Source organism: Taudactylus pleione, unplaced genomic scaffold, assembly GCF_031769625.1.
Source record: "Taudactylus pleione unplaced genomic scaffold, aTauple2 ptg000946l, whole genome shotgun sequence".
In the NCBI taxonomy this organism is placed as follows: Eukaryota; Metazoa; Chordata; class Amphibia; order Anura; family Myobatrachidae; genus Taudactylus; species Taudactylus pleione.
In genome coordinates, this window is record NW_028285347.1 from 793,145 (window position 1) to 865,233 (window position 72,089).

Below are 72,089 nucleotides of genomic sequence, written 5' to 3' on the forward strand. Positions count from 1 at the left end.
TACATTCTAACATCAATTATAACATTCTAACATACATTATAACATTCTAATATATATTATAACATCCATTATAATATTCTAACATCCATTATAACATTCTAACATCCATTATAACATTCTAAAATACACAATAACATTCTAATATACATTCTAACATGCATTCTAACATACATTATAACATTCTTATATACATTATAACATCCATTATAACATTATAACATCCATTCTATCATTCTAATATACTTTAAAACATCCATTCTAACATCAATTCTAACATCCATTCTTACATTCTAACATCCATAATAACATTCTAACATACATTATAACATTCTAATATACATTCAAACATCCATTCTAACATTCTAACATCCATTATAACATTCTAATATACATTATAACATTCTAATAGACATTATAACATCCATTATAACATTATAACATACATTACAACATTCTAATATACATCCTAATATCCATTATAACATTCTAACATACATTATAACATTCTAATATACATTCTAACATCCATTATAACATTCTAACATACATTATAACAATCTAGTATACATTCTAACATCCAATATAACATTCTAACATACATAATAACATTCTAATAGACATTCTAACATACATTATAACATTCTAGTATACATTATAACATCCATTATAACATTCTAACATCCATTATAACATTCTAATATACATTATAACATCCAATATAACATTCTAACATACATTACAACATTCTAATATACATTCTAATATCCATTCTAACATTCTAACATACATTATAACATTCTAACATACATTATAACAATCTAATATACATTATAACATCCATTATAACATTCTAATATACATTCTAACATCCATTATAACATTCTAACATCCATAATAACATTATAACATACATTCTAACATTCTAATATACATTCTAACATCCATTATAACATTTTAACATACTTTCTAACATTCTAATATACATTCTAACATCCATTATAACATTATAACATACTTTCTCACATTCTAATATAGATTCTAAAATCAATTATAACATTCTAACATCCATTTTAACATTCTAATATACATTAAAACATCCATTAAAATATTCTGACATCCATTATAATATTCTAACATCCATTATAACATTCTAATATACATTCTAACATCCATTATAACATTCTAACATACATTATAACATTCTAATATACATTCTAACATACATTATAACATTCTAGTATACATTATAACAATCATTATAACATTCTAACATACATAATAACATTGTAACTAGGGATGTGCAGGCTCGGTTCTACTCGGTTCCGTTCGGTTCTTTTTACCGAACCTTATTGGCTATCCAAAACTCGTGACAGCTGAAACCCAATAAGATCCGGTAAAAAGAACCGAACGGAACCGAGTAGAACCGAGCCTGCACATCCCTAATTGTAACATACATTATAACATTCTAATATACATTCTATCATCCATTATAACATTCTAACATCCATTATAACATTCTAACATACATTATAACAATCTAAAAAACATTCTAACATCCATTATAACATTCTAACATACATTATAACTTTCTAATATACATTCTAACATCCATTATAACATTCTAACATCCATAATAACATTCTAACATACATTATAACATTCTAATATACATTATAACATCCATTATAACATTCTAATATACATTCTAACATCCTTTATAACATTCTAACATATATTACAACATTCTAATATAAATTCTAACATACATAATAACATTCTAGTATACATTATGACATCCATTATAACATTCTAACATACATTATAACATTGTAACATACATTATAACATTCTAATATACATTATAACAACCATTATAACATTTTAACATACACTATAACAATCTAAAATACATTCTAACATCCATTATAACATTCTAACATACATTATAACATTCTAATATACATTCTAACATCCATTATAACATTCTAACATACATTCCAACATTCTAATATACATTCTAACATCCAATAAAACATTCTAACATCCATTCTAACATTCTAATATACATTCTAACATCAATTATAACATTCTAACATACATTTTAATATGCTAATATACATTATAACATCCATTATAATATTCTAACATCCATTATAACATTATAACATCCATTATAACATTCTAATATACATTTTAACATGCATTCTAACATACATTATAACATTCTAATATACATTATTACATCCATTATAACATTCTAACTTCCATTCTAACATTCAAATATACATTATAACATCCAATATAACATTCTAACATAAATTACAACATTCTAATATACATTCTAATATCCATTCTAACATTCTAACATACATTATAACATTCTAACATACATTATAACAATCTAATATACATTATAACATCCATTATAACATTCTAATATACATTCTAACATCCATTATAACATTCTAACATCCATAATAACATTATAACATACATTCTAACATTCTAATATACATTCTAACATCCATTATAACATTTTAACATACTTTCTAACATTCTAATATACATTCTAACATCCATTATAACATTATAACATACTTTCTCACATTCTAATATAGATTCTAAAATCAATTATAACATTCTAACATCCATTTTAACAGTCTAATATACATTAAAAGATCCATTAAAATATTCTGACATCCATTATAATATTCTAACATCCATTATAACATTCTAATATACATTCTAACATCCATTATAACATTCTAACATACATTATAACATTCTAATATACATTCTAACATATATAATAACATTCTAACATACATTACAACAATTTAATTTGCATAATAACATCCATTATAACATGCTAACATACATTATAACATTCTAATATACATTATAACATCCATTATAACATTCTAATATACATTATAACATTCTAATATACATTCTAAAATCCATTATAACATTCTAACATACATTCTAACATTCTAACATACATTCTTACATTCTAATATACATTCTATCATCCATTATAACATTCTAACATCCATTTTAACATTCTAAAATATATTCTAACATCCTTTATAATATTCTAGCATCCATTATAATATTCTTACATCCATTATAACATTCTAACATCCATTATAATATTCTAATATACATTCTAACATCCATTATAACATTCTAAAATACACTATAACATTCTAATATACATTCTAACATGCATTATAACATACATTATAACATTCTAATATACATTATAACATCCATTATAACATTATAACATCCATTCTAACATTCTAATATACATTAAAACATCCATTCTAACATTCTAACATCAATTCTAACATCCATTCTAACATTCTAACATCCATAATAACATTCTAACATACATTATAACATTCTAATATACATTCTAACATCCATTCTAACATTCTAACATCCATTATAACATTCTAATATACATTATAACATTCTAGTATACATTATAACAATCATTATAACATTCAAACATACATAATAACATTGTAACATACATTATAACATTCTAATATACATTCTAACATCCATTATAACATTCTAACATCCATTATAACATTCTAACATACATTATAACAATCTAAAAAACATTCTAACATCCATTATAACATTCTAACATACATTATAACTTTCTAATATACATTCTAACATCCATTATAACATTCTAACATCCATAATAAAATTCTAACATACATTATAACATTCTAATATACATTATAACATCCATTATAACATTCTAATATACATTCTAACATCCATTATAACATTCTAACATATATTATAACATTCTAATATAAATTCTAACATACATAATAACATTCTAGTAGACATTATGACATCCATTATAACATTCTAACATACATTATAACATTGTAACATACATTATAACATTCTAATATACATTATAACAACCATTATAACATTTTAACATACACTATAACAATCTAAAATACATTCTAACATCTATTATAACATTCTAACATCCATTATAACATTCTAATATACATTCTAACATCCATTCTAACATTCTAACATCCATATTAACATTCTAACATACATTCTAACATTCTAATATACATTCTAACAGACATTATAACATTCTAACATACATTATAACATTCTAATATACATTATAACATTCTAATATACATTCTAACATCCATTATAACATTCTAACACACATTATAACAATCTAATATACATTCTAACATCCATTATAACATTCTAACATACATTATAACAATCTAATATACATTCTTACATCCATTATAACATTCTAACATCCATTATAATATTCTAATATACATTCTAACATCCATTATAACATTCTAAAATACACTATAACATTCTAATATACATTCTAACATGCATTATAACATACATTATAACATTCTAATATACATTATAACATCCATTATAACATTATAACATCCATTCTAACATTCTAATATACATTAAAACATCCATTCTAACATTCTAACATCAATTCTAACATCCATTCTAACATTCTAACATCCATAATAACATTCTAACATACATTATAACATTCTAATATACATTCTAACATCCATTCTAACATTCTAACATCCATTATAACATTCTAATATACATTATAACATTCTAGTATACATTATAACAATCATTATAACATTCAAACATACATAATAACATTGTAACATACATTATAACATTCTAATATACATTCTAACATCCATTATAACATTCTAACATCCATTATAACATTCTAACATACATTATAACAATCTAAAAAACATTCTAACATCCATTATAACATTCTAACATACATTATAACTTTCTAATATACATTCTAACATCCATTATAACATTCTAACATCCATAATAAAATTCTAACATACATTATAACATTCTAATATACATTATAACATCCATTATAACATTCTAATATACATCCTAACATCCATTATAACATTCTAACATATATTATAACATTCTAATATAAATTCTAACATACATAATAACATTCTAGTAGACATTATGACATCCATTATAACATTCTAACATACATTATAACATTGTAACATACATTATAACATTCTAATATACATTATAACAACCATTATAACATTTTAACATACACTATAACAATCTAAAATACATTCTAACATCTATTATAACATTCTAACATCCATTATAACATTCTAATATACATTCTAACATCCATTCTAACATTCTAACATCCATATTAACATTCTAACATACATTCTAACATTCTAATATACATTCTAACAGACATTATAACATTCTAACATACATTATAACATTCTAATATACATTATAACATTCTAATATACATTCTAACATCCATTATAACATTCTAACACACATTATAACAATCTAATATACATTCTAACATCCATTATAACATTCTAACATACATTATAACAATCTAATATACATTCTTACATCCATTATAACATTCTAACATCCATTATAATATTCTAATATACATTCTAACATCCATTATAACATTCTAAAATACACTATAACATTCTAATATACATTCTAACATGCATTATAACATACATTATAACATTCTAATATACATTATAACATCCATTATAACATTATAACATCCATTCTAACATTCTAATATACATTAAAACATCCATTCTAACATTCTAACATCAATTCTAACATCCATTCTAACATTCTAACATCCATAATAACATTCTAACATACATTATAACATTCTAATATACATTCTAACATCCATTCTAACATTCTAACATCCATTATAACATTCTAATATACATTATAACATTCTAGTATACATTATAACAATCATTATAACATTCAAACATACATAATAACATTGTAACATACATTATAACATTCTAATATACATTCTAACATCCATTATAACATTCGAACATCCATTATAACATTCTAACATACATTATAACAATCTAAAAAACATTCTAACATCCATTATAACATTCTAACATACATTATAACTTTCTAATATACATTCTAACATCCATTATAACATTCTAACATCCATAATAAAATTCTAACATACATTATAACATTCTAATATACATTATAACATCCATTATAACATTCTAATATACATTCTAACATCCATTATAACATTCTAACATATATTATAACATTCTAATATAAATTCTAACATACATAATAACATTCTAGTAGACATTATGACATCCATTATAACATTCTAACATACATTATAACATTGTAACATACATTATAACATTCTAATATACATTATAACAACCATTATAACATTTTAACATACACTATAACAATCTAAAATACATTCTAACATCTATTATAACATTCTAACATCCATTATAACATTCTAATATACATTCTAACATCCATTCTAACATTCTAACATCCATATTAACATTCTAACATACATTCTAACATTCTAATATACATTCTAACAGACATTATAACATTCTAACATACATTATAACATTCTAATATACATTATAACATTCTAATATACATTCTAACATCCATTATAACATTCTAACACACATTATAACAATCTAATATACATTCTAACATCCATTATAACATTCTAACATACATTATAACAATCTAATATACATTCTAATATCCATTATAACATTATAACATACATTATAACATTCTAATATACATTCTAACATCCATTATAACATTCTAACATACATTATAACATTCTAATATACATTCTAACATCCATTATAACATTCAAACATACATTAAATCATTCTAATATACATTCTAACATATATTATAACATTCTAACATACATTACAACAATCTAATATACATAATAACATCCATTATAACATGCTAACATACATTATAACATTCTAATATACATTATAACATCCATTATTACATTCTAACATCCATTATAACATTCTAATATACATTATAACATTCTAATATACATTCTAAAATCCATTATAACATTCTAACATCCATTCTAACATGCATTCTAACATCCATTATAACATTCTAACATCCATTTTAACATTATAAAATATATTATAACATCAATTATAATATTCTAACATCCATTATAACATTCTAACATCCATTATAATATTCTAATATACATTCTATCATGCATTCTAACATACATTATAACATACTAATATACATTATAACATCCATTATAACATTATAACATCCATTCTAACATTCTAATATACATTAAAACATCCATTCTAACATTCTAACATCAATTCTAACATCCATTCTAACATTCTAACATACATTATAACAATCTAATATACATTCTAACATCCATTATAACATTCTAACATACATTATAACATTCTAATATACATTCTAACATACATTATAACATTCTAGTATACATTATAACAATCATTATAACATTCTAACATACATAATAACATTGTAACATACATTATAACATTCTAATATACATTCTAACATCCATTATAACATTCTAACATCCATTATAACATTCTAACATACATTATAACAATCTAAAAAACATTCTAACATCCATTATAACATTCTAACATACATTATAACTTTCTAATATACATTCTAACATCCATTATAACATTCTAACATCCATAATAACATTCTAACATACATTATAACATTCTAATATACATTATAACATCCATTATAACATTCTAATATACATTCTAACATCCTTTATAACATTCTAACATATATTATAACATTCTAATATAAATTCTAACATACATAATAACATTCTAGTATACATTATGACATCCATTATAACATTCTAACATACATTATAACATTGTAACATACATTATAACATTCTAATATACATTATAACAACCATTATAACATTTTAACATACACTATAACAATCTAAAATACATTCTAACATCCATTATAACATTCTAACATACATTATAACATTCTAATATACATTCTAACATCCATTATAACATTCTAACATACATTCCAACATTCTAATATACATTCTAACATCCAATAAAACATTCTAACATCCATTCTAACATTCTAATATACATTCTAACATCAATTATAACATTCTAACATACATTTTAATATGCTAATATACATTATAACATCCATTATAATATTCTAACATCCATTATAACATTCTAACATCCATTATAACATTCTAATATACATTTTAACATGCATTCTAACATACATTATAACATTCTAATATACATTATTACATCCATTATAACATTCTAACTTCCATTCTAACATTCAAATATACATTATAACATCCAATATAACATTCTAACATAAATTACAACATTCTAATATACATTCTAATATCCATTCTAACATTCTAACATACATTATAACATTCTAACATACATTATAACAATCTAATATACATTATAACATCCATTATAACATTCTAATATACATTCTAACATCCATTATAACATTCTAACATCCATAATAACATTATAACATACATTCTAACATTCTAATATACATTCTAACATCCATTATAACATTTTAAAATACTTTCTAACATTCTAATATACATTCTAACATCCATTATAACATTATAACATACTTTCTCACATTCTAATATAGATTCTAAAATCAATTATAACATTCTAACATCCATTTTAACAGTCTAATATACATTAAAAGATCCATTAAAATATTCTGACATCCATTATAATATTCTAACATCCATTATAACATTCTAATATACATTCTAACATCCATTATAACATTCTAACATACATTATAACATTCTAATATACATTCTAACATATATAATAACATTCTAACATACATTACAACAATTTAAATTGCATAATAACATCCATTATAACATGCTAACATACATTATAACATTCTAATATACATTATAACATCCATTATAACATTCTAATATACATTATAACATTCTAATATACATTCTAAAATCCATTATAACATTCTAACATACATTCTAACATTCTAACATACATTCTTACATTCTAATATACATTCTATCATCCATTATAACATTCTAACATCCATTTTAACATTCTAAAATATATTCTAACATCCTTTATAATATTCTAGCATCCATTATAATATTCTTACATCCATTATAACATTCTAACATCCATTATAATATTCTAATATACATTCTAACATCCATTATAACATTCTAAAATACACTATAACATTCTAATATACATTCTAACATGCATTATAACATACATTATAACATTCTAATATACATTATAACATCCATTATAACATTATAACATCCATTCTAACATTCTAATATACATTAAAACATCCATTCTAACATTCTAACATCAATTCTAACATCCATTCTAACATTCTAACATCCATAATAACATTCTAACATACATTATAACATTCTAATATACATTCGAACATCCATTCTAACATTCTAACATCCATTATAACATTCTAATATACATTATAACATTCTAATAGACATTATAACATCCATTATAACATTCTAACATCCATTTTAACATTCTAATATACATTATAATATCCATTATAATATTCTAACATCCATTATAATATTCTAACATCCATTATAACATTCTAATATACATTGTAACGTCCATTATAACAATCTAACATACATTATAACATTCTAATATACATTCTAACATATATAATAACATTCTAACATACATTACAACAATCTAATATGCATAATAACATCCATTATAACATGCTAACATCCATTATAACATTCTAATATACATTGTAACGTCCATTATAACAATCTAACATACATTATAACATTCTAATATACATTCTAACATATATAATAACATTCTAACATACATTACAACAATCTAATATGCATAATAACATCCATTATAACATGCTAACATACATTATAACATTCTAATATACATTCTAACATCCATTATAACATTCTAACATCCATTATAACATTCTAATATACATTATAACATTCTAATATACATTCTAAAATCCATTATAACATTCTAACATACATTCTAACATACATTCTAACATTCTAATATACATTCTATCATCCATTATAACATTCTAACATCCATTTTAACATTCTAAAATATATTCTAACATCCATTATAATATTCTAGCATCCATTATAATATTCTAACATCCATTATAATATTCTATCATCCATTATAATATTCTAATATACATTCTAACATCCATTACAACATTCTAACATCAATTCTAACATCCAATCTAACATTCTAACATCCATAATAACATTCTAACATACATTATAACATTCTAATATACATTCTAACATTCTAACATCCATTATAACATTCTAATATACATTATACCATTCTAATAGACATTATAACATCCATTATAACATTATAACATACATTATAACATTCTAATATACATTTTAATATCCAATATAACATTCTAACATACATTATAACATTTTAATATATATTCCAACATCAATTATAACATTCTAACGTACATTATAACAATCTAATATACATTCTAACATCCATTATAACATTCAAACATACATTATAACATTCTAATATACATTCTAACATACATTATAACATTCTAGTATACATTATAACATTCTAACATACATAATAACATTGTAACATACATTATAACATTCTAATATACATTCTAACATCCATTATAACATTCTAACATCCATTATAACATTCTAATATACATTATAAAATTCTGATAGACATTATAACATCCATTATAACATTATAACATGCATTATAACATTCTAATATACATTCTTATATCCATTATAACATTCTAACATACATTATAACATTCTAATATACATTCTAACATCCATTATAACATTATAACATACATTACAACATTCTAATATACATCCTAATATCCATTATAACATTCTAACATACATTATAACATTCTAATATACATTCTAACATCCATTATAACATTCTAACATACATTATAACAATCTAGTATACATTCTAACATCCAATATAACATTCTAACATACATAATAACATTCTAATAGACATTCTAACATACATTATAAAATTCTAATAGACATTATAACATCCATTATAACATTATTACATGCATTATAACATTCTAATATACATTCTTATATCCATTATAACATTCTAACATACATTATAACATTCTAATATACATTCTAACATCCATTATAACATTATAACATACATTACAACATTCTAATATACAACCTAATATCCATTATAACATTCTAACATACATTATAACATTCTAATATACATTCTAACATCCATTATAACATTCTAACATACATTATAACAATCTAGTATACATTCTAACATCCAATATAACATTCTAACATACATAATAACATTCTAATAGACATTCTAACATACATTATAACATTCTAGGATACATTATAACATCCATTATAACATTCTAACATCCATTATAGCATTCTAATATACATTCTAACATCCATTATAACATTCTAACATACATTATAACATTCTAATATACATTCTAACATCCATTATAACATTCTAACATACATTCCAACATTCTAATATACATTCTAACATCCATTATAACATTCTAACATACTTTCTAACATTCTAATATACATTCTAAAATCAATTATAACATTCTAACATCCATTTTAACATTCTAATATACATTATACCATCCATTATAATATTCTAACATCCATTATAACATTCTAACATCCATTATAACATTCTAATATACATTCTAACATCCAGTATAACATTCTAACATCCATTCTAACATTCTAATATACATTCTAACATCAATTATAACATTCTAACATACATTATAACATTCTAATATATATTATAACATCCATTATAATATTCTAACATCCATTATAACATTCCAACATCCATTATAACATTCTAAAATACACAATAACATTCTAATATACATTCTAACATGCATTCTAACATACATTATAACATTCTTATATACATTATAACATCCATAATAACATTATAACATCCATTCTATCATTCTAATATACTTTAAAACATCCATTCTAACATTCTAACATCAATTCTAACATCCATTCTTACATTCTAACATCCATAATAACATTCTAACATACATTATAACATTCTAATATACATTCAAACATCCATTCTAACATTCTAACGTCCATTATAACATTCTAATATACATTATAACATTCTAATAGACATTATAACATCCATTATAACATTATAACATACATTACAACATTCTAATATACATCCTAATATCCATTATAACATTCTAACATACATTATAACATTCTAATATACATTCTAACATCCATTATAACATTCTAACATACATTATAACAATCTAGTATACATTCTAACATCCAATATAACATTCTAACATACATAATAACATTCTAATAGACATTCTAACATACATTATAACATTCTAGTATACATTATAACATCCATTATAACATTCTAACATCCATTATAACATTCTAATATACATTATAACATCCAATATAACATTCTAACATACATTACAACATTCTAATATACATTCTAATATCCATTCTAACATTCTAACATACATTATAACATTCTAACATACATTATAACAATCTAAAATACATTATAACATCCATTATAACATTCTAATATACATTCTAACATCCATTATAACATTCTAACATCCATAATAACATTATAACATTCATTATAATATTCTAATATACATTCTAACATCCATTATAACATTTTAACATACTTTATAACATTTTAATATACATTCTAACATCCATTATAACATTATAACATACTTTCTCACATTCTAATATAGATTCTAAAATCAATTATAACATTCTAACATCCATTTTAACATTCTAATATACATTAAAACATCCATTAAAATATTCTGACATCCATTATAATATTCTAACATCCATTATAACATTCTAATATACATTCTAACATCCATTATAACATTCTAACATACATTATAACATTCTAATATACATTCTAACATATATAGTAACATTCTAACATACATTACAACAATTTAATTTGCATAATAACATCCATTATAACATGCTAACATACATTATAACATTCTAATATACATTATAACATCCATTATAACATTCTAATATACATTTTAACATTCTAATATACATTCTAAAATCCATTATAACATTCTAACATACATTCTAACATTCTAACATACATTCTATCATTCTAATATACATTCTATCATCCATTATAACATTCTAACATCCATTTTAACATTCTAAAATATATTCTAACATCCATTATAATATTCTAGCATCCATTATAATATTCTTACATCCATTATAACATTCTAACATCCATTATAATATTCTAATATACATTCTAACATCCATTATAACATTCTAAAATACACTATAACATTCTAATATACATTCTAACATGCATTATAACATACATTATAACATTCTAATATACATTATAACATCCATTATAACATTATAACATCCATTATAACATTCTAATATACATTAAAACATCCATTCTAACATTCTAACATCAATTCTAACATCCATTCTAACATTCTAACATCCATAATAACATTCTAACATACATTATAACATTCTAATATACATTCTAACATCCATTCTAACATTCTAACATCCATTCTAACATTCTAATATACATTATAACATTCTAATAGACATTATAACATCCATTATAACATTATAACATCCATTTTAACATTCTAATATACATTATAATATCCATTATAATATTCTAACATCCATTATAATATTCTAACATCCATTATAACATTCTAATATACATTGTAACATCCATTATAACAATCTAACATACATTATAACATTCTAATATACATTCTAACATATATAATAACATTCTAACATACATTACAACAATCTAATATGCATAATAACATCCATTATAACATGCTAACATACATTATAACATTCTAATATACATTCTAACATCCATTATAACATTCTAACATCCATTATAACATTCTAATATACATTATAACATTCTAATATACATTCTAAAATCCATTATAACATTCTAACATACATTCTAACATACATTCTAACATTCTAATATACATTCTATCATCCAGTATAACATTCTAACATCCATTTTAACATTCTAAAATATATTCTAACATCCATTATAATATTCTAGCATCCATTATAATATTCTAACATCTATTATAATATTCTAACATCCATTATAATATTCTAATATACATTCTAACATCCATTACAACATTCTAAAATACACTATAACAGTCTAATATACATTCTAACATGCATTCTAACATACATTATAACATTGTAATATACATTATAACATCCATTATAACATTATAACATCCATTCTAACATTCTTATATACATTAAAACATCCATTCTAACATTCTAACATCAATTCTAACATCCAATCTAACATTCTAACATCCATAATAACATTCTAACATACATTATAACATTCTAATATACATTCTAACATTATAACATACATTATAACATTATAATATACATTCTAATATCCATTATAACATTCTAACATACATTATAACATTCTAATATATATTCCAACATCCATTATAAGATTCTAACGTACATTATAACAATCTAATATACATTCTAACATCCATTATAACATTCTAACATACATTATAACATTCTAATATGCATTCTAACATACATTATAACATTCTAGTATACATTATAACATCCATTATAACATTCTAACATACATAATAACATTGTAACATCCATTATAACATCCCAATATACATTATAAAATTCTAATAGACATTATAACATCCATTATAACATTATAACATGCATTATAACATTCTAATATACATTCTAATATCCATTATAACATTCTAACATACAATATAACATTCTAATATACATTCTAACATCAATTATAACATTCTAACATACATTATAACAATCTGATATACATTCTAACATCCATTATAACATTCTAACATACATTATAACATTCTAATATATATTCTAACATCCATTATAATATTCTAACATCCATTATAACATTCTAACATCCATTATAACATTCTAAAATACACAATAACATTCTAATATACATTCTAACATGCATTCTAACATACATTATAACATTCTTATATACATTATAACATCCATTATAACATTATAACATCCATTCTATCATTCTAATATACTTTAAAACATCCATTCTAACATTCTAACATCAATTCTATCATCCATTCTTACATTCTAACATCCATAATAACATTCTAACATACATTATAACATTCTAATATACATTCAAACATCCATTATAACATTCTAACATCCATTATAACATTCTAATATACATTATAACATTCTAATAGACATTATAACATCCATTATAACATTATAACATACATTACAACATTCTAATATACATCCTAATATCCATTATAACATTCTAACATACATTATAACATTCTAATATACATTCTAACATCCATTATAACATTCTAACATACATTATAACAATCTAGTATACATTCTAACATCCAATATAACATTCTAACATACATAATAACATTCTAATAGACATTCTAACATACATTATAACATTCTAGTATACATTATAACATCCATTATAACATTCTAACATCCATTATAACATTCTAATATACATTCTAACATCCATTATAACATTCTAACATACATTATAACATTCTAATATACATTCTAACATCCATTATAACATTCTAACATACATTCCAACATTCTAATATACATTCTAACATCCATTATAACATTCTAACATACTTTCTAACATTCTAATATACATTCTAAAATCAATTATAACATTCTAACATCCATTTTAACATTCTAATATACATTATACCATCCATTATAATATTCTAACATCCATTATAACATTCTAACATCCATTATAACATTCTAATATACATTCTAACATCCAATATAACATTCTAACATCCATTCTAACATTCTAATATACATTCTAACATCAATTATAACATTCTAACATACATTATAACATTCTAATATATATTATAACATCCATTATAATATTCTAACATCCATTATAACATTCTAACATCCATTATAACATTCTAAAATACACAATAACATTCTAATATACATTCTAACATGCATTCTAACATACATTATAACATTCTTATATACATTATAACATCCATTATAACATTATAACATCCATTCTATCATTCTAATATACTTTAAAACATCCATTCTAACATCAATTCTAACATCCATTCTTACATTCTAACATCCATAATAACATTCTAACATACATTATAACATTCTAATATACATTCAAACATCCATTCTAACATTCTAACATCCATTATAACATTCTAATATACATTATAACATTCTAATAGACATTATAACATCCATTATAACATTATAACATACATTACAACATTCTAATATACATCCTAATATCCATTATAACATTCTAACATACATTATAACATTCTAATATACATTCTAACATCCATTATAACATTCTAACATACATTATAACAATCTAGTATACATTCTAACATCCAATATAACATTCTAACATACATAATAACATTCTAATAGACATTCTAACATACATTATAACATTCTAGTATACATTATAACATCCATTATAACATTCTAACATCCATGATAACATTCTAATATACATTATAACATCCAATATAACATTCTAACATACATTACAACATTCTAATATACATTCTAATATCCATTCTAACATTCTAACATACATTATAACATTCTAACATACATTATAACAATCTAATATACATTATAACATCCATTATAACATTCTAATATACATTCTAACATCCATTATAACATTCTAACATCCATAATAACATTATAACATACATTCTAACATTCTAATATACATTCTAACATCCATTATAACATTTTAACATACTTTCTAACATTCTAATATACATTCTAACATCCATTATAACATTATAACATACTTTCTCACATTCTAATATAGATTCTAAAATCAATTATAACATTCTAACATCCATTTTAACATTCTAATATACATTAAAACATCCATTAAAATATTCTGACATCCATTATAATATTCTAACATCCATTATAACATTCTAATATACATTCTAACATCCATTATAACATTTTAACATACATTATAACATTCTAATATACATTCTAACATATATAATAACATTCTAACATACATTACAACAATTTAATTTGCATAATAACATCCATTATAACATGTTAACATACATTATAACATTCTAATATACATTATAACATCCATTATAACATTCTAATATACATTATAACATTCTAATATACATTCTAAAATCCATTATAACATTCTAACATACATTCTAACATTCTAACATACATTTTAACATTCTAATATACATTCTATCATCCATTATAACATTCTAACATCCATTTTAACATTCTAAAATATATTCTAACATCCATTATAATATTCTAGCATCCATTATAATATTCTTACATCCATTATAACATTCTAACATCCATTATAATATTCTAATATACATTCTAACATCCATTATAACATTCTAAAATACACTATAACATTCTAATATACATTCTAACATGCATTATAACATACATTATAACATTCTAATATACATTATAACATCCATTATAACATTATAACATGCATTATAACATTCTAATATACATTCTTATATCCATTATAACATTCTAACATACATTATAACATTCTAATATACATTCTAACATCCATTATAACATTATAACATACATTACAACATTCTAATATACATCCTAATATCCATTATAACATTCTAACATACATTATAACATTCTAATATACATTCTAACATCCATTATAACATTCTAACATACATTATAACAATCTAGTATACATTCTAACATCCAATATAACATTCTAACATACATAATAACATTCTAATAGACATTCTAACATACATTATAAAATTCTAATAGACATTATAACATCCATTATAACATTATAACATGCATTATAACATTCTAATATACATTCTTATATCCATTATAACATTCTAACATACATTATAACATTCTAATATACATTCTAACATCCATTATAACATTATAACATACATTACAACATTCTAATATACAACCTAATATCCATTATAACATTCTAACATACATTATAACATTCTAATATACATTCTAACATCCATTATAACATTCTAACATACATTATAACAATCTAGTATACATTCTAACATCCAATATAACATTCTAACATACATAATAACATTCTAATAGACATTCTAACATACATTATAACATTCTAGGATACATTATAACATCCATTATAACATTCTAACATCCATTATAACATTCTAATATACATTCTAACATCCATTATAACATTCTAACATACATTATAACATTCTAATATACATTCTAACATCCATTATAACATTCTAACATCCATTCCAACATTCTAATATACATTCTAACATCCATTATAACATTCTAACATACTTTCTAACATTTTAATATACATTCTAAAATCAATTATAACATTCTAACATCCATTTTAACATTCTAATATTCATTATACCATCCATTATAATATTCTAACATCCATTATAACATTCTAACATCCATTATAACATTCTAATATACATTCTAACATCCAATATAACATTCTATCATCCATTCTAACATTCTAATATACATTCTAACATCAATTATAACATTCTAACATACATTATAACATTCTAATATATATTATAACATCCATTATAATATTCTAACATCCATTATAACATTCTAACATCCATTATAACATTCTAAAATACACAATAACATTCTAATATACATTCTAACATGCATTCTAACATACATTATAACATTCTTATATACATTATAACATCCATAATAACATTATAACATCCATTCTATCATTCTAATATACTTTAAAACATCCATTCTAACATTCTAACATCAATTCTAACATCCATTCTTACATTCTAACATCCATAATAACATTCTAACATACATTATAACATTCTAATATACATTCAAACATCCATTCTAACATTCTAACATCCATTATAACATTCTAATATACATTATAACATTCTAATAGACATTATAACATCCATTAAAACATTATAACATACATTACAACATTCTAATATACATCCTAATATCCATTATAACATTCTAACATACATTATAACATTCTAATATACATTCTAACATCCATTATAACATTATAACATACATTATAACAATCTAGTATACATTCTAACATCCAATATAACATTCGAACATACATAATAACATTCTAATAGACATTCTAACATACATTATAACATTCTAGTATACATTATAACATCCATTATAACATTCTAACATCCATTATAACATTCTAATATACATTATAACATCCAATATAACATTCTAACATACATTACAACATTCTAATATACATTCTAATATCCATTCTAACATTCTAACATACATTATAACATTCTAACATACATTATAACAATCTAATATACATTATAACATCCATTATAACATTCTAATATACATTCTAACATCCATTATAACATTCTAACATCCATAATAACATTATAACATACATTCTAACATTCTAATATACATTCTAACATCCATTATAACATTTTAAAATACTTTATAACATTCTAATATACATTCTAACATCCATTATAACATTATAACATACTTTCTCACATTCTAATATAGATTCTAAAATCAATTATAACATTCTAACATCCATTTTATCATTCTAATATACATTAAAACATCCATTAAAATATTCTGACATCCATTATAATATTCTAACATCCATTATAACATTCTAATATACATTCTAACATCCATTATAACATTCTAACATACATTATAACATTCTAATATACATTCTAACATATATAATAACATTTTAACATACATTACAACAATTTAATTTGCATAATAACATCCATTATAACATGCTAACATACATTATAACATTCTAATATACATTATAACATCCATTATAACATTCTAATATACATTATAACATTCTAATATACATTCTAAAATCCATTATAACATTATAACATACATTCTAACATTTTAACATACATTCTAACTTCTAATATACATTCTATCATCCATTATAACATTCTAACATCCATTTTAACATTATAAAATATATTCTAACATCCATTATAATATTCTAGCATCCACTATAATATTCTTACATCCATTATAACATTCTACCATCCATTATAATATTCTAATATACATTCTAACATCCATTATAACATTCTAAAATACACTATAACATTCTAATATACATTCTAACATGCATTATAACATACATTATAACATTCTAATATACATTATAACATCCATTATAACATTATAACATCCATTCTAACATTCTAATATACATTAAAACATCCATTCTAACATTCTAACATCAATTCTAACATCCTTTCTAACATTCTAACATCCATAATAACATTCTAACATACATTATAACATTCTAATATACATTCTAACATCCATTCTAACATTCTAACATCCATTATAACATTCTAATATACATTATAACATTCTAATAGACATTATAACATCCATTATAACATTCTAACATCCATTTTAACATTCTAATATACATTATAATATCCATTATAATATTCTAACATCCATTATAATATTCTAACATCCATTATAACATTCTAATATACATTGTAACATCCATTATAACAATCTAACATACATTATAACATTCTAATATACATTCTAACATATATAATAACATTCTAACATACATTACAACAATCTAATATGCATAATAACATCCATTATAACATGCTAACATACATTATAACATTCTAATATACATTCTAACATCCATTATAACATTCTAACATCCAATTATAACATTCTAATATACATTATAACATTCTAATATACATTCTAAAATCCATTATAACATTCTAACATACATTCTAACATACATTCTAACATTCTAATATACATTCTATCATCCAGTATAACATTCTAACATCCATTTTAACATTCTAAAATATATTCTAACATCCATTATAATATTCTAGCATCCATTATAATATTCTAACATCCATTATAATATTCTAACATCCATTATAATATTCTAATATACATTCTAACATCCATTACAACATTCTAAAATACACTATAACAGTCTAATATACATTCTAACATGCATTCTAACATCCATTATAACATTCTAATATACATTATAACATCCATTATAACATTATAACATCCATTCTAACATTCTTATATACATTAAAACATCCATTCTAACATTCTAACATCAATTCTAACATCCAATCTAACATTCTAACATCCATAATAACATTCTAACATACATTATAACATTCTAATATACATTCTAACATTATAACATCCATTATAATATTCTAATATACATTATAACATTCTAATAGACATTATAACATCCATTATAACATTATAACATACATTATAACATTCTAATATACATTCTAATATCCATTATAACATTCTAACATACATTATAAGATTCTAATATATATTCCAACATCCATTATAAGATTCTAACGTACATTATAACAATCTAATATACATTCTAACATCCATTATAACATTCTAACATACATTATAACATTCTAATATGCATTCTAACATACATTATAACATTCTAGTATACATTATAACATCCATTATAACATTCTAACATACATAATAACATTGTAACATACATTATAACATTCTAATATACATTCTAACATCCATTATAACATTCTAACATCCATTATAACATCCTAATATACATTATAAAATTCTAATAGACATTATAACATCCATTATAACATTATAACATGCATTATAACATTCTAATATACATTTTAATATCCATTATAACATTCTAACATACAATATAACATTCTAATATACATTCTAACATCCATTATAACATTCTAACATACATTATAACATTCTAATATATATTATAACATCCATTATAATATTCTAACATCCATTATAACATTCTAACATCCATTATAACATTCTAAAATACACAATAACATTCTAATATACATTCTAACATGCATTCTAACATACATTATAACATTCTTATATACATTATAACATCCATTATAACATTATAACATCCATTCTATCATTCTAATATACTTTAAAACATCCATTCTAACATTCTAACATCAATTCTATCATCCATTCTTACATTCTAACATCCATAATAACATTCTAACATACATTATAACATTCTAATATACATTCAAACATCCATTATAACATTCTAACATCCATTATAACATTCTAATATACATTATAACATTCTAATAGACATTATAACATCCATTATAACATTATAACATACATTACAACATTCTAATATACATCCTAATATCCATTATAACATTCTAACATACATTATAACATTCTAATATACATTCTAACATCCATTATAACATTCTAACATACATTATAACAATCTAGTATACATTCTAACATCCAATATAACATTCTAACATACATAATAACATTCTAATAGACATTCTAACATACATTATAACATTCTAGTATACATTATAACATCCATTATAACATTCTAACATCCATTATAACATTCTAATATACATTCCAACATCCATTATAACATTCTAACATACATTATAACATTCTAATATACATTCTAACATCCATTATAACATTCTAACATACATTCCAACATTCTAATATACATTCTAACATCCATTATAACATTCTAACATACTTTCTAACATTCTAATATACATTCTAAAATCAATTATAACATTCTAACATCCATTTTAACATTCTAATATACATTATACCATCCATTATAATATTCTAACATCCATTATAACATTCTAACATCCATTATAACATTCTAATATACATTCTAACATCCAATATAACATTCTAACATCCATTCTAACATTCTAATATACATTCTAACATCAATTCTAACATCCATTCTTACATTCTAACATCCATAATAACATTCTAACATACATTATAACATTCTAATATACATTCAAACATCCATTCTAACATTCTAACATCCATTATAACATTCTAATATACATTATAACATTCTAATAGACATTATAACATCCATTATAACATTATAACATACATTACAACATTCTAATATACATCCTAATATCCATTATAACATTCTAACATACATTATAACATTCTAATATACATTCTAACATCCATTATAACATTCTAACATACATTATAACAATCTAGTATACATTCTAACATCCAATATAACATTCTAACATACATAATAACATTCTAATATACATTCTAACATCCATTATAACATTTTAACATACTTTATAACATTCTAATATACATTCTAACATCCATTATAACATTATAACATACTTTCTCACATTCTAATATAGATTCTAAAATCAATTCTAACATTCTAACATCCATTTTAACATTCTAATATACATTAAAACATCCATTAAAATATTCTGACATCCATTATAATATTCTAACATCCATTATAACATTCTAATATACATTCAAACATCCATTATAACATTCTAACATACATTATAACATTCTAATATACATTCTAACATATATAATAACATTCTAACATACATTACAACAATTTAATTTGCATAATAACATCCATTATAACATGCTAACATACATTATAACATTCTAATATACATTATAACATCCATTATAACATTCTAATATACATTATAACATTATAATATACATTCTAAAATCTATTATAACATTCTAACATACATTCTAACATTCTAACATACATTCTAACATTCTAATATACATTCTATCATCCATTATAACATTCTAACATCCATTTTAACATTCTAAAATATATTCTAACATCCATTATAATATTCTAGCATCCATTATAATATTCTTACATCCATTATAACATTCTAACATCCATTATAATATTCTAATATACATTCTAACATCCATTATAACATTCTAAAATACACTATAACATTCTAATATACATTCTAACATGCATTATAACATACATTATAACATTCTAATATACATTATAACATCCATTATAACATTATAACATCCATTCTAACATTCTAATATACATTAAAACATCCATTCTAACATTCTAACATCAATTCTAACATCCTTTCTAACATTCTAACATCCATAATAACATTCTAACATACATTATAACATTCTAATATACATTCTAACATCCATTCTAACATTCTAACATCCATTATAACATTCTAATATACATTATAACATTCTAATAGACATTATAACATCCATTATAACATTCTAACATCCATTTTAACATTCTAATATACATTATAATATCCATTATAATATTCTAACATCCATTATAATATTCTAACATCCATTATAACATTCTAATATACATTGTAACATCCATTATAACAATCTAACATACATTATAACATTCTAATATACATTCTAACATATATAATAACATTCTAACATACATTACAACAATCTAATATGCATAATAACATCCATTATAACATGCTAACATACATTATAACATTCTAATATACATTCTAACATCCATTATAACATTCTAACATCCAATTATAACATTCTAATATACATTATAACATTCTAATATACATTCTAAAATCCATTATAACATTCTAACATACATTCTAACATACATTCTAACATTCTAATATACATTCTATCATCCAGTATAACATTCTAACATCCATTTTAACATTCTAAAATATATTCTAACATCCATTATAATATTCTAGCATCCATTATAATATTCTAACATCCATTATAATATTCTAACATCCATTATAATATTCTAATATACATTCTAACATCCATTACAACATTCTAAAATACACTATAACAGTCTAATATACATTCTAACATGCATTCTAACATACATTATAACATTCTAATATACATTATAACATCCATTATAACATTATAACATCCATTCTAACATTCTTATATACATTAAAACATCCATTCTAACATTCTAACATCAATTCTAACATCCAATCTAACATTCTAACATCCATAATAACATTCTAACATACATTATAACACTCTAATATACATTCTAACATTATAACATCCATTATAACATTCTAATATACATTATAACATTCTAATAGACATTATAACATCCATTATAACATTATAACATACATTATAACATTCTAATATACATTCTAATATCCATTATAACATTCTAACATACATTATAAGATTCTAATATATATTCCAACATCCATTATAAGATTCTAACGTACATTATAACAATCTAATATACATTCTAACATCCATTATAACATTCTAACATACATTATAACATTCTAATATGCATTCTAACATACATTATAACATTCTAGTATACATTATAACATCCATTATAACATTCTAACATACATAATAACATTGTAACATACATTATAACATTCTAATATACATTCTAACATCCATTATAACATTCTAACATCCATTATAACATCCTAATATACATTATAAAATTCTAATAGACATTATAACATCCATTATAACATTATAACATGCATTATAACATTCTAATATACATTTTAATATCCATTATAACATTCTAACATACAATATAACATTCTAATATACATTCTAACATCCATTATAACATTCTAACATACATTATAACAATCTGATATACATTCTAACATCCATTATAACATTCTAACATACATTATAACATTCTAATATATATTATAACATCCATTATAATATTCTAACATCCATTATAACATTCTAACATCCATTATAACATTCTAAAATACACAATAACATTCTAATATACATTCTAACATGCATTCTAACATACATTATAACATTCTTATATACATTATAACATCCATTATAACATTATAACATCCATTCTATCATTCTAATATACTTTAAAACATCCATTCTAACATTCTAACATCAATTCTATCATCCATTCTTACATTCTAACATCCATAATAACATTCTAACATACATTATAACATTCTAATATACATTCAAACATCCATTATAACATTCTAACATCCATTATAACATTCTAATATACATTATAACATTCTAATAGACATTATAACATCCATTATAACATTATAACATACATTACAACATTCTAATATACATCCTAATATCCATTATAACATTCTAACATACATTATAACATTCTAATATACATTCTAACATCCATTATAACATTCTAACATACATTATAACAATCTAGTATACATTCTAACATCCAATATAACATTCTAACATACATAATAACATTCTAATAGACATTCTAACATACATTATAACATTCTAGTATACATTATAACATCCATTATAACATTCTAACATCCATTATAACATTTTAATATACATTCCAACATCCATTATAACATTCTAACATACATTATAACATTCTAATATACATTCTAACATCCATTATAACATTCTAACATACATTCCAACATTCTAATATACATTCTAACATCCATTATAACATTCTAACATCCATTTTAACATTCTAATATACATTATACCATCCATTATAATATTCTAACATCCATTATAACATTCTAACATCCATTATAACATTCTAATATACATTCTAACATCCAATATAACATTCTAACATCCATTCTAACATTCTAATATACATTCTAACATCAATTCTAACATCCATTCTTACATTCTAACATCCATAATAACATTCTAACATACATTATAACATTCTAATATACATTCAAACATCCATTCTAACATTCTAACATCCATTATAACATTCTAATATACATTATAACATTCTAATAGACATTATAACATCCATTATAACATTATAACATACATTACAACATTCTAATATACATCCTAATATCCATTATAACATTCTAACATACATTATAACATTCTAATATACATTCTAACATCCATTATAACATTCTAACATACATTATAACAATCTAGTATACATTCTAACATCCAATATAACATTCTAACATACATAATAACATTCTAATATACATTCTAACATCCATTATAACATTTTAACATACTTTATAACATTCTAATATACATTCTAACATCCATTATAACATTATAACATACTTTCTCACATTCTAATATAGATTCTAAAATCAATTATAACATTCTAACATCCATTTTAACATTCTAATATACATTAAAACATCCATTAAAATATTCTGACATCCATTATAATATTCTAACATCCATTATAACATTCTAATATACATTCTAACATCCATTATAACATTCTAACATACATTATAACATTCTAATATACATTCTAACATATATAATAACATTCTAACATACATTACAACAATTTAATTTGCATAATAACATCCATTATAACATGCTAACATACATTATAACATTCTAATATACATTATAACATCCATTATAACATTCTAATATACATTATAACATTATAATATACATTCTAAAATCTATTATAACATTCTAACATACATTCTAACATTCTAACATACATTCTAACATTCTAATATACATTCTATCATCCATTATAACATTCTAACATCCATTTTAACATTCTAAAATATATTCTAACATCCATTATAATATTCTAGCATCCATTATAATATTCTTACATCCATTATAACATTCTAACATCCATTATAATATTCTAATATACATTCAAACATCCATTCTAACATTCTAACATCCATTATAACATTCTAAAATACACTATAACATTCTAATATACATTCTAACATGCATTATAACATACATTATAACATTCTAATATACATTATAACATCCATTATAACATTATAACATCCATTCTAACATTCTAATATACATTAAAACATCCATTCTAACATTCTAACATCAATTCTAACATCCATTCTAACATTCTAACATCCATAATAACATTCTAACATACATTATAATATTCTAATATACATTCTAACATCCATTCTAACATTCTAACATCCATTATAACATTCTAATATACATTATAACATTCTAATAGACATTATAACATCCATTATAACATTCTAACATCCATTTTAACATTCTAATATACATTATAATATCCATTATAATATTCTAACATCCATTATAATATTCTAACATCCATTATAACATTCTAATATACATTGTAACATCCATTATAACAATCTAACATACATTATAACATTCTAATATACATTCTAACATATATAATAACATTCTAACATACATTACAACAATCTAATATGCATAATAACATCCATTATAACATGCTAACATACATTATAACATTCTAATATACATTCTAACATCCATTATAACATTCTAACATCCATTATAACATTCTAATATACATTCTAAAATCCATTATAACATTCTAACATACATTTTAATATTCTAATATACATTAAAACATCCATTAAAATATTCTGACATCCATTATAATATTCTAACATCCATTATAACATTTTAATATACATTCTAACATCCATTATAACATTCTAACATACATTATAACATTCTAATATACATTCTAACATATATAATAACATTCTAACATACATTACAACAATTTAATTTGCATAATAACATCCATTATAACATGCTAACATACATTATAACATTCTAATATACATTATAACATCCATTATAACATTCTAATATACATTACAACATTCTAATATACATTCTAAAATCCATTATAACATTCTAACATACATTCTTACATTCTAACATACATTCTAACATTCTAATATACATTCTATCATCCATTATAACATTCTAACATCCATTTTAACATTCTAAAATATATTCTAACATCCATTATAATATTCTTGCATCCATTATAATATTCTTACATCCATTATAACATTCTAACATCCATTATAATATTCTAATATACATTCTAACATCCATTATAACATTCTAAAATACACTATAACATTCTAATATACATTCTAACATGCATTATAACATACATTATAACATTCTAATATACATTATAACATCCATTATAACATTATAACATCCATTCTAACATTCTAATATACATTAAAACATCCATTCTAACATTCTAACATCAATTCTAACATCCATTCTAACATTCTAACATCCATAATAACATTCTAACATACATTATAACATTCTAATATACATTCTAACATCCATTCTAACATTCTAACATCCATTCTAACATTCTAATATACATTATAACATTCTAATAGACATTATAACATCCATTATAACATTCTAACATCCATTTTAACATTCTAATATACATTATAATATCCATTATAATATTCTAACATCCATTATAATATTCTAACATCCATTATTACATTCTAACATCCATTATAACATTCTAACATCCATTATAACATTCTAATATACATTATAACATTCTAATATACATTCTAAAATCCATTATAACATTCTAACATACATTTTAACATTCTAATATACATTAAAACATCCATTAAAATATTCTGACATCCATTATAATATTCTAACATCCATTATAACATTCTAATATACATTCTAACATCCATTATAACATTCTAACATACATTATAACATTCTAATATACATTCTAACATATATAATAACATTCTAACATACATTACAACAATTTAATTTGCATAATAACATCCATTAGAACATGCTAACATACATTATAACATTCTAATATACATTATAACATCCATTATAACATTCTAATATACATTATAACATTCTAATATACATTCTAAAATCCATTATAACATTCTAACATACATTCTAACATTCTAACATACATTCTAACATTCTAATATACATTCTATCATCCATTATAACATTCTAACATCCATTTTAACATTCTAAAATATATTCTAACATCCATTATAATATTCTTGCATCCATTATAATATTCTTACATCCATTATAACATTCTAACATCCATTATAATATTCTAATATACATTCTAACATCCATTATAACATTCTAAAATACACTATAACATTCTAATATACATTCTAACATGCATAATAACATACATTATAACATTCTAATATACATTATAACATCCATTATAACATTATAACATCCATTCTAACATTCTAATATACATTAAAACATCCATTCTAACATTCTAACATCAATTCTAACATCCATTCTAACATTCTAACATCCATAATAACATTCTAACATACATTATAACATTCTAATATACATTCTAACATCCATTCTAACATTCTAACATCCATTCTAACATTCTAATATACATTATAACATTCTAATAGACATTATAACATCCATTATAACATTCTAACATCCATTTTAACATTCTAATATACATTATAATATCCATTATAATATTCTAACATCCATTATAATATTCTAACATCCATTATAACATTCTAATATACATTGTAACATCCATTATAACAATCTAACATACATTATAACATTCTAATATACATTCTAACATATATAATAACATTCTAACATACATTACAACAATCTAATATGCATAATAACATCCATTATAACATGCTAACATACATTATAACATTCTAATATACATTCTAACATCCATTATAACATTCTAACATCCATTATAACATTCTAATATACATTATAACATTCTAATATACATTCTAAAATCCATTATAACATTCTAACATACATTCTAACATACATTCTAACATTCTAATATACATTCTATCATCCAGTATAACATTCTAACATCCATTTTAACATTCTAAAATATATTCTAACATCCATTATAATATTCTAGCAACCATTATAATATTCTAACATCTATTATAATATTCTAACATCCATTATAATATTCTAATATACATTCTAACATCCATTACAACATTCTAAAATACACTATAACAGTCTAATATACATTCTAACATGCATTCTAACATACATTATAACATTGTAATATACATTATAACATCCATTATAACATTATAACATCCATTCTAACATTCTTATATACATTAAAACATCCATTCTAACATTCTAACATCAATTCTAACATCCAATCTAACATTCTAACATCCATAATAACATTCTAACATACATTATAACATTCTAATATACATTCTAACATTATAACATACATTATAACATTCTAATATACATTCTAATATCCATTATAACATTCTAACATACATTATAACATTCTAATATATATTCCAACATCCATTATAAGATTCTAACGTACATTATAACAATCTAATATACATTCTAACATCCATTATAACATTCTAACATACATTATAACATTCTAATATGCATTCTAACATACATTATAACATTCTAGTATACATTATAACATCCATTATAACATTCTAACATACATAATAACATTGTAACATACATTATAACATTCTAATATACATTCTATCATCCATTATAACATTCTAACATCCATTATAACATCCCAATATACATTATAAAATTCTAATAGACATTATAACATCCATTATAACATTATAACATGCATTATAACATTCTAATATACATTCTAATATCCATTATAACATTCTAACATACAATATAACATTCTAATATACATTCTAACATCAATTATAACATTCTAACATACATTATAACAATCTGATATACATTCTAACATCCATTATAACATTCTAACATACATTATAACATTCTAATATATATTATAACATCCATTATAATATTCTAACATCCATTATAACATTCTAACATCCATTATAACATTCTAAAATACACAATAACATTCTAATATACATTCTAACATGCATTCTAACATACATTATAACATTCTTATATACATTATAACATCCATTATAACATTATAACATCCATTCTATCATTCTAATATACTTTAAGACATCCATTCTAACATTCTAACATCAATTCTATCATCCATTCTTACATTCTTACATCCATAATAACATTCTAACATACATTATAACATTCTAATATACATTCAAACATCCATTATAACATTCTAACATCCATTATAACATTCTAATATACATTATAACATTCTAATAGACATTATAACATCCATTATAACATTATAACATACATTACAACATTCTAATATACATCCTAATATCCATTATAACATTCTAACATACATTATAACATTCTAATATACATTCTAACATCCATTATAACATTCTAACATACATTATAACAATCTAGTATACATTCTAACATCCAATATAACATTCTAACATACATAATAACATTCTAATAGACATTCTAACATACATTATAACATTCTAGTATACATTATAACATCCATTATAACATTCTAACATCCATTATAACATTCTAATATACATTCTAACATCCATTATAACATTCTAACATACATTATAACATTCTAATATACATTCTAACATCCATTATAACATTCTAACATACATTCCAACATTCTAATATACATTCTAACATCCATTATAACATTCTAACATACTTTCTAACATTCTAATATACATTCTAAAATCAATTATAACATTCTAACATCCATTTTAACATTCTAATATACATTATACCATCCATTATAATATTCTAACATCCATTATAACATTCTAACATCCATTATAACATTCTAATATACATTCTAACATCCAATATAACATTCTAACATCCATTCTAACATTCTAATATACATTCTCACATCAATTATAACATTCTAACATACATTATAACATTCTAATATATATTATAACATCCATTATAATATTCTAACATCCATTATAACATTCTAACATCCATTATAACTTTCTAAAATACACAATAACATTCTAATATACATTCTAACATGCATTCTAACATACATTATAACATTCTTATATACATTATAACATCCATTATAACATTATAACATCCATTCTATCATTCTAATATACTTTAAAACATCCATTCTAACATTCTAACATCAATTCTAACATCCATTCTTACATTCTAACATCCATAATAACATTCTAACATACATTATAACATTCTAATATACATTCAAACATCCATTCTAACATTCTAACATCCATTATAACATTCTAATATACATTATAACATTCTAATAGACATTATAACATCCATTATAACATTATAACATACATTACAACATTCTAATATACATCCTAATATCCATTATAACATTCTAATATACATTCTAACATCCATTATAACATTCTAACATACATTATAACAATCTAGTATACATTCTAACATCCAATATAACATTCTAACATACATAATAACATTCTAATAGACATTCTAACATACATTATAACATTCTAGTATACATTATAACATCCATTATAACATTCTAACATCCATTATAACATTCTAATATACATTATAACATCCAATATAACATTCTAACATACATTACAACATTCTAATATACATTCTAATATCCATTCTAACATTCTAACATACATTATAACATTCTAACATACATTATAACAATCTAATATACATTATAACATCCATTATAACATTCTAATATACATTCTAACATCCATTATAACATTCTAACATCCATAATAACATTATAACATACATTCTAACATTCTAATATACATTCTAACATCCATTATAACATTTTAACATACTTTCTAACTTTCTAATATACATTCTAACATCCATTATAACATTATAACATACTTTCTCACATTCTAATATAGATTCTAAAATCAATTATAACATTCTAACATCCATTTTAACATTCTAATATTCATTAAAACATCCATTAAAATATTCTGACATCCATTATAATATTCTAACATCCAATATAACATTCTAATATACATTCTAACATCCATTATAACATTCTAACATACATTATAACATTCTAATATACATTCTAACATATATAATAACATTTTAACATACATTACAACAATTTAATTTGCATAATAACATCCATTATAACATGCTAACATACATTATAACATTCTAATATACATTATAACATCCATTATAACATTCTAATATACATTATAACATTCTAATATACATTCTAAAATCCATTATAACATTCTAACATACATTCTAACATTCTAACATACATTTTAACATTCTAATATACATTCCATCATCCATTATAACATTCTAACATCCATTTTAACATTCTAAAATATATTCTAACATCCATTATAATATTCTAGCATCCATTATAATATTCTTACATCCATTATAACATTCTAACATCCATTATAATATTCTAATATACATTCTAACATCCATTATAACATTCTAAAATACACTATAACATTCTAATATACATTCTAACATGCATTATAACATACATTATAACATTCTAATATACATTATAACATCCATTATAACATTATAACATGCATTATAACATTCTAATATACATTCTTATATCCATTATAACATTCTAACATACATTATAACATTCTAATATACATTCTAACATCCATTATAACATTATAACATACATTACAACATTCTAATATACATCCTAATATCCATTATAACATTCTAACATACATTATAACATTCTAATATACATTCTAACATCCATTATAACATTCTAACATACATTATAACAATCTAGTATACATTCTAACATCCAATATAACATTCTAACATACATAATAACATTCTAATAGACATTCTAACATACATTATAAAATTCTAATAGACATTATAACATCCATTATAACATTATAACATGCATTATAACATTCTAATATACATTCTTATATCCATTATAACATTCTAACATACATTATAACATTCTAATATACATTCTAACATCCATTATAACATTATAACATACATTACAACATTCTAATATACAAAATAATATCCATTATAACATTCTAACATACATTATAACATTCTAATATACATTCTAACATCCATTATAACATTGTAACAAACATTATAACAATCTAGTATACATTCTAACATCCAATATAACATTCTAACATACATAATAACATTCTAATAGACATTCTAACATACATTATAACATTCTAGGATACATTATAACATCCATTATAACATTCTAACATTCATTATAACATTTTAATATACATTCTAACATCCATTATAACATTCTAACATACATTATAACGTTCTAATATACATTCTAACATCCATTATAACATTCTAACATACATTCCAACATTCTAATATACATTCTAACATCCATTATAACATTCTAACATACTTTCTAACATTCTAATATACATTCTAAAATCAATTATAACATTCTAATATACATTCTAACATGCATTATAACATACATTATAACATTCTAATATACATTATAACATCCATTATAACATTATAACATGCATTATAACATTCTAATATACATTCTTATATCCATTATAACATTCTAACATACATTATAACATTCTAATATACATTCTAACATCCATTATAACATTATAACATACATTACAACATTCTAATATACATCCTAATATCCATTATAACATTCTAACATATATTATAACATTCTAATATACATTCTAACATCCATTATAACATTCTAACATACATTATAACAATCTAGTATACATTCTAACATCCAATATAACATTCTAACATACATAATAACATTCTAATAGACATTCTAACATACATTATAAAATTCTAATAGACATTATAACATCCATTATAACATTATAACATGCATTATAACATTCTAATATACATTCTTATATCCATTATAACATTCTAACATACATTATAACATTCTAATATACATTCTAACATCCATTATAACATTATAACATACATTACAACATTCTAATATACAAAATAATATCCATTATAACATTCTAACATACATTATAACATTCTAATATACATTCTAACATCCATTATAACATTGTAACAAACATTATAACAATCTAGTATACATTCTAACATCCAATATAACATTCTAACATACATAATAACATTCTAATAGACATTCTAACATACATTATAACATTCTAGGATACATTATAACATCCATTATAACATTCTAACATTCATTATAACATTTTAATATACATTCTAACATCCATTATAACATTCTAACATACATTATAACATTCTAATATACATTCTAACATCCATTATAACATTCTAACATACATTCCAACATTCTAATATACATTCTAACATCCATTATAACATTCTAACATACTTTCTAACATTCTAATATACATTCTAAAATCAATTATAACATTCTAACATCCATTTTAACATTCTAATATACATTATACCATCCATTATAATATTCTAACTTCCATTATAACATTCTAACATCCATTATAACATTCTAATATACATTCTAACATCCAATATAACATTCTAACATCCATTCTAACATTCTAATATACATTCTAACATCAATTATAACATTCTAACATACATTATAACATTCAAATATATATTATAACATCTATTATAATATTCTAACATCCATTATAACATTCTAACATCCATTATAACATTCTAAAATACACAATAACATTCTAATATACATTCTAACATGCATTCTAACATACATTATAACATTCTTATATACATTATAACATCCATAATAACATTACAACATCCATTCTATCATTCTAATATACTTTAAAACATCCATTCTAACATTCTAACATCAATTCTAACATCCATTCTTACATTCTAACATACATAATAACATTCTAACATACATTATAACATTCTAATATACATTCAAACATCCATTCTAACATTCTAACATCCATTATAACATTCTAATATACATTATAACATTCTAATAGACATTATAACATCCATTATAACATTATAACATACATTACAACATTCTAATATACATCCTAATATCCATTATAACATTCTAACATACATTATAACATTCTAATATACATTCTAACATCCATTATAACATTATAACATACATTATAACAATCTAGTATACATTCTAACATCCAATATAACATTCTAACATACATAATAACATTCTAATAGACATTCTAACATACATTATAACATTCTAGTATACATTATAACATCCATTATAACATTCTAACATCCATTATAACATTCTAATATACATTATAACATCCAATATAACATTCTAACATACATTACAACATTCTAATATACATTCTAATATCCATTCTAACATTCTAACATACATTATAACATTCTAACATACATTATAACAATCTAATATACATTATAACATCCATTATAACATTCTAATATACATTCTAACATCCATTATAACATTCTAACATCCATAATAACATTATAACATACATTCTAACATTCTAATATACATTCTAACATCCATTATAACATTTTAACATCCTTTATAACATTCTAATATACATTCTAACATCCATTATAACATTATAACATACTTTCTCACATTCTAATATAGATTCTAAAATCAATTATAACATTCTAACATCCATTTTAACATTCTAATATACATTAAAACATCCATTAAAATATTCTGACATCCATTATAACATTCTAATATACATTCTAACATATATAATAACATTCTAACATACATTACAACAATTTAATTTGCATAATAACATCCATTATAACATGCTAACATACATTATAACATTCTAATATACATTATAACATCCATTATAACATTCTAATATACATTATAACATTCTAATATACATTCTAAAATCCATTATAACATTCTAACATACATTCTAACATTTTAACATACATTCTAACAATCTAATATACATTCTATCATCCATTATAACATTCTAACATCCATTTTAACATTCTAAAATATATTCTAACATCCATTATAATATTCTAGCATCCACTATAATATTCTTACATACATTATAACATGCTAACATACATTATAACATTCTAATATACATTATAACATCCATTATAACATTCTAATATACATTATAACATTCTAATATACATTCTAAAATCCATTATAACATTCTAACATACATTCTAACATTTTAACATACATTGTAACATTCTAATATAAATTCTATCATCCATTATAACATTCTAACATCCATTATAATATTCTAATATACATTCTAACATCCATTATAACATTCTAAAATACACTATAACATTCTAATATACATTCTAACATGCATTATAACATACATTATAACATTCTAATATACATTATAACATCCATTATAACATTATAACATCCATTGTAACATTCTAATATACATTATAATATCCATTATAATATTCTAACATCCATTATAATATTCTAACATCCATTATAACATTCTAATATACATCGTAACATCCATTATAACAATCTAACATACATTATAACATTCTAATATACACTCTAACATATATAATAACATTCTAACATACATTACAACAATCTAATATGCATAATAACATCCATTATAACATGCTAACATACATTATAACATTCTAATATACATTCTAACATCCATTATAACATTCTAACATCCATTATAACATTCTAATATACATTATAACATTCTAATATACATTCTAAAATCCATTATAACATTCTAACATACATTCTAACATACATTCTAACATTCTAATATACATTCTATCATCCAGTATAACATTCTAACATCCATTTTAACATTCTAAAATATATTCTAACATCCATTATAATATTCTAGCATCCATTATAATATTCTAACATCCATTATAATATTCTAACATCCATTATAATATTCTAATATACATTCTAACATCCATTTCAACATTCTAAAATACACTATAACAGTCTAATATACATTCTAACATGCATTCTAACATACATTATAACATTCTAATATACATTATAACATCCATTATAACATTATAACATCCATTCTAACATTCTTATATACATTAAAACATCCATTCTAACATTCTAACATCAATTCTAACATCCAATCTAACATTCTAACATCCATAATAACATTCTAACATACATTATAACATTCTAATATACATTCTAACATTATAACATCCATTATAACATTCTAATATACATTATAACATTCTAATAGACATTATAACATCCATTATAACATTATAACATACATTATAACATTCTAATATACATTCTAATATCCATTATAACATTCTAACATACATTATAAGATTCTAATATATATTCCAACATCCATTATAAGATTCTAACGTACATTATAACAATCTAATATACATTCTAACATCCATTATAACATTCTAACATACATTATAACATTCTAATATGCATTCTAACATACATTATAACATTCTAGTATACATTATAACATCCATTATAACATTCTAACATACATAATAACATTGTAACATACATTATAACATTCTAATATACATTCTAACATCCATTATAACATTCTAACATCCATTATAACATCCTAATATACATTATAAAATTCTAATAGACATTATAACATCCATTATAACATTATAACATGCATTATAACATTCTAATATACATTTTAATATCCATTATAACATTCTAACATACAATATAACATTCTAATATACATTCTAACATCCATTATAACATTCTAACATACATTATAACAATCTGATATACATTCTAACATCCATTATAACATTCTAACATACATTATAACATTCTTATATATATTATAACATCCATTATAATATTCTAACATCCATTATAACATTCTAACATCCATTATAACATTCTAAAATACACAATAACATTCTAATATACATTCTAACATGCATTCTAACATACATTATAACATTCTTATATACATTATAACATCCATTATAACATTATAACATCCATTCTATCATTCTAATATACTTTAAAACATCCATTCTAACATTCTAACATCAATTCTATCATCCATTCTTACATTCTAACATCCATAATAACATTCTAACATACATTATAACATTCTAATATACATTCAAACATCCATTATAACATTCTAACATCCATTATAACATTCTAATATACATTATAACATTCTAATAGACATTATAACATCCATTATAACATTATATCATACATTACAACATTCTAATATACATCCTAATATCCATTATAACATTCTAACATACATTATAACATTCTAATATACATTCTAACATCCATTATAACATTCTAACATACATTATAACAATCTAGTATACATTCTAACATCCAATATAACATTCTAACATACATAATAACATTCTAATAGACATTCTAACATACATTATAACATTCTAGTATACATTATAACATCCATTATAACATTCTAACATCCATTATAACATTCTAATATACATTCTAACATCCATTATAACATTCTAACATACATTATAACATTCTAATATACATTCTAACATCCATTATAACATTCTAACATACATTCCAACATTCTAATATACATTCTAACATCCATTATAACATTCTAACATACTTTCTAACATTCTAATATACATTCTAAAATCAATTATAACATTCTAACATCCATTTTAACATTCTAATATACATTATACCATCCATTATAATATTCTAACATCCATTATAACATTCTAACATCCATTATAACATTCTAATATACATTCTAAAATCAATTATAACATTCTAACATACATTATAACATTCTAATATACATTCTAACATATATAATAACATTCTAACATACATTACAACAATTTAATTTGCATAATAACATCCATTATAAAATGCTAACATACATTATAACATTCTAATATACATTATAACATCCATTATAACATTCTAATATACATTATAACATTCTAATATACATTCTAAAATCCATTATAACATTCTAACATACATTCTAACATTTTAACATACATTCTAACATTCTAATATACATTCTATCATCCATTATAACATTCTAACATCCATTTTAACATTCTAAAATATATTCTAACATCCATTATAATATTCTAGCATCCACTATAATATTCTTACATCCATTAAAACATTCTAACATCCATTATAATATTCTAATATACATTCTAACATCCATTATAACATTCTAAAATACACTATAACATTCTTATATACATTCTAACATGCATTATAACATACATTATAACATTCTAATATACATTATAACATCCATTATAACATTATAACATCCATTCTAACATTCTAATATACATTAAAACATCCATTCTAACATTCTAACATCAATTCTAACATCCTTTCTAACATTCTAACATCCATAATAACATTCTAACATACATTATAACATTCTAATATACATTCTAACATCCATTCTAACATTCTAACATCCATTATAACATTCTAATATACATTATAACATTCTAATAGACATTATAACATCCATTATAACATTCTAACATCCATTTTAACATTCTAATATACATTCTAACATCCATTATAACATTTTAACATACTTTCTAACATTCTAATATACATTCTAACATCCATTATAACATTATAACATACTTTCTCACATTCTAATATAGATTCTAAAATCAATTATAACATTCTAACATCCATTTTAACATTCTAATATACATTAAAACATCCATTAAAATATTCTGACATCCATTATAATATTCTAACATCCATTATAACATTCTAATATACATTCTAACATCCATTATAACATTCTAACATACATTATAACATTCTAATATACATTCTAACATATATAATAACATTCTAACATACATTACAACAATTTAATTTGCATAATAACATCCATTATAACATGCTAACATACATTATAACATTCTAATATACTTTATAACATCCATTATAACATTCTAATATACATTATAACATTCTAATATACATTCTAAAATCCATTATAACATTCTAACATACATTCTAACATTCTAACATACATTCTAACATTCTAATATACATTCTATCATCCATTATAACATTCTAACATCCATTTTAACATTCTAAAATATATTCTAACATCCATTATAATATTCTAGCATCCATTATAATATTCTTACATCCATTATAACATTATAACATCCATTATAATATTCTAATATACATTCTAACATCCATTATAACATTCTAAAATACACTATAACATTCTAATATACATTCTAACATGCATTATAACATACATTATAACATTCTAATATACATTATAACATCCATTATAACATTATAACATCCATTCTAACATTCTAACATCCATTATAACATTCTAATATACATTCTAACATGCATTCTAACATACATTATAACATTCTAATATACATTATAACATCCATTATAACATTCTAACTTCCATTCTAACATTCAAATATACATTATAACATCCAATATAACATTCTGACATACATTACAACATTCTAATATACATTCTAATATCCATTCTAACATTCTAACATACATTATAACATTCTAACATACATTAAAACAATCTAATATACATTATAACATCCATTATAACATTCTAATATACATTCTAACATCCATTATAACATTCTAACATATATTATAACATTCTAATATAAATTCTAACATACATAATAACATTCTAGTATACATTATGACATCCATTCTAACATTCTAACATACATTATAACATTGTAACATACATTATAACATTCTAATATACATTATAACAACCTTTATAACATTTTAACATACACTATAACAATCTAAAATACATTCTAACATCCATTATAACATTCTAACATCCATTATAACATTCTAATATACATTCTAACATCCATTATAACATTCTAACATCCATAATAACATTCTAGCATACATTCTAACATTCTAATATACATTCTAACAGCCATTATAACATTCTAACATACATTATAACATTCTAATATACATTATAACATTCTAATATACATTCTAACATCCATTATAACATTCTAACACACATTATAACAATCTAATATACATTCTAACATCCATTATAACATTCTAACATGCATTATAACAATCTAATATACATTCTAATATCCATTATAACATTATAACATACATTATAACATTCTAATATACATTCTAACATCCATTATAACATTCTAACATACATTATAACATTCTTATATATACATTCTAACATCCATTATAACATTCTAACATACATTAAATCATTCTAATATACATTCTAACATATATTATAACATTCTAACATACATTACAACAATCTAATATACATAATAACATCCATTATAACATGCTAACATACATTATAACATTCTAATATACATTCTAACATCCATTATAACATTCTAACTTCCATTATAACATTCTAACATACTTTCTAACATTCTAATATACATTCTAAAATCAATTATAACATTCTAACATCCATTTTAACATTCTAATATACATTATACCATCCATTATAATATTCTAACATCCATTATAACATTCTAACATCCATTATAACATTCTAATATACATTCTAACATCCATTCTAACATTCTAATATACATTCTAACATCAATTATAACATTCTAACATACATTATAACATTCTAATATATATTATAACATCCATTATAATATTCTAACATCCATTATAACATTCTAACATCCATTATAACATTCTAAAATACACAATAACATTCTAATATACATTCTAACATGCATTCTAACATACATTATAACATTCTTATATACATTATAACATCCATAATAACATTATAACATCCATTCTATCATTCTAATATAATTTAAAACATCCATTCTAACATTCTGACATCAATTCTAACATCCATTCTTACATTCTAACATCCATAATAACATTCTAACATACATTATAACATTCTAATATACATTATAACATCCATTATAACATTCTAACATCCATTATAACATTCTAATATACATTATAACATTCTAATAGACATTATAACATCCATTATAACATTATACATACATTACAACATTCTAATATACATCCTAATATCCATTATAACATTCTATCATACATTATAACATTCTAATATACATTCTAACATCCATTATAACATTATAACATACATTATAACAATCTAGTATACATTCTAACATCCAATATAACATTCTAACATACATAATAACATTCTAATAGACATTCTAACATACATTATAACATTCTAGTATACATTATAACATCCATTATAACATTCTAACATCCATTATAACATTCTAATATACATTATAACATCCAATATAACATTCTAACATACATTACAACATTCTAATATACATTCTAATATCCATTCTAACATTCTAACATACATTATAACATTCTAACATACATTATAACAATCTAATATACATTATAACATCCATTATAACATTCTAATATACATTCTAACATCCATTATAACATTCTAACATCCATAATAACATTATAACATACATTCTAACATTCTAATATACATTCTAACATCCATTATAACATTTTAACATACTTTAAAACATTCTAATATACATTCTAACATCCATTATAACATTATAACATACTTTCTCACATTCTAATATAGATTCTAAAATCAATTATAACATTCTAACATCCATTTTAACATTGTAATATAGATTAAAACATCCATTAAAATATTATGACATCCATTATAATATTCTAACATCCATTATAACATTCTAATATACATTCTAACATCCATTATAACATTCTAACATACATTATAACATTCTAATATACATTCTAACATATATAATAACATTCTAACATACATTACAACAATTTAATTTGCATAATAACATCCATTATAACATGCTAACATACATTATAACATTCTAATATACATTATAACATCCATTATAACATTCTAATATACATTATAACATTCTAATATACATTCTAAAATCCATTATAACATTCTAACATACATTCTAACATTTTAACATACATTCTAACATTCTAATATACATTCTAACATCCATTATAACATTCTAACATCCATTTTAACATTCTAAAATATATTCTAACATCCATTATAATATTCTAGCATCCACTATAGTATTCTTACATCCATTATAACATTCTAACATCCATTATAATATTCTAATATACATTCTAACATCCATTATAACATTCTAAAATACACTATAACATTCTAATATACATTCTAACATGCATTATAACATACATTATAACATTCTAATATACATTATAACATCCATTATAACATTATAACATCCATTCTAACATTCTAATATACATTAAAACATCCATTCTAACATTCTAACATACATTCTAACATCCTTTCTAACATTCTAACATCCATAATAACATTCTAACATACATTATAACATTCTAATATACATTCTAACATCCATTCTAACATTCTAACATCCATTATAACATTCTAATATACATTATAACATTCTAATAGACATTATAACATCCATTATAACATTCTAACATCCATTTTAACATTCTAATATACATTCTAACATCCATTATAACATTCTAACTTCCATTATAACATTCTAACATACTTTCTAACATTCTAATATACATTCTAAAATCAATTATAACATTCTAACATCCATTTTAACATTCTAATATACATTATACCATCCATTATAATATTCTAACATCCATTATAACATTCTAACATCCATTATAACATTCTAATATACATTCTAACATCCAATATAACATTCTAACATCCATTCTAACATTCTAATATACATTCTAACATCAATTATAACATTCTAACATACATTATAACATTCTAATATATATTATAACATCCATTATAATATTCTAACATCCATTATAACATTCTAACATCCATTATAACATTCTAAAATACACAATAACATTCTAATATACATTCTAACATGCATTCTAACATACATTATAACATTCTTATATACATTATAACATCCATAATAACATTATAACATCCATTCTATCATTCTAATATACTTTAAAACATCCATTCTAACATTCTAACATCAATTCTAACATCAATTCTAACATCCATTCTTACATTCTAACATCCATAATAACATTCTAACATACATTATAACATTCTAATATACATTATAACATCCATTATAACATTCTAACATCCATTATAACATTCTAATATACATTATAACATTCTAATAGACATTATAACATCCATTATAACATTATACATACATTACAACATTCTAATATACATCCTAATATCCATTATAACATTCTATCATACATTATAACATTCTAATATACATTCTAACATCCATTATAACATTATAACATACATTATAACAATCTAGTATACATTCTAACATCCAATATAACATTCTAACATACATAATAACATTCTAATAGACATTCTAACATACATTATAACATTCTAGTATACATTATAACATCCATTATAACATTCTAACATCCATTATAACATTCTAATATACATTATAACATCCAATATAACATTCTAACATACATTACAACATTCTAATATACATTCTAATATCCATTCTAACATTCTAACATACATTATAACATTCTAACATACATTATAACAATCTAATATACATTATAACATCCATTATAACATTCTAATATACATTCTAACATCCATTATAACATTCTAACATCCATAATAACATTATAACATACATTCTAACATTCTAATATACATTCTAACATCCATTATAACATTTTAACATACTTTATAACATTCTAATATACATTCTAACATCCATTATAACATTATAACATACTTTCTCACATTCTAATATAGATTCTAAAATCAATTATAACATTCTAACATCCATTTTAACATTCTAATATACATTAAAACATCCATTAAAATATTATGACATCCATTATAATATTCTAACATCCATTATAACATTCTAATATACATTCTAACATCCATTATAACATTCTAACATACATTATAACATTCTAATATACATTCTAACATATATAATAACATTCTAACATACATTACAACAATTTAATTTGCATAATAACATCCATTATAACATGCTAACATACATTATAACATTCTAATATACATTATAACATCCATTATAACATTCTAATATACATTATAACATTCTAATATACATTCTAAAATCCATTATAACATTCTAACATACATTCTAACATTTTAACATACATTCTAACATTCTAATATACATTCTATCATCCATTATAACATTCTAACATCCATTTTAACATTCTAAAATATATTCTAACATCCATTATAATATTCTAGCATCCACTATAGTATTCTTACATCCATTATAACATTCTAACATCCATTATAATATTCTAATATACATTCTAACATCCATTATAACATTCTAAAATACACTATAACATTCTAATATACATTCTAACATGCATTATAACATACATTATAACATTCTAATATACATTATAACATCCATTATAACATTATAACATCCATTCTAACATTCTAATATACATTAAAACATCCATTCTAACATTCTAACATACATTCTAACATCCTTTCTAACATTCTAACATCCATAATAACATTCTAACATACATTATAACATTCTAATATACATTCTAACATCCATTCTAACATTCTAACATCCATTATAACATTCTAATATACATTATAACATTCTAATAGACATTATAACATCCATTATAACATTCTAACATCCATTTTAACATTCTAATATACATTATAATATCCATTATAATATTCTAACATCCATTATAATATTCTAACATCCATTATAACATTCTAATATACATTGTAACATCCATTATAACAATCTAACATACATTATAACATTCTAATATACATTCTAACATATATAATAACATTCTAACATACATTACAACAATCTAATATGCATAATAACATCCATTTTAACATGCTAACATACATTATAACATTCTAATATACATTCTAACATCCATTATAACATTCTAACATCCATTATAACATTCTAATATACATTCTAAAATCCATTATAACATTCTAACATACATTCTAACATACATTCTAACATTCTAATATACATTCTATCATCCAGTATAACATTCTAACATCCATTTTAACATTCTAAAATATATTCTAACATCCATTATAATATTCTAGCATCCATTATAATATTCTAACATCCATTATAATATTCTAACATCCATTATAATATTCTAATATACATTCTAACATCCATTACAACATTCTAAAATACACTATAACAGTCTAATATACATTCTAACATGCATTCTAACATACATTATAACATTCTAATATACATTATAACATCCATTATAACATTATAACATCCATTCTAACATTCTTATATACATTAAAACATCCATTCTAACATTCTAACATCAATTCTAACATCCAATCTAACATTCTAACATCCATAATAACATTCTAACATACATTATAACATTCTAATATACATTCTAACATTATAACATCCATTATAACATTCTAATATACATTATAACATTCTAATAGACATTATAACATCCATTATAACATTATAACATACATTATAACATTCTAATATACATTCTAATATCCATTATAACATTCTAACATACATTATAAGATTCTAATATATATTCCAACATCCATTATAAGATTCTAACATACATTATAACAATCTAATATACATTCTAACATCCATTATAACATTCTAACATACATTATAACATTCTAATATGCATTCTAACATACATTATAACAATCTAGTATACATTATAACATCCATTATAACATTCTAACATACATAATAACATTGTAACATACATTATAACATTCTAATATACATTCTAACATCCATTATAACATTCTAACATCCATTATAACATCCTAATATACATTATAAAATTCTAATATACATTATAACATCCATTATAACATTATAACATGCATTATAACATTCTAATATACATTTTAATATCCATTATAACATTCTAACATACAATATAACATTCTAATATACATTCTAACATCCATTATAACATTCTAACATACATTATAACAATCTGATATACATTCTAACATCCATTATAACATTCTAACATACATTATAACATTCTAATATATATTATAACATCCATTATAATATTCTAACATCCATTATAACATTCTAACATCCATTATAACATTCTAAAATACACAATAACATTCTAATATACATTCTAACATGCATTCTAACATACATTATAACATTCTTATATACATTATAACATCCATTATAACATTATAACATCCATTCTATCATTCTAATATACTTTAAAACATCCATTCTAACATTCTAACATCAATTCTATCATCCATTCTTACATTCTAACATCCATAATAACATTCTAACATACATTATAACATTCTAATATACATTCAAACATCCATTATAACATTCTAACATCCATTATAACATTCTAATATACATTATAACATTCTAATAGACATTATAACATCCATTATAACATTATAACATACATTACAACATTCTAATATACATCCTAATATCCATTATAACATTCTAACATACATTATAACATTCTAATATACATTCTAACATCCATTATAACATTCTAACATACATTATAACAATCTGGTATACATTCTAACATCCAATATAACATTCTAACATACATAATAACATTCTAATAGACATTCTAACATACATTATAACATTCTAGTATACATTATAACATCCATTATAACATTCTAACATCCATTATAACATTCTAATATACATTCTAACATCCATTATAACATTCTAACATACATTATAACATTCTAATATACATTCTAACATCCATTATAACATTCTAACATACATTCCAACATTCTAATATACATTCTAACATCCATTATAACATTCTAACATACTTTCTAACATTCTAATATAGATTCTAAAATCAATTATAACATTCTAACATCCATTTTAACATACTAATATACATTGTACCATCCATTATAATATTCTAACATCCATTATAACATTCTAACATCCATTATAACATTCTAATATACATTCTAAAATCAATTATAACATTCTAACATCCATTTTAACATTCTAATATACATTAAAACATCCATTAAAATATTCTGACATCCATTATAATATTCTAACATCCATTATAACATTCTAATATACATTCTAACATCCATTATAACATTCTAACATACATTATAACATTCTAATATACATTCTAACATATATAATAACATTCTAACATACATTACAACAATTTAATTTGCATAATAACATCCATTATAACATGCTAACATACATTATAACATTCTAATATACATTATAACATCCATTATAACATTCTAATATACATTATAACATTCTAATATACATTCTAAAATCCATTATAACATTCTAACATACATTCTAACATTTTAACATACATTCTAACATTCTAATATACATTCTATCATCCATTATAACATTCTAACATCCATTTTAACATTCTAAAATATATTCTAACATCCATTATAATATTCTAGCATCCACTATAATATTCTTACATCCATTAAAACATTCTAACATCCATTATAATATTCTAATATACATTCTAACATCCATTATAACATTCTAAAATACACTATAACATTCTTATATACATTCTAACATGCATTATAACATACATTATAACATTCTAATATACATTATAACATCCATTATAACATTATAACATCCATTCTAACATTCTAATATACATTAAAACATCCATTCTAACATTCTAACATCAATTCTAACATCCTTTCTAACATTCTAACATCCATAATAACATTCTAACATACATTATAACATTCTAATATACATTCTAACATCCATTCTAACATTCTAACATCCATTATAACATTCTAATATACATTATAACATTCTAATAGACATTATAACATCCATTATAACATTCTAACATCCATTTTAACATTCTAATATACATTATAATATCCATTATAATATTCTAACATCCATTATAATATTCTAACATCCATTATAACATTCTAATATACATTGTAACATCCATTATAACAATCTAACATACATTATAACATTCTAATATACATTCTAACATATATAATAACATTCTAACATACATTACAACAATCTAATATACATTCTAAAATCCATTATAACATTCTAACATACATTCTAACATACATTCTAACATTCTAATATACATTCTATCATCCAGTATAACATTCTAACATCCATTTTAACATTCTAAAATATATTCTAACATCCATTATAATATTCTAGCATCCATTATAATATTCTAACATCCATTATAATATTCTAACATCCATTATAATATTCTAATATACATTCTAACATCCATTACAACATTCTAAAATACACTATAACAGTCTAATATACATTCTAACATGCATTCTAACATACATTATAACATTCTAATATACATTATAACATCCATTATAACATTATAACATCCATTCTAACATTCTTATATACATTAAAACATCCATTCTAACATTCTAACATCAATTCTAACATCCAATCTAACATTCTAACATCCATAATAACATTCTAACATACATTATAACATTCTAATATACATTCTAACATTATAACATCCATTATAACATTCTAATATACATTATAACATTCTAATAGACATTATAACATCCATTATAACATTATAACATACATTATAACATTCTAATATACATTCTAATATCCATTATAACATTCTAACATACATTATAAGATTCTAATATATATTCCAACATCCATTATAAGATTCTAACGTACATTATAACAATCTAATATACATTCTAACATCCATTATAACATTCTAACATACATTATAACATTCTAATATGCATTCTAACATACATTATAACATTCTAGTATACATTATAACATCCATTATAACATTCTAACATACATAATAACATTGTAACATACATTATAACATTCTAATATACATTCTAACATCCATTATAACATTCTAACATCCATTATAACATCCTAATATACATTATAAAATTCTAATAGACATTATAACATCCATTATAACATTATAACATGCATTATAACATTCTAATATACATTTTAATATCCATTATAACATTCTAACATACAATATAACATTCTAATATACATTCTAACATCCATTATAACATTCTAACATACATTATAACAATCTGATATACATTCTAACATCCATTATAACATTCTAACATACATTATAACATTCTAATATATATTATAACATCCATTATAATATTCTAACATCCATTATAACATTCTAACATCCATTATAACATTCTAAAATACACAATAACATTCTAATATACATTCTAACATGCATTTTAACATACATTATAACATTCTTATATACATTATAACATCCATTATGACATTATAACATCCATTCTATCATTCTAATATACTTTAAAACATCCATTCTAACATTCTAACATCAATTCTATCATCCATTCTTACATTCTAACATCCATAATAACATTCTAACATACATTATAACATGCTAATATACATTCAAACATCCATTATAACATTCTAACATCCATTATAACATTCTAATATACATTATAACATTCTAATAGACATTATAACATCCATTATAACATTATAACATACATTACAACATTCTAATATACATCCTAATATCCATTATAACATTCTAACATACATTATAACATTCTAATATACATTCTAACATCCATTATAACATTCTAACATACATTATAACAATCTAGTATACATTCTAACATCCAATATAACATTCTAACATACATAATAACATTCTAATAGACATTCTAACATACATTATAACATTCTAGTATACATTATAACATCCATTATAACATTATAACATACATTATAACATTCTAATATACATTCTAATATCCATTATAACATTCTAACATACATTATAAGATTCTAATATATATTCCAACATCCATTATAAGATTCTAACGTACATTATAACAATCTAATATACATTCTAACATCCATTATAACATTCTAACATACATTATAACATTCTAATATGCATTCTAACATACATTATAACATTCTAGTATACATTATAACATCCATTATAACATTCTAACATACATAATAACATTGTAACATACATTATAACATTCTAATATACATTCTAACATCCATTATAACATTCTAACATCCATTATAACATCCTAATATACATTATAAAATTCTAATAGACATTATAACATCCATTATAACATTATAACATGCATTATAACATTCTAATATACATTTTAATATCCATTATAACATTCTAACATACAATATAACATTCTAATATACATTCTAACATCCATTATAACATTCTAACATACATTATAACAATCTGATATACATTCTAACATCCATTATAACATTCTAACATACATTATAACATTCTAATATATATTATAACATCCATTATAATATTCTAACATCCATTATAACATTCTAACATCCATTATAACATTCTAAAATACACAATAACATTCTAATATACATTCTAACATGCATTTTAACATACATTATAACATTCTTATATACATTATAACATCCATTATGACATTATAACATCCATTCTATCATTCTAATATACTTTAAAACATCCATTCTAACATTCTAACATCAATTCTATCATCCATTCTTACATTCTAACATCCATAATAACATTCTAACATACATTATAACATTCTAATATACATTCAAACATCCATTATAACATTCTAACATCCATTATAACATTCTAATATACATTATAACATTCTAATAGACATTATAACATCCATTATAACATTATAACATACATTACAACATTCTAATATACATCCTAATATCCATTATAACATTCTAACATACATTATAACATTCTAATATACATTCTAACATCCATTATAACATTCTAACATACATTATAACAATCTAGTATACATTCTAACATCCAATATAACATTCTAACATACATAATAACATTCTAATAGACATTCTAACATACATTATAACATTCTAGTATACATTATAACATCCATTATAACATTCTAACATCCATTATAACATTCTAATATACATTCTAACATCCATTATAACATTCTAACATACATTATAACATTCTAATATACATTCTAACATCCATTATAACATTCTAACATACATTCCAACATTCTAATATACATTCTAACATCCATTATAACATTCTAACATACTTTCTAACATTCTAATATACATTCTAAAATCAATTATAACATTCTAACATCCATTTTAACATTCTAATATACATTATACCATCCATTATAATATTCTAACATCCATTATAACATTCTAACATCCATTATAACATTCTAATATACATTCTAACATCCAATATAACATTCTAACATCCATTCTAACATTCTAATATACATTCTAACATCAATTATAACATTCTAACATACATTATAACATTATAATATATATTATAACATCCATTATAATATTCTAACATCCATTATAACATTCTAACATCCATTATAACATTCTAAAATACACAATAACATTCTAATATACATTCTAACATGCATTCTAACATACATTATAACATTCTTATATACATTATAACATCCATTCTAACATTATAACATCCATTCTATCATTCTAATATACTTTAAAACATCCATTCTAACATTCTAACATCAATTCTAACATCCATTCTTACATTCTAACATCCATAATAACATTCTAACATACATTATAACATTCTAATATACATTCAAACATCCATTCTAACATTCTAACATCCATTATAACATTCTAATATACATTATAACATTCTAATAGACATTATAACATTAATTATAACATTATAACATACATTACAACATTCTAATATACATCCTAATATCCATTATAACATTCTAACATACATTATAACATTCTAATATACATTCTAACATCCATTATAACATTCTAACATACATTATAACAATCTAGTATACATTCTAACATCCAATATAACATTCTAACATACATAATAACATTCTAATATACATTCTAACATCCATTATAACATTATAACATACTTTCTCACATTCTAATATAGATTCTAAAATCAATTATAACATTCTAACATCCATTTTAACATTCTAATATACATTAAAACATCCATTAAAATATTCTGACATCCATTATATTATTCTAACATCCATTATAACATTCTAATATACATTCTAACATCCATTATAACATTCTAACATACATTATAACATTCTAATATACATTCTAACATATATAATAACATTCTAACATACATTACAACAATTTAATTTGCATAATAACATCCATTATAACATGCTAACATACATTATAACATTCTAATATACATTATAACATCCATTATAACATTCTAATATACATTATAACATTATAATATACATTCTAAAATCCATTATAACATTCTAACATACATTCTAACATTCTAACATACATTCTAACATTCTAATATACATTCTATCATCCATTATAACATTCTAACATCCATTTTAACATTCTAAAATATATTCTAACATCCATTATAATATTCTAGCATCCATTATAATATTCTTACATCCATTATAACATTCTAACATCCATTATAATATTCTAATATACATTCAAACATCCATTCTAACATTTTAACATCCATTATAACATTCTAAAATACACTATAACATTCTAATATACATTCTAACATGCATTATAACATACATTATAACATTCTAATATACATTATAACATCCATTATAACATTATAACATCCATTCTAACATTCTAATATACATTAAAACATCCATTCTAACATTCTAACATCAATTCTAACATCCATTCTAACATTCTAACATCCATAATAACATTCTAACATACATTATAACATTCTAATATACATTCTAACATCCATTCTAACATTCTAACATCCATTATAACATTCTAATATACATTATAACATTCTAATAGACATTATAACATCCATTATAACATTCTAACATTCATTTTAACATTTTAATATACATTGTAATATCCATTATAATATTCTAACATCCATTATAATATTCTAACATCCATTATAACATTCTAATATACATTGTAACATCCATTATAACAATCTAACATACATTATAACATTCTAATATACATTCTAACATATATAATAACATTCTAACATACATTACAACAATCTAATATGCATAATAACATCCATTATAACATGCTAACATACATTATAACATTCTAATATACATTCTAACATCCATTATAACATTCTAACATCCATTATAACATTCTAATATACATTATAACATTCTAATATACATTCTAAAATCCATTATAACATTCTAACATACATTCTAACATACATTCTAACATTCTAATATACATTCTATCATCCAGTATAACATTCTAACATCCATTTTAACATTCTAAAATATATTCTAACATCCATTATAATATTCTAGCATCCATTATAATATTCTAACATCCATTATAATATTCTAACATCCATTATAATATTCTAATATACATTCTAACATCCATTACAACATTCTAAAATACACTATAACAGTCTAATATACATTCTAACATGCATTCTAACATACATTATAACATTCTAATATACATTATCACATCCATTCTAACATTCTTATATACATTAAAACAGCCATTCTAACATTCTAACATCAATTCTAACATCCAATCTAACATTCTAACATCCATAATAACATTCTAACATACATTATAACATTCTAATATACATTCTAACATTATAACATCCATTATAACATTCTAATATACATTATAACATTCTAATAGACATTATAACATCCATTATAACATTATAACATACATTATAACATTCTAATATACATTCTAATATCCATTATAACATTCTAACATACATTATAACATTCTAATATATATTCCAACATCCATTATAAGATTCTAACGTACATTATAACAATCTAATATACATTCTAACATCCATTATAACATTCTAACATACATTATAACATTCTAATATGCATTCTAACATACATTATAACATTCTAGTATACATTATAACATCCATTATAACATTCTAACATACATAATAACATTGTAACATACATTATAACATTCTAATATACATTCTAACATCCATTATAACATTCTAACATCCATTATAACATCCTAATATACATTATAAAATTCTAATAGACATTATAACATCCATTATAACATTATAACATGCATTATAACATTCTAATATACATTTTAATATCCATTATAACATTCTAACATACAATATAACATTCTAATATACATTCTAACATCCATTATAACATTCTAACATACATTATAACAATCTGATATACATTCTAACATCCATTATAACATTCTAACATACATTATAACATTCTAATATATATTATAACATCCATTATAATATTCTAACATCCATTATAACATTCTAACATCCATTATAACATTCTAAAATACACAATAACATTCTAATATACATTCTAACATGCATTTTAACATACATTATAACATTCTTATATACATTATAACATCCATTATGACATTATAACATCCATTCTATCATTCTAATATACTTTAAAACATCCATTCTAACATTCTAACATCAATTCTATCATCCATTCTTACATTCTAACATCCATAATAACATTCTAACATACATTATAACATTCTAATATACATTCAAACATCCATTATAACATTCTAACATCCATTATAACATTCTAATATACATTATAACATTCTAATAGACATTATAACATCCATTATAACATTATAACATACATTACAACATTCTAATATACATCCTAATATCCATTATAACATTCTAACATACATTATAACATTCTAATATACATTCTAACATCCATTATAACATTCTAACATACATTATAACAATCTAGTATACATTCTAACATCCAATATAACATTCTAACATACATAATAACATTCTAATAGACATTCTAACATACATTATAACATTCTAGTATACATTATAACATCCATTATAACATTCTAACATCCATTATAACATTCTAATATACATTCTAACATCCATTATAACATTCTAACATACATTATAACATTCTAATATACATTCTAACATCCATTATAACATTCTAACATATATTCCAACATTCTAATATACATTCTAACATCCATTATAACATTCTAACATACTTTCTAACATTCTAATATACATTCTAAAATCAATTATAACATTCTAACATCCATTTTAACATTCTAATATACATTATACCATCCATTATAATATTCTAACATCCATTATAACATTCTAACATCCATTATAACATTCTAATATACATTCTAACATCCAATATAACATTCTAACATCCATTCTAACATTCTAATATACATTCTAACATCAATTATAACATTCTAACATACATTATAACATTATAATATATATTATAACATCCATTATAATATTCTAACATCCATTATAACATTCTAACATCCATTATAACATTCTAAAATACACAATAACATTCTAATATACATTCTAACATGCATTCTAACATACATTATAACATTCTTATATACATTATAACATCCATTCTAACATTATAACATCCATTCTATCATTCTAATATACTTTAAAACATCCATTCTAACATTCTAACATCAATTCTAACATCCATTCTTACATTCTAACATCCATAATAACATTCTAACATACATTATAACATTCTAATATACATTCAAACATCCATTCTAACATTCTAACATCCATTATAACATTCTAATATACATTATAACATTCTAATAGACATTATAACATCCATTATAACATTATAACATACATTACAACATTCTAATATACATCCTAATATCCATTATAACATTCTAACATACATTATAACATTCTAATATACATTCTAACATCCATTATAACATTCTAACATACATTATAACAATCTAGTATACATTCTAACATCCAATATAACATTCTAACATACATAATAACATTCTAATATACATTCTAACATCCATTATAACATTATAACATACTTTCTCACATTCTAATATAGATTCTAAAATCAATTATAACATTCTAACATCCATTTTAACATTCTAATATACATTAAAACATCCATTAAAATATTCTGACATCCATTATATTATTCTAACATCCATTATAACATTCTAATATACATTCTAACATCCATTATAACATTCTAACATACATTATAACATTCTAATATACATTCTAACATATATAATAACATTCTAACATACATTACAACAATTTAATTTGCATAATAACATCCATTATAACATGCTAACATACATTATAACATTCTAATATACATTATAACATCCATTATAACATTCTAATATACATTATAACATTATAATATACATTCTAAAATCCATTATAACATTCTAACATACATTCTAACATTCTAACATACATTCTAACATTCTAATATACATTCTATCATCCATTATAACATTCTAACATCCATTTTAACATTCTAAAATATATTCTAACATCCATTATAATATTCTAGCATCCATTATAATATTCTTACATCCATTATAACATTCTAACATCCATTATAATATTCTAATATACATTCAAACATCCATTCTAACATTCTAACATCCATTATAACATTCTAAAATACACTATAACATTCTAATATACATTCTAACATGCATTATAACATACATTATAACATTCTAATATACATTCTAACATCCATTATAACATTATAACATCCATTCTAACATTCTAATATACATTAAAACATCCATTCTAACATTCTAACATCAATTCTAACATCCATTCTAACATTCTAACATCCATAATAACATTCTAACATACATTATAACATTCTAATATACATTCTAACATCCATTCTAACATTCTAACATCCATTATAACATTCTAATATACATTATAACATTCTAATAGACATTATAACATCCATTATAACATTCTAACATTCATTTTAACATTTTAATATACATTGTAATATCCATTATAATATTCTAACATCCATTATAATATTCTAACATCCATTATAACATTCTAATATACATTGTAACATCCATTATAACAATCTAACATACATTATAACATTCTAATATACATTCTAACATATATAATAACATTCTAACATACATTACAACAATCTAATATGCATAATAACATCCATTATAACATGCTAACATACATTATAACATTCTAATATACATTCTAACATCCATTATAACATTCTAACATCCATTATAACATTCTAATATACATTATAACATTCTAATATACATTCTAAAATCCATTATAACATTCTAACATACATTCTAACATACATTCTAACATTCTAATATACATTCTATCATCCAGTATAACATTCTAACATCCATTTTAACATTCTAAAATATATTCTAACATCCATTATAATATTCTAGCATCCATTATAATATTCTAACATCCATTATAATATTCTAACATCCATTATAATATTCTAATATACATTCTAACATCCATTACAACATTCTAAAATACACTATAACAGTCTAATATACATTCTAACATGCATTCTAACATACATTATAACATTCTAATATACATTATAACATCCATTCTAACATTCTTATATACATTAAAACAGCCATTCTAACATTCTAACATCAATTCTAACATCCAATCTAACATTCTAACATCCATAATAACATTCTAACATACATTATAACATTCTAATATACATTCTAACATTATAACATCCATTATAACATTCTAATATACATTATAACATTCTAATAGACATTATAACATCCATTATAACATTATAACATACATTATAACATTCTAATATACATTCTAATATCCATTATAACATTCTAACATACATTATAACATTCTAATATATATTCCAACATCCATTATAAGATTCTAACGTACATTATAACAATCTAATATACATTCTAACATCCATTATAACATTCTAACATACATTATAACATTCTAATATGCATTCTAACATACATTATAACATTCTAGTATACATTATAACATCCATTATAACATTCTAACATACATAATAACATTGTAACATACATTATAACATTCTAATATACATTCTAACATCCATTATAACATTCTAACATCCATTATAACATCCTAATATACATTATAAAATTCTAATAGACATTATAACATCCATTATAACATTATAACATGCATTATAACATTCTAATATACATTCTAATATCCATTATAACATTCTAACATACAATATAACATTCTAATATACATTCTAACATCCATTATAACATTCTAACATACATTTTAACAATCTGATATACATTCTAACATCCATTATAACATTCTAACATACATTATAACATTCTAATATATATTATAACATCCATTATAATATTCTAACATCCATTATAACATTCTAACATCCATTATAACATTCTAAAATACACAATAACATTCTAATATACATTCTAACATGCATTCTAACATACATTATAACATTCTTATATACATTGTAACATCCATTATAACATTATAACATCCATTATATCATTCTAATATACTTTAAAACATCCATTCTAACATTCTAACATCAATTCTATCATCCATTCTTACATTCTAACATCCATAATAACATTCTAACATACATTATAACATTCTAATATACATTCAAACATCCATTATAACATTCTAACATCCATTATAACATTCTAATATACATTATAACATTCTAATAGACATTATAACATCCATTATAACATTATAACATACATTATAACATTCTAATATACATTCTAATATCCATTATAACATTCTAACATACATTATAACATTCTAATATATAATCCAACATCCATTATAAGATTCTAACGTACATTATAACAATCTAATATACATTCTAACATCCATTATAACATTCTAACATACATTATAACATTCTAATATGCATTCTAACATACATTATAACATTCTAGTATACATTATAACATCCATTATAACATTCTAACATATATAATAACATTGTAACATACATTATAACATTCTAATATACATTCTAACATCCATTATAACATTCTAACATCCATTATAACATCCTAATATACATTATAAAATTCTAATAGACATTATAACATCCATTATAACATTATAACATGCATTATAACATTCTAATATACATTCTAATATCCATTATAACATTCTAATATACATTATAACATTCTAATAGACATTATAACATCCATTATAACATTCTAACATCCATTTTAACATTCTAATATACATTATAATATCCATTATAATATTCTAACATCCATTATAATATTCTAACATCCATTATAACATTCTAATATACATTGTAACATCCATTATAACAATCTAACATACATTATAACATTCTAATATACATTCTAACATATATAATAACATTCTAACATACATTACAACAATCTAATATGCATAATAACATCCATTATAACATGCTAACATACATTATAACATTCTAATATACCTTCTAACATCCATTATAACATTCTAACATCCATTATAACATTCTAATATACATTCTAAAATCCATTCTAACATTCTAACATACATTCTAACATACATTCTAACATTCTAATATACATTCTATCATCCAGTATAACATTCTAACATCCATTTTAACATTCTAAAATATATTCTAACATCCATTATAATATTCTAGCATCCATTATAATATTCTAACATCCATTATAATATTCTAACATCCATTATAATATTCTAATATACATTCTAACATCCATTATAACATTATAACATACATTATAACATTCTAATATACATTCTAATATCCATTATAACATTCTAACATACATTATAACATTCTAATATATATTCCAACATCCATTATAAGATTCTAACGTACATTATAACAATCTAATATACATTCTAACATCCATTATAACATTCTAACATACATTATAACATTCTAATATGCATTCTAACATACATTATAACATTCTAGTATACATTATAACATCCATTATAACATTCTAACATACATAATAACATTGTAACATACATTATAACATTCTAATATACATTCTAACATCCATTATAACATTCTAACATCCATTATAACATCCTAATATACATTATAAAATTCTAATAGACATTATAACATCCATTATAACATTATAACATGCATTATAACATTCTAATATACATTTTAATATCCATTATAACATTCTAACATACAATATAACATTCTAATATACATTCTAACATCCATTATAACATTCTAACATACATTATAACAATCTGATATACATTCTAACATCCATTATAACATTCTAACATACATTATAACATTCTAATATATATTATAACATCCATTATAATATTCTAACATCCATTATAACATTCTAACATCCATTATAACATTCTAAAATACACAATAACATTCTAATATACATTCTAACATGCATTTTAACATACATTATAACATTCTTATATACATTATAACATCCATTATGACATTATAACATCCATTCTATCATTCTAATATACTTTAAAACATCCATTCTAACATTCTAACATCAATTCTATCATCCATTCTTACATTCTAACATCCATAATAACATTCTAACATACATTATAACATTCTAATATACATTCAAACATCCATTATAACATTCTAACATCCATTATAACATTCTAATATACATTATAACATTCTAATAGACATTATAACATCCATTATAACATTATAACATACATTACAACATTCTAATATACATCCTAATATCCATTATAACATTCTAACATACATTATAACATTCTAATATACATTCTAACATCCATTATAACATTCTAACATACATTATAACAATCTAGTATACATTCTAACATCCAATATAACATTCTAACATACATAATAACATTCTAATAGACATTCTAACATACATTATAACATTCTAGTATACATTATAACATCCATTATAACATTCTAACATCCATTATAACATTCTAATATACATTCTAACATCCATTATAACATTCTAACATACATTATAACATTCTAATATACATTCTAACATCCATTATAACATTCTAACATACATTCCAACATTCTAATATACATTCTAACATCCATTATAACATTCTAACATACTTTCTAACATTCTAATATACATTCTAAAATCAATTATAACATTCTAACATCCATTTTAACATTCTAATATACATTATACCATCCATTATAATATTCTAACATCCATTATAACATTCTAACATCCATTATAACATTCTAATATACATTCTAACATCCAATATAACATTCTAACATCCATTCTAACATTCTAATATACATTCTAACATCAATTATAACATTCTAACATACATTATAACATTATAATATATATTATAACATCCATTATAATATTCTAACATCCATTATAACATTCTAAAATACACAATAACATTCTAATATACATTCTAACATGCATTCTAACATACATTATAACATTCTTATATACATTATAACATCCATTCTAACATTATAACATCCATTCTATCATTCTAATATACTTTAAAACATCCATTCTAACATTCTAACATCAATTCTAACATCCATTCTTACATTCTAACATCCATAATAACATTCTAACATACATTATAACATTCTAATATACATTCTAACATCCATTATAACATTCTAACATACATTACAACATTCTAATATACATCCTAATATCCATTATAACATTCTAACATACATTATAACATTCTAATATACATTCTAACATCCATTATAACATTCTAACATACATTATAACAATCTAGTATACATTCTAACATCCAATATAACATTCTAACATACATAATAACATTCTAATATACATTCTAACATCCATTATAACATTATAACATACTTTCTCACATTCTAATATAGATTCTAAAATCAATTATAACATTCTAACATCCATTTTAACATTCTAATATACATTAAAACATCCATTAAAATATTCTGACATCCATTATATTATTCTAACATCCATTATAACATTCTAATATACATTCTAACATCCATTATAACATTCTAACATACATTATAACATTCTAATATACATTCTAACATATATAATAACATTCTAACATACATTAGAACAATTTAATTTGCATAATAACATCCATTATAACATGCTAACATACATTATAACATTCTAATATACATTATAACATCCATTATAACATTCTAATATACATTATAACATTATAATATACATTCTAAAATCCATTATAACATTCTAACATACATTCTAACATTCTAACATACATTCTAACATTCTAATATACATTCTATCATCCATTATAACATTCTAACATCCATTTTAACATTCTAAAATATATTCTAACATCCATTATAATATTCTAGCATCCATTATAATATTCTTACATCCATTATAACATTCTAACATCCATTATAATATTCTAATATACATTCAAACATCCATTCTAACATTCTAACATCCATTATAACATTCTAAAATACACTATAACATTCTAATATACATTCTAACATGCATTATAACATACATTATAACATTCTAATATACATTATAACATCCATTATAACATTATAACATCCATTCTAACATTCTAATATACATTAAAACATCCATTCTAACATTCTAACATCAATTCTAACATCCATTCTAACATTCTAACATCCATAATAACATTCTAACATACATTATAACATTCTAATATACATTCTAACATCCATTCTAACATTCTAACATCCATTATAACATTCTAATATACATTATAACATTCTAATAGACATTATAACATCCATTATAACATTCTAACATTCATTTCAACATTTTAATATACATTGTAATATCCATTATAATATTCTAACATCCATTATAATATTCTAACATCCATTATAACATTCTAATATACATTGTAACATCCATTATAACAATCTAACATACATTATAACATTCTAATATACATTCTAACATATATAATAACATTCTAACATACATTACAACAATCTAATATGCATAATAACATCCATTATAACATGCTAACATACATTATAACATTCTAATATACATTCTAACATCCATTATAACATTCTAACATCCATTATAACATTCTAATATACATTATAACATTCTAATATACATTCTAAAATCCATTATAACATTCTAACATACATTCTAACATACATTCTAACATTCTAATATACATTCTATCATCCAGTATAACATTCTAACATCCATTTTAACATTCTAAAATATATTCTAACATCCATTATAATATTCTAGCATCCATTATAATTAGGGATGTGCAGGCTCGGTTCTACTCGGTTCCGTTCGGTTCTTTTTACCGGATCTTATTGGGTTTCAGCTGTCATGAGTTTTGGATAGCCAATAAGATTCGGTAAAAAGAACCGAACGGAACCGAGTAGAACCGAGCCTGCACATCCCTAATTATAATATTCTAACATCCATTATAATATTCTAATATACATTCTAACATCCATTACAACATTCTAAAATACACTATAACAGTCTAATATACATTCTAACATGCATTCTAACATACATTATAACATTCTAATATACATTATAACATCCATTCTAACATTCTTATATACATTAAAACAGCCATTCTAACATTCTAACATCAATTCTAACATCCAATCTAACATTCTAACATCCATAATAACATTCTAACATACATTATAACATTCTAATATACATTCTAACATTATAACATCCATTATAACATTCTAATATACATTTTAACATTCTAATAGACATTATAACATCCATTATAACATTATAACATACATTATAACATTCTAATATACATTCTAATATCCATTATGACATTCTAACATACATTATAACATTCTAATATATATTCCAACATCCATTATAAGATTCTAACGTACATTATAACAATCTAATATACATTCTAACATCCATTATAACATTCTAACATACATTATAACATTCTAATATGCATTCTAACATACATTATAACATTCTAGTATACATTATAACATCCATTATAACATTCTAACATACATAATAACATTGTAACATACATTATAACATTCTAATATACATTCTAACATCCATTATAACATTCTAACATCCATTATAACATCCTAATATACATTATAAAATTCTAATAGACATTATAACATCCATTATAACATTATAACATGCATTATAACATTCTAATATACATTCTAATATCCATTATAACATTCTAACATACAATATAACATTCTAATATACATTCTAACATCCATTATAACATTCTAACATACATTTTAACAATCTGATATACATTCTAACATCCATTATAACATTCTAACATACATTATAACATTCTAATATATATTATAACATCCATTATAATATTCTAACATCCATTATAACATTCTAACATCCATTATAACATTCTAAAATACACAATAACATTCTAATATACATTCTAACATGCATTCTAACATACATTATAACATTCTTATATACATTGTAACATCCATTATAACATTATAACATCCATTATATCATTCTAATATACTTTAAAACATCCATTCTAACATTCTAACATCAATTCTATCATCCATTCTTACATTCTAACATCCATAATAACATTCTAACATACATTATAACATTCTAATATACATTCAAACATCCATTATAACATTCTAACATCCATTATAACATTCTAATATACATTATAACATTCTAATAGACATTATAACATCCATTATAACATTATAACATACATTATAACATTCTAATATACATTCTAATATCCATTATAACATTCTAACATACATTATAACATTCTAATATATATTCCAACATCCATTATAAGATTCTAACGTACATTATAACAATCTAATATACATTCTAACATCCATTATAACATTCTAACATACATTATAACATTCTAATATGCATTCTAACATACATTATAACATTCTAGTATACATTATAACATCCATTATAACATTCTAACATACATAATAACATTGTAACATACATTATAACATTCTAATATACATTCTAACATCCATTATAACATTCTAACATCCATTATAACATCCTAATATACATTATAAAATTCTAATAGACATTATAACATCCATTATAACATTATAACATGCATTATAACATTCTAATATACATTCTAATATCCATTATAACATTCTAATATACATTATAACATTCTAATAGACATTATAACATCCATTATAACATTCTAACATCCATTTTAACATTCTAATATACATTATAATATCCATTATAATATTCTAACATCCATTATAATATTCTAACATCCATTATAACATTCTAATATACATTGTAACATCCATTATAACAATCTAACATACATTATAACATTCTAATATACATTCTAACATATATAATAACATTCTAACATACATTACAACAATCTAATATGCATAATAACATCCATTATAACATGCTAACATACATTATAACATTCTAATATACCTTCTAACATCCATTATAACATTCTAACATCCATTATAACATTCTAATATACATTCTAAAATCCATTATAACATTCTAACATACATTCTAACATACATTCTAACATTCTAATATACATTCTATCATCCAGTATAACATTCTAACATCCATTTTAACATTCTAAAATATATTCTAACATCCATTATAATATTCTAGCATCCATTATAATATTCTAACATCCATTATAATATTCTAACATCCATTATAATATTCTAATATACATTCTAACATCCATTACAACATTCTAAAATACACTATAACAGTCTAATATACATTCTAACATGCATTCTAACATACATTATAACATTCTAATATACATTATAACATCCATTATAACATTATAACATCCATTCTAACATTCTTATATACATTAAAACATCCATTCTAACATTCTAACATCAATTCTAACATCCAATCTAACATTCTAACATCCATAATAACATTCTAACATACATTATAACATTCTAATATACATTCTAACATTATAACATCCATTATAACATTCTAATATACATTATAACATTCTAATAGACATTATAACATCCATTATAACATTATAACATACATTATAACATTCTAATATACATTCTAATATCCATTATAACATTCTAACATACATTATAAGATTCTAATATATATTCCAACATCCATTATAAGATTCTAACGTACATTATAACAATCTAATATACATTCTAACATCCATTATAACATTCTAACATACATTATAACATTCTAATATGCATTCTAACATACATTATAACATTCTAGTATACATTATAACATCCATTATAACATTCTAACATACATAATAACATTGTAACATACATTATAACATTCTAATATACATTCTAACATCCATTATAACATTCTAACATCCATTATAACATCCTAATATACATTATAAAATTCTAATAGACATTATAACATCCATTATAACATTATAACATGCATTATAACATTCTAATATACATTTTAATATCCATTATAACATTCTAACATACAATATAACATTCTAATATACATTCTAACATCCATTATAACATTCTAACATACATTATAACAATCTGATATACATTCTAACATCCATTATAACATTCTAACATACATTATAACATTCTAATATATATTATAACATCCATTATAATATTCTAACATCCATTATAACATTCTAACATCCATTATAACATTCTAAAATACACAATAACATTCTAATATACATTCTAACATGCATTTTAACATACATTATAACATTCTTATATACATTATAACATCCATTATGACATTATAACATCCATTCTATCATTCTAATATACTTTAAAACATCCATTCTAACATTCTAACATCAATTCTATCATCCATTCTTACATTCTAACATCCATAATAACATTCTAACATACATTATAACATTCTAATATACATTCAAACATCCATTATAACATTCTAACATCCATTATAACATTCTAATATACATTATAACATTCTAATAGACATTATAACATCCATTATAACATTATAACATACATTACAACATTCTAATATACATCCTAATATCCATTATAACATTCTAACATACATTATAACATTCTAATATACATTCTAACATCCATTATAACATTCTAACATACATTATAACAATCTGGTATACATTCTAACATCCAATATAACATTCTAACATACATAATAACATTCTAATAGACATTCTAACATACATTATAACATTCTAGTATACATTATAACATCCATTATAACATTCTAACATCCATTATAACATTCTAATATACATTCTAACATCCATTATAACATTCTAACATACATTATAACATTCTAATATACATTCTAACATCCATTATAACATTCTAACATCCATTATAACATTCTAATATACATTATAACATTCTAATAGACATTATAACATCCATTATAACATTATAACATACATTACAACATTCTAATATACATCCTAATATCCATTATAACATTCTAACATACATTATAACATTCTAATATACATTCTAACATCCATTATAACATTCTAACATACATTATAACAATCTGGTATACATTCTAACATCCAATATAACATTCTAACATACATAATAACATTCTAATAGACATTCTAACATACATTATAACATTCTAGTATACATTATAACATCCATTATAACATTCTAACATCCATTATAACATTCTAATATACATTCTAACATCTATTATAACATTCTAACATACATTATAACATTCTAATATACATTCTAACATCCATTATAACATTCTAACATACATTCCAACATTCTAATATACATTGTAACATCCATTATAACATTCTAACATACTTTCTAACATTCTAATATACATTCTAAAATCAATTATAACATTCTAACATCCATTTTAACATACTAATATACATTATACCATCCATTATAATATTCTAACATCCATTATAACATTCTAACATCCATTATAACATTCTAATATACATTCTAAAATCAATTATAACATTCTAACATCCATTTTAACATTCTAATATACATTAAAACATCCATTAAAATATTCTGACATCCATTATAATATTCTAACATCCATTATAACATTCTAATATACATTCTAACATCCATTATAACATTCTAACATACATTATAACATTCTAATATACATTCTAACATATATAATAACATTCTAACATACATTACAACAATTTAATTTGCATAATAACATCCATTATAACATGCTAACATACATTATAACATTCTAATATACATTATAACATCCATTATAACATTCTAATATACATTATAACATTCTAATATACATTCTAAAATCCATTATAACATTCTAACATACATTCTAACATTTTAACATACATTCTAACATTCTAATATACATTCTATCATCCATTATAACATTCTAACATCCATTTTAACATTCTAAAATATATTCTAACATCCATTATAATATTCTAGTATCCACTATAATATTCTTACATCCATTAAAACATTCTAACATCCATTATAATATTCTAATATACATTCTAACATCCATTATAACATTCTAAAATACACTATAACATTCTTATATACATTCTAACATGCATTATAACATACATAATAACATTCTAATATACATTATAACATCCATTATAACATTATAACATCCATTCTAACATTCTAATATACATTAAAACATCCATTCTAACATTCTAACATCAATTCTAACATCCTTTCTAACATTCTAACATCCATAATAACATTCTAACATACATTATAACATTCTAATATACATTCTAACATCCATTCTAACATTCTAACATCCATTATAA